General features: G+C 47.2%; 6 protein-coding genes across 9 annotated transcripts in view; 1 reads left to right on the forward strand and 5 right to left on the reverse strand.

Annotated features, from left to right (window-relative positions):
• The window catches only part of kcnk12l (potassium channel, subfamily K, member 12 like), an 8246-nt gene extending 7392 nt beyond the window's left edge, over positions 1-854 (reverse strand). Inside the window, exon 1 of the mRNA XM_062535895.1 lies at positions 307-854. Within this exon, the coding sequence (XP_062391879.1) occupies positions 307-326 (20 nt within the window). The 5' untranslated portion in view covers positions 327-854. The remainder of the gene's footprint in view (positions 1-306) is intronic.
• Positions 855-5936: 5082 nt separating this feature from the next.
• Positions 5937-16234, reverse strand: qpctlb (glutaminyl-peptide cyclotransferase-like b). Of its 2 annotated transcripts, none has more exons than XM_062535523.1 (8): positions 16169-16234; positions 15166-15388; positions 14727-14873; positions 14002-14295; positions 8395-8559; positions 7665-7764; positions 6646-6762; positions 5937-6148 (listed from the first exon to the last, which is right to left on the reverse strand). In XM_062535523.1, the coding sequence occupies exons 2-8, from the start codon at positions 15370-15372 to the stop codon at positions 6003-6005; spliced, it is 1176 nt and encodes a 391-aa protein (XP_062391507.1). In that variant the 5' UTR covers positions 15373-15388; positions 16169-16234; the 3' UTR covers positions 5937-6002. The 2 variants fall into 2 exon arrangements, with proteins under 2 accessions (XP_062391507.1, XP_062391506.1); XM_062535522.1 differs by lacking the exon at positions 16169-16234 and adding an exon at positions 15744-15879.
• Positions 16235-16455: 221 nt separating this feature from the next.
• Positions 16456-25843, forward strand: LOC134079439 (meiosis initiator protein-like). The gene is made up of 12 exons (XM_062535524.1): positions 16456-16498; positions 16828-16908; positions 17077-17179; positions 17309-17414; positions 17988-18113; positions 18496-18717; positions 19096-19174; positions 19408-19613; positions 22293-22375; positions 22619-22860; positions 23353-23442; positions 25622-25843. The coding sequence occupies exons 2-12, from the start codon at positions 16856-16858 to the stop codon at positions 25782-25784; spliced, it is 1473 nt and encodes a 490-aa protein (XP_062391508.1). The 5' UTR covers positions 16456-16498; positions 16828-16855; the 3' UTR covers positions 25785-25843.
• A 1373-nt stretch (positions 25844-27216) lies between these two features.
• LOC134079440 (signal-induced proliferation-associated 1-like protein 3) lies at positions 27217-30135 on the reverse strand. Its single transcript, XM_062535525.1, has 3 exons — positions 30019-30135; positions 28597-28675; positions 27217-27560 (listed from the first exon to the last, which is right to left on the reverse strand). Exons 1-3 carry the CDS (start codon positions 30096-30098, stop codon positions 27414-27416), a joined length of 306 nt encoding a protein of 101 aa, XP_062391509.1. The 5' UTR covers positions 30099-30135; the 3' UTR covers positions 27217-27413.
• Positions 30136-30267: 132 nt separating this feature from the next.
• Positions 30268-39273, reverse strand: LOC134079724 (proline-rich protein 36-like). Its single transcript, XM_062535801.1, has 9 exons — positions 39144-39273; positions 38091-38191; positions 37005-37108; positions 34933-35015; positions 33166-33578; positions 31706-32239; positions 31008-31167; positions 30724-30853; positions 30268-30365 (listed from the first exon to the last, which is right to left on the reverse strand). Exons 1-9 carry the CDS (start codon positions 39201-39203, stop codon positions 30268-30270), a joined length of 1683 nt encoding a protein of 560 aa, XP_062391785.1. The 5' UTR covers positions 39204-39273.
• Positions 39274-58710: 19437 nt separating this feature from the next.
• Positions 58711-60000, reverse strand: part of itpkca (inositol-trisphosphate 3-kinase Ca) — an 8041-nt gene continuing 6751 nt past the window's right edge. For all 3 annotated transcript variants that reach the window (XM_062535899.1, XM_062535898.1, XM_062535897.1), the window contains exons 6-7: positions 59348-59419; positions 58711-58944 (exon numbers count right to left, since the gene is read on the reverse strand). In XM_062535899.1, coding sequence (XP_062391883.1) covers positions 58732-58944; positions 59348-59419 — 285 coding nt within the window. In that variant the 3' untranslated portion in view covers positions 58711-58731. The remainder of the gene's footprint in view (positions 58945-59347; positions 59420-60000) is intronic.

Consider the following 60000-nt stretch of genomic DNA (forward strand, 5'->3'; position numbering starts at 1 on the left):
AGAGGAAGAGAGATCTCAGAGGAGGGAGCCAGAGTCCAGGGCCTTCAGTAAGGCGGGAGAGAGAGAGAGCGAGAGAGAGAGAGAGAGAGGAAGAGAGGGAGCAAGAGATCTCAGAGGAGGGAGCCAGAGTCCAGGGCCTGCACTCGAGCAGCGAACAGCAGCACCTGCTTCTCCACCTCAGCGTTCAGCTGCTGTTGGGATGCACTCGGATTCTTCTGGACGTAGCTGGCAATTTGCAGGATGCATTCTTGCTGTAAATGAAGAAGTAAAAGAGTTCAAACATGCTTCTCTGGACACACCGATGACCACGCAGTCTTGCAAGACATATGGAGTTATTTACAATCAGGAGTGGGAAGCACAGAGTGAGTCGTGATATGACAATATATGCTGCCCGTCATGCTGAAACTATTCTGATAAAACAATCCAACAAGACTTCATACATTACAAGACAATCGTCTATAATACATTACAATATCTGTGAACTGCAACTGAAAAAGAAAATACCCCTAATAAAGGATTTGAATCAATGTACAGTTGAAAGTGTATGAAGTCTCTGCTTGGCGCCTCTTTAACACTCGCACTGTCGCACACTCCTATTAAATGCCTGTTCCAATGGAATGTCTAATGCACCATCAAGAGCTCTCTAGATGGAGGGTAGAGTGATACTCTGGGAAATCTGAATGGTTCGATGAATAAACTGATTCCGACCACATGAGGTGCCTGTATGAGGCCGACTCACTGAATAGGAGTATTATGGATATTTCATATTTTTATCCCACCCCATTCATGGTTATGGCTATTTGACATCTAAGAAGACGAACCAAAATTGAAAAATTCATTTGTTACATATCCACTATATAACTAAATATTCAAAATGTCAACCAAACTGAAAACATTGTTCACCTTATAACCCTCTATTTTCCCCTGTCCCGTCAATCTGTTGAAGATCTCACGTCCTACTTGAAGCTGGGTGATGGCAGTCAGTATGTCTTTACCCTGGGTAGTATCAGACTTCAACCAGTTCAGCAATGCCAACTGTTCAAAGAAAAAGACAGTCACAACATATGATATTATCACGTATGGATCATATTATTGATCCATTATAATAATGGATGTTTTTGATCATACAATTTGCCTAGTTCTACTAGCCAGCGTTCATCCGCTAAATTGCGAAAAAGAAACGGTCAACTTTCCACCAAAATTGCTTTGCGCTAAAAGTGTAAATAATGTTGATGTTGTCTAGCAGATACAAGGTAATACAGCTCTTGCTTATAAGCCCAATAGGAATAATTTGACTAGTCATATCTTGATAATAACAAATCCTTCCATTAGCCTTCCTGGCTAAACAGTTACTCACTTGCTGAATTAGCTGGGCATTGGTCATCTCGCCCGCAGAATTTGTCGGAGCTGCCATAGTGTAATCTTTATGCACCAGCACTAAATATCCTGCTAACTGCGTCCTTCTAAGCGTTATTAAATCACAAATATACCAGCCTCGCCCACTGTCTTATCAGCTACCTAGCAAGACCCCACTCGGTTTATTTCCTGTTTGGATTCTTCTTCTTCTTCTTCTTCTTCCTCTTCACACTGACCTAGCGCCCCCTGCCGGCAGCACCGTATGCACCATGCTCGCTCAACTTATCTCCTGGAGCCATGTCAAATCTGAACACTGCGTAATTAAAAACAGGATGTACAATAGCTATATCTATACTTACCTGTACGTACATTATACTGTTTTGCATAATTAGTTTTGAGCCAAGTGGTGATCTTTTGATCATAAGACAAAACCATTTCTGATTGTTACAAAGTAGGCTACAATGTCAAGTGAGTAGGGTTTGTTTATTTCGTTTTAAAATACATTACACAATCAGTGATGGTGACCGTGTCCTTCACAACAGTGTTCATCCAAGTAATGAACCTTGTGCCGCCACAGGTTTTGATCCTTGAGCCATCTGCTCAAACAACTGGCTTCGGCAGTCCTGACATTCGACCTTACACAATAATGTCCAGAGGAAGATATCCTTGAGTCCTGGAAACTATAACATGAACTGAATGTTATTATCGATAATACATTACAAGATATGAGCACTTGGCATTTACTTGGTGTCAGCCGTCTCCTTTGCCCCCGGAGAAAGACCCCAGTTGTTTGGTGTTCACATCTTTGAGCTGTTCCAGTTGACGCTGTCCGCGCCGATACAAGTATTCTATGTGCATGACGTCTGTCTTCTTAATACGAGCATTTTCTCGGAATTCATCTCGAATCCGAGGGATGAATCCTGGTTTGTCCTTTCCAGCACGCATGAAGTCTCGATATAAGGCCAGAATTTGCTTCTGTAATTTGCTGTAGCGGACCATTGTGCATCACCAGTAAGGTCCGTGGACCGTAGCTCTGCTGTCAGTGTAGATATTTAGGTCCAATCAACAGAGGTAGATATTACTCCTGCAAAGAAGTACAGAGGCTTTCTGTGAACACTGACCCAAAGGTAAAAGGCAAAACATATGCAATCCAATGATTAGGACCGCGTCTAACAAAGGCGCCACTTGTCACATTCAGACTCACTGACAGAGCACTGGACAAAAACAACAATTTGTGCATATCTGAAAAGCTAAGACGTTACACTTTAGGGTGGTCTGACCATTATGTCACGTTAGTAACGTGTGTTGATAAACGCTCTAGCTTTGGCATTAGTTCCTCCCTGGCTATAACTGGCCAATTTAGCCTCAGATGGTGAACCTCGAGATTACTTAGTTTGTTATCGGACTTAGCAATCATAAATAACATTGCATCACCTGTTTAAAAACCGCACTGTCGCCATTCTGCTGCTGTTACTACTCATTTTGATTCCGATACCAACAGCTTACTTCTGTAGTTAGCTTCGTTCTGGCAGCATGACCTTATGATAATGTCCCTCACATCCACCCGTACACAGTCTTACATCACAGCACCAGGTGGGTCGAAATGAATGTACAAATCTACATCGCCCTCTAGTGCCGTGGATGTGTTTTAACCAGGGCTGTAGTCAAGTCTGGACTCGAGAAGTGTCCTTTATGGTCTTGGACTCGCTGGTCTTTGGACTTGAACTTCACTGGGTCTCGCCCAATATTTCAGTTGATCTTGACCGGGTCCTACATACCGGATGACCTAATAGGCCTAGTGTAAAGTACACAGTATTGCAAAAATGATAGCCTACACTACACATAGATAAGCAGGCGTGAAGAGAATCCCTTTGTTTTACTATTCCCTCAGTCTGGTTATAGTGTTTAGCTTTCGTCCAAAGCGACATACAAATAACAACAATACAATAGTTACAGTACAGTAAACAGTAAGTTAGTAATACTACATTATGGAGAATTACAATAATAAACAACAATGTCAATACGATCAATAGCTTAATGAAAATAACTACTATAATACACAAACCTTTTTGAAGTTGGTCTTGACTTTGGACACGGTCTCGACTAGTCCAGGTCTTGGACTCAACAAAGGTGGTCTTGACCATGGCTCTGGTCTTGACTACAGCTCTGGGTTCTAAGGCTCAACAAAGGTGGTCTTGACTACAGCTCTGGGTTCTAAGGCTCAACAAAGGTGGTCTTGACTACAGCTCTGGGTTCTAAAGCCCAACGCCCACCAGAAACGGCGTTCAGCGGTGTTCGGCGGTCTGGGCTTGCCGCGCAGGATTTTAGAATAGTTTTCTATCTCTGTGCGGCTGCTGCGCGGCAGACGTTTCCAGTGGGCGTTGCTCCATTGAAAACAATGGAATTCTACGTTTTTTCGTGGCGCGGTGCGCCGCGTACGCTTCTGGTGGGCGATGGCCTTAAGGCTTACACGGACGTTGAAATCCAGCTAGATATTAATATGAATCTCACGGATCACACCCTAGCACCCTGTGCAATAAGATGAACTGTAGGAAGGAACGTCCATCTTTACACACACACACACACACACACACACACACACAGAATGCATGGTCTTGGAAGAATAATTGTGAACCAATCCTCTTTTTTCCGTTTTATTGATAAAAGTGCTGTGATATTGCAATACACTGGTTAACCGTACCAGTGCAATCAGTGCAACTGCATCAACATGGCCACAGGTGACCAACAGACCCCTGAACCCCACAGGTCATCTTGGACACACACACACACACACACACACACACACACACACACACACACACACAGCAGGTCATCCTGATCACACACACATACACACACACACACACACACACACACACACACACACACACACACACACACACATCAGGTCATTCTGAACACACACACACACACACACACACACACACAGATCATCTCGACCCCACACCAACAGCAAGACCCCAGCAGACCACTACAGAGCACTGCTGCCACTACACATGCAGAGCTCTGACCAGACCACTACAGAGCACTGCTGCCACTACACATGCAGAGCTCTGACCAGACCACTACAGAGCACTGCTGCCACTACACATGCAGAGCTCTGACCAGACCACTAGAGGGCACTGCTGCCACTACACATGCAGAGCTCTGACCAGACAAGAGGTTGTTGCATACGGCCTAACTGCCCTGCTGGCCTACGCATGGCTGTATTTGTCCAATAGATATATTTCATATGTGTGTACTGTGCGTATATAGTAGGTTGGCACTATCCTGTTGATATTTGATGTTTGCAGTCCCTCCTGCGCTGTATCCAGAGGACTGAATGCTGCATGGTAGCTAAATTATTTACATTATTGCGTAACTATCTTATTGCACTTGAGCTCCTCCTCCTCCTCCATGGCCCCTCCCCCCCTGGAACTGACATGAGCATGCATCTCATCAGTGATTGGCTAGAACAGGTTATGTGTCATGGTCCAGACTGGACCAGGCTGTTGTTGTTGTTGTTTTTGTTGTTGTTGTTGGAGCCTGGGCGTTTTCACCGTGTGTTCAGGGCACAGCCAGCTAGCGCATGGCAAGAAGATGTTTGCTGTAGGTGGCAGAACGTGTTCTGAGCTCACAACCGCGTCCCATACATTAGCTTACAGCACCTTTAACTTATAGCGTACAGCACCTTTAACAGTGCTGGAGGCCTCTCTGCATTTCCTGTTTGCATTTCCTATCTGCATTTCCTGTTTGCATCATATTTGGCTTTTTATCTCACCATTGTGCACACTGGTAGGGTTGCGTAAACTGGCCACACAAACGATGCTGAACTGCAGTCCATGGCTTGGCACACACTATACTTTTGTCCATTGCTTCTCCAAAACAAGAAGGCGACACCCTGTCCAAACATACTTTAGTATACGCCATGAAGGCGACACCCTGTCCAATACTTTAGTATATTTAGTATACGCTATGAAGGCACATAACAAAGGTGGATAGAGGCTGTAATTAAATTATTGTCATACAATCAATGCATACTGCAGCATTGTGCCCTTGCAATGCAATATTACTTCATATCAGATCTGCTCCCCTTCCTCCTCTTCCTCCCTCTCTCCCCCTCCTCTTCATATCAGATCTGCTCCTCTTCCTCCTCTTCCTCCCTCTCTCCCCCTCCTCTTCATATCAGATCTGCTCCTCTTCCTCCTCTTCCTCCCTCTCTCTCCCTCCTCTTCATATCAGATCTGCTCCTCTTCCTCCTCTCCCTCCTCTTCCTATCAGATCTGCTCCTCTTCCTCCTCTTCCTCCCTCTCTCCCCCTCCTCTTCATATCAGATCTGCTCCTCTTCCTCCTCTTCCTCCCTCTCTCTCCCTCCTCTTCATATCAGATCTGCTCCTCTTCCTCCTCTTCCTATCAGATCTGCTCCTCTTCCTCCTCTTCATATCAGATCTGCTCCTCTTCCTCCCTCTCTCCCTCCTCTTCATATCAGATCTGCTCCTCTTCCTCCTCTTCCTCCTCTCCCTCCTCTTCCTATCAGATCTGCTCCTCTTCCTCCTCTTCATATCAGATCTGCTCCTCTTCCTCCCTCTCTCTCCCTCCTCTTCATCCCGACGGCGTAAAGTGCTGAGGCGGAGGCCACGGAGCGTCTAAAGGCCCAGATACTCGGACAGGAACACGGCCAGGACCTTGGTCAGATTCTCCACCGTCTGGACGTGGACGTTGCTGGCGGTGTCGTCGACGGTGTGCATGAACGGAGGGAAGGGCGTAGCGATCATGTGCAGCACGGGGACCCCTGTGGAGGGGGGGGGGGGGGGGGGTAGAGGGCACCACAAGGTCATTCACAACACAGTGTGGTGTAGTGGCGACATTACAAGACAATACTGGCCAGCTCCCAGCACATCCCTGCCTGCGCTCAACACAAAAGCAATGAGATAGCAGGTTCTGTGTAGTAAGAAAGCAATGAGATAGCAGGTTCTGTGCAGTAAGAAAGCAATGAGATAGCAGGTTCTGTGTAGGAAGAAAGCATTCTCATTTAGCCCACATTAGTGTTTAGGGTGTTTAGAGTGGCATTACAAATTGACCTCTTTTTTATATTTATTTGTATTTATAGCAGGAATTCATTATAATAATTTATTGTTATATTTTAATTTCATTATTTGTTATTCATAATGCTGTATGTTTCCATGAACCTCTGTAAAGCACTGATCCTGGTTCATGGGAGGGGGGATGCATGGTTGTGCGTCCAGCTAGTCTCATGCATGTTGTTATTGGGTGTGTGGAGCTGCTCACCTCTCTCCAGGAAAGGCACGTGGTCGTCCTCCACTGGACCCATGGGCACATCCTTGGTGAAGTAGCTCTGGGGGTTGGGGTGGGACGCCAGCAGGCCCAGAGTGTGCAGTCTCTTCTCTGAGTGCACAGGGAGTGGAGTACAAGTATGGAAGTATATGAGTATAAGTATTCTCTGAGTGCACAGGGAGTGGAGTACAATTATGGAAGGATATGAGTATAAGTAAAGGTATAACAGGGTTCCCACTCTAAGTCAGACTTAAAATTCCCTGACTTTCCTGACCATAAAACAGAATTTCCATGACCTCCTATGTAAAGAAATGCCCAATATTTTTGTATTTGAAATCCTCTTTGTCTTGAAACCGGCATTTCCCCGGCATTTTTGTCTGAAGTGACACCACCAGCCAAGAGTGTTGCTCATTTTTAGAGCGGGATATGTTTCGGGCAGAACAAAAACATTAAAGGTGCATCCACACATGAAACGAGAATACACAGCAGGTTTTGGCTATTACATAATTTACTGTTAATAAAATTCCCTGATATTCCCTGACTGGAAACGCCTATTCTGAAATTCCATGATATTCCAGGAATTCCCTGGTATAAGTATAGTGTAGATAGAGTGTGGAGGAAGGACAGGTTATAGGCAGCACAGGTTACAGGAAGCACAGGTTACAGGAAGGACAGGTTACAGGCAGCACAGGTTACAGGAAGCACAGGTTACATGAAGCACAGGTAACAGGCAGCACAGGTTACAGGAAGGACAGGTTACAGGAAGAACCGGTTACAGGCATGGTGAGTCAAAAGAGGTTCACTGGAGTGAAAAACTGGACTGGCTGGACACTGTGTTTCGTGCTTTCACTGAAGCTGAATCTTCGAGAGACGTACTGGCATTTTGGGCTTTTTTTCATCAGCTTAGTACTATTAAAGTTTTTTGTTTTTATCACATGAAGTTCCTGCAGTCCAATCAAATACGTTTTGGATAGCATCCCCTCCTGCCAGAGGGAGAAAGGGCAAATACTCACCTGCAGACATGAGGCGATCAAACCAGCGGCCCGTGTTGTCAAAGTGATTCACAAACATCGGAGCAGGAGCTCCAATGAGGTCCAACAACAACAGCAGGTCCTGAAACAGAGCACCCACATCACTATAGCAATCAACCAATCAGAACAGGGCAACCACATCACTATAGCAATCAACCAATCAGAACAGAGCACCCACATCAATATAGCAATCAACCAATCAGAACAGAGCACCCACATCACTAAAGCAATCAACCAATCAGAGCAGAGCATCCACATCACTATAGCAATCAACCAATCAGAGCAGAGCACCCACATCACTATAGCAATCAACCAATCAGAGCAGAGCACCCACATCACTATAGCAATCAACCAATCAGAACAGAGCACCCACATCACTATAGGATTCAACCAATATGGTGCACATCAGGATCTGAGGGCTTGTGTGCATGAAAACAACGGGTATATTTGTTGTTACCGCTTTCACACCTTTAACCACACTGGTAAAAAATAATCTTGCGTCAAAATAAGAAACAAAATGTACAGTAAGGTGCTGAAACTTGCACAGTACTGTACTGTATGCATATATGACAAATCAAAAATGATAAAGGAAAGTAAGGCCAGGTCATCTTATTTGCCCCTTATCCCTGTAACCTGCATTTATGTGTGTGTGTGTGTGTGTGTGTGTGTGTGTGTGTGTGTCTCATTTCTATATCATGACTGTGCATCTCACCACTGCGTCGATCAAAGTGGTTTCCGTGGCGCCGGGTGGGTGAGGTATCTGGGCCATCCTCTGAGCCAGGTGCCGCGAGCCGTAGAGAGAGTCGTTGGCCGTCCACTCCTCGATCGCCTCCTTCCCGTCGAAGAACACCAGCTGCAGGGTCACCTGAGAGATCCTCTTACACACAGGAACAGGAAGAGCATCATCATTCACTCTTACAGGAACAGGAAGAGCATCATCATTCACTCTTACAGGAACAGGAAGAGCATCATCATTCACTCTTATACAGAACAGGAAGAGCATCATCATTCACTCTTATACAGAACAGGAAGAGCATCATCATTCACTCTTACAGGAACAGGAAGAGCATCATCATTCACTCTTACAGGAACAGGAAGATCATCATCATTCACTCTTACAGGAACAGGAAGAGCATCATCATTCACTCTTACAGGAACAGGAAGAGCATCATCATTCACTCTTATACAGAACAGGAAGAGCATCATCATTCACTCTTACAGGAAGAGCATCATCATTCACTCTTACAGGAACAGGAAGAGCATCATCATTCACTCTTACAGGAACAGGAAGAGCATCATCATTCACTCTTACAGGAACAGGAAGATCATCATCATTCACTCTTACAGGAACAGGAAGAGTATCATCATTCACTCTTACAGGAACAGGAAGAGCATCATCATTCACTCTTACAGGAACAGGAAGAGCATCATCATTCACTCTTACAGGAACAGGAAGAGCATCATCATTCACTCTTATACAGAACAGGAAGAGCATCATCATTCACTCTGTCACACTGCACTGCACGTGACTCTGAGCATGTTGTGGTTGTGCTGAAAATTCAGATATTAATGCAAACTACCATGAATTACACCGCAAGATTATTCAACAACCTTGGAAACCCGATCAGTTAGGACAATAGCTGGATGCTTCTCCCTCAGGAGGGCTGTTAAGGGGCTGGTGGTGGACAGTTCTGTAACGCAATACATCCTGTTCCTGCGCCTGGAGATCCAATGCAGCCTCATGCTGTTTAGTTTGTCTGAGCTTATGAAAGTGCTTCACGTTGGCTAGCTGTGTTTTCTGAATGGCTCCACCAAAGACCATTGATTACTAACCCTCTCTGGCTACACTGCGGTTACAGAGAGCTCACCTTTTGCACACCCAAGCTATCGACCTCATCAATCCCCAATTCACTGAACCGGCCGGGCTCTTGCAGGTCTATAAATAGGCGCGTGATGAGGGGATACCAAGCTCCAAAAAAGCGCTTACAGAGGCCTGACTCGGAAACAGCCTGTGTCATCGACTCTCAATGTGACATGAAATATCCCTGTGGGCTCACTGGGCTGGGAACGCTGCTTCCATAACATATCCCTGTGGGCTCTCTGGCTAGGAACGCCGCTTCCATAACTTATCCCTGTGGGCTCTCTGGCTGGGAACGCCGCTTCCATAACATATCCCTGTGGGCTCTCTGGGCTGGGAACGCCGCTTCCATCGGTCTTCCTGTGGGAGCCACTCTGACTTACTAGCCTAATATAACAACTATATCTTGCTAGCCTAATATAGGTCATATCATTCACTAGCCTATGTATTTGACTCTTGACTGTCAATGTAGATGACTAACACCGTACTCTTTTGCCAAATCCCACTCCCTGCTGCTCTGCACCTATAGACCACCTCACGCTCTTACAAAATAGAAACATCCGCATTATTTCATATGTTCGAGTGCTGCCTTGTTCACATACTATTCATTTTCTCTTCGTATTACAGTAGCCATATCAGTAGAATAGGTCTCTTAGTATTACCCATATCAGTAGAATTGATCACCTCACCCTAGACCTTCAAGCTGACATAACTGAGAGAATAAATATTAACGCAGCAAGTTCTAATGTTGGCGTTATTCTGGCCATATGGCTCCCATAGGATGGCTTGAGTGGAGACAGTTGGTGCTGCGTGTCCCTGTTGCCATGGTGCTTAGTGTCCCTGTTGCCATGGTGCTGCGTGTCCCTGTTGCCATGGTGCTGCGTGTCCCTGTTGCCACCACATCAGTATGTAGGCCAGAGCAGATCAGCTGATGGGAGAGTTGTGCCCATATGTCCAGAGTCTCTCTGTGAGGAGGGAGCTGCTGTAGTGAGTGTGTGTGAGTGAGTGTGTGTGCGTGTGTGTGTGCGTGCGTGCGAGTGTGTGTGTGTGTGTTTGTGCGTGCGTGCGAGTGTGTGTGTGTGTGTGTGTGTGTGCGTGCGTGCGTGCGTGCGTGCGTGCGAGTGTGTGTGTGTGTGTGTCTAGAGGCCTGGACTCCCTGTTCCACCAAGGCAGCTCTGGTTCTGGCTCAGTCAGTGCCAAGTCTAGAACCGGTTCTTCTCTTAACAATGGGTTAATCAAGAGTTAATGTTGGCCAACATGCCAGTTTCTAGCGACTGCAATACACACACGCAGACCATAAGAATAAGGGCACGTCCAGATCTACTCCATAAATGACTATGGTGATCAGTTCCAGTTCAATTCTCTCAGTATATAGTGTGTGTGTGTGTGTGCGTGCGTGCGTGTGTGCGTGCGTGTGTGTGAGAGTACGGTGATAAGTTACAGTTAACCCTCTCAGCATATAGCTGTTAGTTTCTCCACCACGAGTTCTACTGTCTCCGTGTCTGTTGGTTGTTTAGAACACAAATGCCTCAAGCGTTACTCAGCTTGTCAAAAAGCCCTGACCAACTTAACAGTCCACATTCTTATTATTTGTAGGCTATAACACTGTGCAGGCTAACTTCACTTTATTTTTCGCACACATTATTATTCAATTTGCCAACCGTTCACTAGGAAACTAATGTTTAAAGGCATTGTTTAGGATTAAGTTAATGATGTTGAGATGCACCACACGTTCGGTATGCACTATGCAGTGGCTGCATGACGTGGCTCCTCTCTGGCTGTCAGTTCATGGAAAAACAAGCTGTTTCCTCGAAAGTGGGCATGTAGAACCAACACCGAACTGGCACAAGCACTGACCCCGGACCAGCACCAGAGCTGCGTTGGTGGGAAATGGGCATCTGGGAGGAGGCTGAGTGGGCTGGGGAAGACGGCAGCGGTGAAACTGTGCCAGTGTCTGTGCCCAGTGGGCACAGCAAACATGCTGCAGTGGGTGAGACTGCAGAGGCAGCACACTGCAGTGGTGTAACGGTGCCAGTGTCTGTGCCCAGCCGAGGGCAGAGCGAGGAGGTGAGGGGTGCCTGCCAAGGGGGCAGTGAAGGAGTGGCGCCGACGAGAGCTTTTTAATCAATCCCTCCCTCACCATTATTTATGCCAACGGACACAATCCCTCCCTCACCATTACTTATGCCAACGGACACAATCCCTCCCTCACCATTATTTATGCCAACGGACACAATCCCTCCCTCACCATTATTTATGCCAACGGACACAATCCCTCCCTCACCATTATTTATGCCAACGGACACGACGGGCACATCACAACAGCGGCTGCAGCTCTACAGGACCAGTAAGTCATGCCACCTGCTCCTCTGCCCAGCTGAAAGGGGCGCTATCAAATGGAACAGCATAAGTCATGCCACCTGCTCCTCTGCCCAGCTGAAAGGGGCGCTATCAAATGGAACAGCATAAGTCATGCCACCTGCTCCTCTGCCCAGCTGAAAGGGGCGCTATCAAATGGAACAGCTTAAGTCATGCCACCTGCTCCTCTGCCCAGCTGAAAGGGACGCTATCAAATGGAACAGCATAAGTCATGCCATCTGCTCCTCTGCCCAGCTGAAAGGGGCGCTATCAAATGGAACAGCATAAGTCATGCCACCTGCTCCTCTGCCCAGCTGAAAGGGGCGCTATCAAATGGAACAGCTTAAGTCATGCCACCTGCTCCTCTGCCCAGCTGAAAGGGACGCTATCAAATGGAACAGCATAAGTCATGCCACCTGCTCCTCTGCCCAGCTGAAAGGGGTCCTATGACAATGATACCACGATGGTCCAGAAGTCACATTCACTGTGAACAGCTGAACAGCTTCAGTTCTTTGCTATGCATTTGAGTTCATTTGTATGACGCTTGAGTGGTCTGCATACACAGACACAGACAAAAACACAATCCAAGCTCTAGCAATGGACGCCACCCTCAATTGCACCCTCTGACCCTCTCATCTGACATGTTCAATCTGCCCTCCAGCCCTCTCTCTCATCTGCCCTCCAGCCCTCTCTCTCATCTGCCCTCCAGCCCTCTCTCTCATCTGCCCTCCAGCCCTCTCTCTCATCTGACATGTTCAATCTGCCCTCCAGCCCTCTCTCTCATCTGACATGTTCAATCTGCCCTCCAGCCCTCTCTCACATCTGCCCTCCAGCCCTCTCTCTCATCTGACATGTTCAATCTGCCCTCCAGCCCTCTCTCTCATCTGACATGTTCAATCTGCCCTCCAGCCCTCTCATCTGACATGTTCAATCTGCCCTCCAGCCCTCTCTCACATCTGCCCTCCAGCCCTCTCTCTCATCTGACATGTTCAATCTGCCCTCCAGCCCTCTCTCTCATCTGACATGTTCAATCTGCCCTCCAGCCCTCTCATCTGACATGTTCAATCTGCCCTCCAGCCCTCTCTCTCATCTGACATGTTCAATCTGCCCTCCAGCCCTCTCATCTGACATGTTCAATCTGCCCTCCAGCCCTCTCATCTGACATGTTCAATCTGCCCTCCAGCCCTCTCTCTCATCTGACATGTTCAATCTGCCCTCCAGCCCTCTCTCTCATCTGACATGTTCAATCTGCCCTCCAGCCCTCTCATCTGACATGTTCAATCTGCCCTCCAGCCCTCTCTCTCACACATTTCATCTGACCCCTGAACCCTCTACCTGACAGGTTCCAGCCCCTACCTGCTGTTCCTACCTGCTGTTCCTGCCTGCTGTTTCAGCCCCTACCTGCTGTTCTTACCTGCTGTTCCTAGCTGCTGTTCCTAGCTGCTGTTCCTCTCTGCTGTTCCTACCTGCTGCTCCTAGCTGCTGTTCCTAGCTGCTGTTCCTACCTGCTGTTCCTAGCTGCTGTTCCTACCTGCTGTTCCTCTCTGCTGTTCTTAGCTGCTGTTCCAGCTCCTACCTGCTGTTCCTAACTGCTGTTCCAGCCCCTACCTGCTGTTCTTACCTGCTGTTTCAGCCTGCTGTTCTTACCTGCTGTTTCAGCCTGCTGTTCTTACCTGCTGTTTCAGCCTGCTGTTCTTACCTGCTGTTCCTAGCTGCTGTTCCTACCTGCTGTTTCAGCCCCTACCTGCTGTTCCTCTCTGCTGTTCCTACCTGCTGTTCCTGCCTGCTGTTCCTACCTGCTGTTCCTACCTGCTGTTTTAGCCCCTAGCTGCTGTTCCTACCTGCTGTTCTTCTTAGCTGCTGTTCCTACCTGCTGTTTCAGCCCCTACCTGCTGTTCCTAGCTGCTGTTCCTAGCTGCTGTTCCTACCTGCTGTTCCTAGCTGCTGTTCCTAGCTGCTGTTCCTACCTGCTGTTCCTACCTGCTGTTCCTAGCTGCTGTTTTAGCCCCTACCTGCTGTTCTTACCTGCTGTTCCTGCCTGCTGTTCCTCTCTGCTGTTCCTACCTGCTGTTCCTACCTGCTGTTCCTAGCTGCTGTTCCTACCTGCTGTTTCAGCACCTTGAGGTATTCATCCAGCGCCGTCACCAGCTCCAGGATCATGGCACAGGGCACGGCCGAGTCGCTGGCGCCCACGAACACCTTGACCGCCCCGCTGGGGGCGACGCGCAACGCCTTGGTGTCGTAGTGGCAGGCCAGCAGGAGGCGCCGAGGAGCCAGGGGGTCCAGCACCGCCAGGATGTTGGAGAAGTTGATGGGGCCGCGCGGCGTGGCGTGGTTGAACGAGTCAAACTCCACCGTCCAGCCAGCGGACAGTGTGTACAGTCGTGAGGAGATGTGCTGTGATTGGGCAAAAAGGAAATCATGGAATTGTGTCACAGCGTAGGAATGTGGGGACGCTGTGTCCACACACACAGCAGAGCAGTGCAATCAGCAACACATCCTATCTGCAGAGCTGCAATCAGCAACACATCCTATCTGCAATCAGCAACACATCCTATCTGCAGAACAGTGACATGCCAACACCACGCCACAAGGCACAAGCATGTACTTAATTAGCCCTTAAATAAAGAGTTGTATTTAGCATGCAGCACTGTGGTGACGACGTGTCCATATATTTCAACCAGTTTTTCTACAAAGACACCAGGGAGCGCCTGGAATAACTCCAGCAGATTTTCAAATCAGTGCTCGCTTGACCATATCTGCATACCATGCTAGCAGCTATCTAGCTCTTGAATGTCCAGTCTTATTCAGAGCGCGGAGAGGCTGACCTTACGCACAGCGCGGCTCCCCTTGCTGCCCGGCTGCCTCTCGATGAGGAGGGGCTTGAGGAACGCATGCCACAACCGGTGCCCGTCCACCTGCGCCACCAGCTGACGCACCAGGGCGACCGTGCGCTTCCGGGGTCTGTGGGAGAGCTGAGTGGGGAAAGAGAAAGCACGAGTTTATTCCTGTTCAACTCTGCTGTGTGTGTGTGTGTGTGTGTGTGTGTGTGTGTGTGTGTGTGTGTGTGTAAAGTGGTATATAAGCTAAATAAGTTGCTCATTGCTGTTTAAACGAAACAATTACCTATTAAATCATTGCATCATTAAATCATGTATCATTACATCATTATTAACATGCAATAGCCTACTAAAACGAATGATTATTTTTTAAAAGAGCCTGGTGACAATGCAGAAACTTCCGACAGCCTATTATAGTTTACCTTACCTTGTCCTTCGTCAGGTCAGGTATGTGAATGAGAACTTGGTCGCTGTCAGCGTCGTTGCTGGAGAGCGAGAAGCCGAGCGCCAGGGCTATGGCCAGCAGACCCCATAGGCAGAAGAACACGGCTCTCACACGATGGATCCGCGGCTGGTCGCAGCGACAGTTCGCCCTGCCGAGTCTGAGCGGCACAGCACGGCACCGCAGCCTCATCCCAGATCGAGGAACGCTGTATTACAACGATTAAATGCTTAGCGAACAAGACATGACGAATTATTATAAGCATACTTTCTGCGTAGCCCGTCACACGAACCGTGACACCTATTCAGTACAGCCTACGGAGCCCACGGCAGCCAGCATCCCTGCGACCGTATCTTCCCGGTACTTTTGACATTGTACGTCGTCAACACAAATTAATCATACAGAGCGTTAACGTTAAATTGTCACACATGTCTTCCCTTCCCGACGAAAAACTGACTGCGCAAAATCCGAGCAGTAACTTCACGCCATGGTTTTACAGATGAGAAAGCACAGCTTCCTGTCATTCACATTTCTTGTACAGTATAATCTGATGCATTTCCTACCTCGGAGTTGTCTATATTGGCGTTTTCGATATTCTGGAGAACATAGTCCTTTTTGTATTGATACTGTATTGCACTGCCATCCCGGACAAATGTTCCCAAAATCGGTGCGAGACTGAAGCAATTTTTGCAGCACTGTAGCTGGGGCTACTTGTCACTGACTGCGACGGACTAACGGACTAGGCTGGAGGTTACTGATGGGGTGTCCTATGGCTACTGCACAGCCGCCCCGTCTCCATCAGTTTCAAAAGTGAAGCATGTCATTAGCTCAATTCATTATTTTAATTTGAATGAGATTATAATTTACGTAGCTAAAATAAATGTGACTTTGTTGAACAATCACGACCGGCAGTATAACAAACCCAACATATTTCTAGAGATGGGGATAAAGTTACTTTATTAATTTGTTTCAAAGAGTATAGAATTACCTGTACTTCTCTTTGTTTATTATGCATTTAACGCAGAGGGATTTTATTTCAGTGTTCAAAAATCGATTCACCCGCTCAAAATAAGATTAAGAATTCTTTCCGCTAAGCAACCATACAGCAACGCCAGCAACCAATCAGCTTCTGGAACCTCTCCAGTGCCCACTCAGTTTGCGAGAAGAATTTCGAACGAGTGTAAATGTGTTATGATTGGTGCTGTCACTTTCCGAATTCTCAAGGCTCAACCAATGGGATGAATCGTGCCATCCTAAGCACAAAACTTCTTTCCAGGCAGATTTGAGCCACGACATTTATTTTATTTGCCAGCGACTGGTAAGGGAATAACATTTCCAACTGACAAAACACGTTGTTTGTTATTTTAAAACAATGTTTGATATTTTAAACAACCTGTGGGACCTAGCCTTTTTCTTAGAGGTCGATCTATATCATTTGTTAGCTAGCAGTCGCTAACGTTTTAAGTTAGCTGAAGTTAGTGATAGGATTAGCTGCTAGGTTAGCGCTTTCTAACTGTCATATTTGAACCTTAGTCCTTTTCACGTTAACAGAAAGTGTCACTGCTGAAGTGAAATTTTACTAAACCGAGGAAAGATTTAACACTTATTATTTGTGACATAATTTAACAGCATTTCGCTAACTTTCAGCTAGCTCTTGTGAAACCAGGATTTTTAAATGGCAAGGACTAATGCTGCCGGGCAAAGACCGAAAGTTCAAAGGAGAAGACAGTAAGTAAAGGCTTATATTTCAATCGATGCTGTGGCCTATTCATGTTTAAAATATACATAGCAAATACTGATGATGATGTATGCTTGTGCTTGTGTACCGCCACGTAAACAATGGACACAAGCTTCATGTATATGCTAGCAGCTAATATTACTCTGTGTAATTCTCAGTGTGGTGCAGCATGCTTGCGGCACAAATTGGAACAACAACCTAAGAGAAATCGCAAGCTTACTTCCCATTTCAGACACCATGCATGGAAGAGGACTCACGAAGGTAGAGTACTGTTGTGCTGTGATTACTCTCCCTCTCTCTAAACTCTGCCCGACCTTGAGCTGTGTCAAAGCTCACCGATTTAATCCATTTCAGTCATTTATTTCTGTATGATTGTGTATGTGTTCACAGAAAGAAACGCTGGTCCACATGCTGTGGTACTTTGAGTTCCTCCAGACACACATAGAGAATCTACAGGCCCGCCTGCCCCCTGGGTGTCTACCGGTTAATGAAACAGGTCAGTCACATGTTAGTAGTATCCTAAATGTGTTTTGTGTTTGTAGTATCCTAAATGTGTTATATTATGTGTTAGTATCCTAAATGTGTTTTGTGTTAGTAGTATCCTAAATGTGTGGTTGTGAGGCCAGTGCATGTGTGAAAGTGTAGAGGTGTAGTAGGCCTTGAGGTTTATAGGGGGATAAAAACAGTGATGTGTATTGTGGTAATTAAAACAGTGATGTGTATTGTGATGATTAAAACAGTGATATGTATTGTGACGATTAAAACAGTGATATGTATTGTGACGATTAAAACAGTGATATGTATTGTGATGATTAAAACAGTGATATGTATTGTGGTAATTAAAACAGTGATGTGTATTGTGATGATTAAAACAGTGATATGTATTGTGACGATTAAAACAGTGATATGTATTGTGACGATTAAAACAGTTATATGTATTGTGGTAATTAAGTGATGATTAAAACAGTGATATGTATTGTGATGATTAAAACAGTGATATGTATTGTGATTATTAAAACACCTGCTGTTCTCTCTACACCTCCTTGTGTTGTGATTGTTGGTTGTGTAGAATCTGAATCGGAGAGTGAAGACAGTATCGTGTCTGAGCCAGAGTCTCCGCCAGCTCCTCTTCAGGCTAAACGCAAGCGCCAGCGGCAGTGTGCTCGCTCAAAGAGGGGCTCTGGAATCCCCGCAGGTGAGAAACATGCACACAACCTCACCCTAACTTGGACACAACCTCACCCTAACTTGCACACAACCTCACCCTAACCTGCACACAACCTCACCCTAACCTGCACACAACCTCACCCTAACCCGCTCACACCCGAACCCTAACCTGCACACAACCTCACCCTGATCTTCATACGCGTAACACACAACATAGAGAGGTCAGGTGTAGGTTGTGATCAACACAGAGAGGTCAGGTGCAGGTGTGTTATCTTCATACGCGTAACACACAACATAGAGAGGTCAGGTGTAGGTTGTGATCAACACAGAGAGGTCAGGTGCAGGTGTGTGATCAACACAGAGAGGTCAGGTGCAGGTGCAGGTGTGTGATGCGGTCTCTAATCCCACAGGGTTGCTGGTCAGCGTAAAGAGCGAGCTGGACAGCAGTGAGGTGAAGGTGGAGTTCCTGGCGGAGGAGGAAGAGCAGCGCGCCCCCATTAGCGCCCCCATGTGGCAGGCTGGGCACAACTGGACTGAGCCCGTGTCAGACGACTCCGACTCCGTGTCCACGAGCTCGCCAGACTCCGTGTACAGCCTCAGTCTGCTGCAGACGGGGGCCCTTGTGAACGGCGGTAGGAGCGTCTTTTTTAAATAGTTATTTGTGTTAATATGTTAATGTGCCGTCTTTTTGAAATCGTTATTTACGCTAATACGTTCATGTGCCGTCTTTTTGAAATAGTTATATACGCTAATACGTTCATCTGCCGTCTTTTTGAAATCGTTATTTACGCTAATACGTTCATGTGCCGTCTTTTTGAAATAGTTATTTACGCTAATACGTTCATCTGCCGTCTTTTTGAAATCATTATTTACACTAATACGTTAATGTGCCGTCTTTTTTAAATTGTTATTTGCATGAATACATTAATTTGGTGTTTTTTAAATCGTCATTAGTGCATGGATGTGGTTTGGTCATGATTGAACGTCTTATTTTCCTTATCCATGTGAAGGGAACTGTTCTGCTTGTGATGGACGAACTAGCAGTGAAGATGGAAGTCCTGGCCAGCTTCAGTTCACTCCACCAGCAGGGTTAGTGAAACCCATCATATTTGAATAACCTGGGAAGCTATCAAGCTATCCTTTAGCAATCTAGCCAGCTTGTAGTCTGGTAGCTAGTTACCCTACTAGATTTGGACAAAAAGATACTCTTTAAAATGTAGCTATTGTATTCATTTGTAGCAGTTTTGAACTACAGTGAGGTTAAATGTACATTCATGAAGTCACTGACTGACTGTCTGTGTGTGTTTGTGTGTGCTGTGAAGGTCAGCGCTGATGTCCTTGAGAGAGCATCTGTGCGGCGTGCTGGAGCGCGGCGAGGAGAGCAGCGCAGGCTCCACCCCTCTGATGCCCAAGATGGCGCCGTTCGGGACGACGGGCCTGACGCTGAACCTCAGCCCCTCCCTGCTGACCTCCCCCACGCGCGGCGTCCACCACGACCTCCTGCCCCAGGGACACGAGCACCTGCAGAGTAAGACGCACGCTAGCGCACACAGCCGCACACTAGCGCACACAGCCGCACACTAGCGCACACAGCCGCACACTTACGCTAGCGCACACAGCCGCACACTTACGCTAGCGCACACAGCCGCACACTTACGCTAGCGCACACAGCCGCACACTTAGGCTGCACGCTAGCGCACACAGCCGCACACTTAGGCTGCACGCTAGCGCACACAGCCGCACACTTACGCTAGCGCACACAGCCGCACACTAGCGCACACAGCCGCACACTAGCGCACACAGCCGCACACTTACGCTAGCGCACACAGCCGCACACTTACGCTAGCGCACACAGCCGCACACTTACGCTAGCGCACACAGCCGCACACTTAGGCTGCACGCTAGCGCACACAGCCGCACACTTAGGCTGCACGCTAGCGCACACAGCCGCACACTTACGCTAGCGCACACAGCCGCACACTTAGGCTACACGCTAGCGCACACAGCCGCACACTTAGGCTGCACGCTAGCGCACACAGCCGCACACAGCCGCACACTTAGGCTGCACGCTAGCGCACACAGCCGCACACAGCCGCACACTTAGGCTGCACGCTAGCGCACACAGCCGCACACTTAGGCTGCACGCTAGCGCACACAGCCGCACACTTAGGCTGCACGCTAGCGCACACAGCCGCACACAGCCGCACACTTAGGCTGCACGCTAGCGCACACAGCCGCACACTTAGGCTGCACGCTAGCGCACACAGCCGCACACTTAGGCTGCGCTCAGACCTGCCGCAGGGACACGAGGACCTGCAGAGTAAGACGCACGCTAGCGCACACAGACCTGCAGAGTAAGACGCACGCTAGCGCACACAGACCTGCAGAGTAAGACGCACGCTAGCGCACACAGACGCACACTTAGGCTGCAGAGTAAGACGCACGCTAGCGCACACAGACCTGCAGAGTAAGACGCACGCTAGCGCACACAGACGCACACTTAGGCTGCAGAGTAAGACGCACGCTAGCGCACACAGCCGCACACTTAGGCTGCAGAGTAAGACGCACGCTAGCGCACACAGACCTGCAGAGTAAGACGCACGCTAGCGCACACAGACCTGCAGAGTAAGACGCACGCTAGCGCACACAGACGCACACTTAGGCTGCAGAGTAAGACGCACGCTAGCGCACACAGCCGCACACTTAGGCTGCAGAGTAAGACGCACGCTAGCGCACACAGACCTGCAGAGTAAGACGCACGCTAGCGCACACAGACCTGCAGAGTAAGACGCACGCTAGCGCACACAGACGCACACTTAGGCTGCAGAGTAAGACGCACGCTAGCGCACACAGCCGCACACTTAGGCTGCAGAGTAAGACGCACGCTAGCGCACACAGACCTGCAGAGTAAGACGCACGCTAGCGCACACAGACGCACACTTAGGCTGCAGAGTAAGACGCACGCTAGCGCACACAGCCGCACACTTAGGCTGCAGAGTAAGACGCACGCTAGCGCACACAGCCGCACACTTAGGCTGCGCTCAGACCTGGCGCACAGCCGCACATCCGGTTTTTAGGGCTGACTGTCCACACTGTTTTTAGCAAGTGTCCAAATTGGATATGGCTCTGTTCAGACTGGGCCACATTATTAACCGATCTGACAGGTTGCTGTAGCAACGGAAACAAAGGTTTCTGCCATCAGGAGGAAATACTCGCTAATTCGATGTGATTAAACATAGAGCCATATAACGAAGTGGTGAGCGTTCATTGAATGCATGCATGCGTGTGCGCGTTTGCTACTCGGTGGCAAGGGCCGTGTCAAACTGTTGGAAGGCTATTTCATTATTTAACAACATTTAATAGGTGCACGGTATAAGTGCCTGTGATATTGAATGTGTTGGTGGTGACGCTGCAGACAATCATTCAGCATAGTTTGCAGTAGTTGCCATGTGGGTTTGTTTACAGGGGAGTAAGCAAGATGCGGGAGGAGAGTAGCCTAAAGGCGGCTGCTGTGTAGCGGAAACTGGCACCGTTAGTATAGTAATCCACGGTAGTACCGTCGTGTAGAATTTCTAGTATAGTAGGAACCGTTAAGATTTGCCACCGCGGGTTACCGTGGGTACCGTGGGTATCGTGCAACTCTAGTTGGTGGTGACCCTGCAGACAGGACTTTGTGAATAGAGACACACAGCACTGCCTGCACTGCATTGTGGGATGGAAGGAAGTTTGATTAAAGAGACCCTATGCAACTTTTTCATAGTCATAAAATCGCTTAGAAATTGTTGTTTTGCTTGACTGACCAGTTTAATCGAAAACAGTAATATTTCCTCCCGCCCCCAGTGTCCCTATCCACTATTGCAACCTTGCAGTTTGTTCAGGAGACGATCGTTCCCTGTTTACATCTGGAAGGCTGAGACGCATAAAGAACAAGAAGAACCACGCTTGCAATTTATATATTTATATATAGCCTATATATGTATAAATATACACGCTAAAGCTGTCGGGGAAGCTCTGCAGAGAAATATGCAAGCATAAAACGAGCGAAAACGAAAAACGAAACCAAAACTTAAGATGAAATCGCCAATCCTGCATAGTTTCTCTTTAAACAGGTGGAAAAATAAATGAAAGTGCAGATAAGATTCAGCATGTAGACTTAACGTGAGACATCATTTTGCACAGAAGGTCATTTCATTTGTCTTGTTTCCAGCTTTGTTTGAGGACGTGTGGGTTAACTGTGAGGCCAACGGCTCCAAAATAGCGAGTGTCCAGTCCAGCCAATCGAATGACTCGGTGAGACCCTTTGACCCCTGCTTGCTGTGTGTTTTCATTATGTTAGCGTTACTGTGGAGATAGAGTTTATGCATGTAGCTTGAAATTCTAATGTGGATACTATTTTGGTTTTGGTACAATTACAAAACTGGTACAATTAGTGTCGGTTTTAAAAGTCCAAGACAAGTCCATATTCAGATCCATCAGTTTATTTTGACACTCGGTGGTGTCCAGTGTAGCGTGTTAACATTGTTGCTGTTGCAGGCCCCTGATTGGTCAGCTCAGGGCAGGAGGCGGGGCATGGGCGTGGCGCTGGCGTCCTGTCAGAGCGACGACGAGGAGGTGGGCCGTGATGACGTCACCTGGACGCCGCGGCTGATGAAGGCGCGCCATCGCAGGAAGCCCCGAGCCAAGGCTCCACCCAAAGCCAGCGCGCCCGACGCCAAGAAGAAGTGCGTCAACGGCTTCATCATGTTCTGCCGCATCAACAGGAAGCTCTACCTGCAGTGAGTGTCTTTAGCAGGAAGCTCTACCTGCAGTCAGTGTCTCTAACAGGAAGCTCTACCTGCAGTGAGTGTCTCTAACAGGAAGCTCTACCTGCAGTGAGTGTCTCTAACAGGAAGCTCTACCTGCGAGTGTCTTTGAGACGTGCTTTAGAGATTACCGAACTCTAACACGGATAGGGACGTGCTTTAGAGATTACCGAACTCTAACACGGATAGAGACGTGCTTTAGAGATTACCGAACTCTAACATGGTTAGAGACGTGCTTTAGAGATTACCGAACTCTAACACGGATAGGGACGTGCTTTAGAGATTACCGAACTCTAACACGGATAGAGACGTGCTTTAGAGATTACCGAACTCTAACATGGGGAATACAGCTCCATGAGCTGTAACATGGTGGGGATTTAGCAGACAAAAGAAGAAGGAGATGGTGGGGATGTAGTTGATGTTGTGCAGGTTTAACGGTGACGTCACCATGTGCTCTGTGTCCAGGTCGCGGCCGGGGACCCCCTCCACCGTGGTGACCAAAGCGCTGGCCAACATCTGGCACCACCTGCCCAAGCAGGAGCGCCGCATCTACTGGTCAGTAGCCGCCGAGCACGCACCACTACAACATGTAGCCACCGCACACCAGAGTGTTTTATTCCCACTACAACATGTAGCCACTGCACACCAGAGTGTTTTATTCCCACTACAGCATGTAGCATGTAGCCACCGCACACTAGTGTGTTTTATTCCCACTAGAGCATGTAGCATGTAGCCACTGCAGACCAGAGTGTTTTATTCCCACTACAGCATGTAGCATGTAGCCACCGCAGACCAGAGTGTTTTATTCCCACTACAGCATGTAGCATGTAGCCACCGCACACCAGAGTGTTTTATTCCCACTAGAGCATGTAGCATGTAGCCGCCGCACACCAGTGTGTTTTATTCCCACTAGAGCATGTAGCATGTAGCCGCCGCACACCAGTGTGTTTTATTCCCACTAGAGCATGTAGCATGTAGCCACCGCACACCAGTGTGTTTTATTCCCACTAGAGCATGTAGCATGTAGCCACCGCACACCAATGTGTTTTATTCCCACTACAGCATGTAGCATGTAGCATGTAGCCACCGCAGACCAGTGTGTTTTATTCCCACTAGAGCATGTAGCATGTAGCCACCGCATACCAGAGTGTTTTATTCCCACTAGAGCATGTAGCCGCCGCACACCAGTGTGTTTTATTCCCACTAGAGCATGTAGCATGTAGCCACCGCACACCAGAGTGTTTTATTCCCACTAGAGCATGTAGCATGTAGCATGTAGCCGCCGCACACCAGTGTGTTTTATTCCCACTAGAGCATGTAGCATGTAGCATGTAGCCGCCGCACACCAGTGTGTTTTATTCCCACTACAGCATGTAGCATGTAGCCACCGCACTCCAGTGTGTTTTATTCCCACTAGAGCATGTAGCATGTAGCCACCGCAGACCAGAGTGTTTTATTCCCACTAGAGCATGTAGCATGTAGCATGTAGCCACCGCACACCAATGTGTTTTATTCCCACTAGAGCATGTAGCATGTAGCATGTAGCATGTAGCATGTAGCCGCCGCACACCAGTGTGTTTTATTCCCACTACAGCATGTAGCATGTAGCCACCGCACACCAGTGTGTTTTATTCCCACTACAGCATGTAGCCACCGCACACCAATGTGTTTTATTCCCACTAGAGCATGTAGCATGTAGCATGTAGCATGTAGCCGCCGCACACCAGTGTGTTTTATTCCCACTACAGCATGTAGCATGTAGCATGTAGCCGCCGCACACCAGTGTGTTTTATTCCCACTAGAGCATGTAGCATGTAGCCACCGCACACCAGTGTGTTTTATTCCCACTACAGCATGTAGCATGTAGCCACCGCACACCAGTGTGTTTTATTCCCACTAGAGCATGTAGCATGTAGCCGCCGCACTCCAGTGTGTTTTATTCCCACTACAGCATGTAGCATGTAGCATGTAGCATGTAGCCGCCGCACACCAGTGTGTTTTATTCCCACTAGAGCATGTAGCATGTAGCCGCCGCACACCAGTGTGTTTTATTCCCACTACAGCATGTAGCATGTAGCATGTAGCCGCCGCACTCCAGTGTGTTTTATTCCTCAAGAGCATGTAGCATGTAGCCGCCGCACTCCAGTGTGTTTTATTCCTCAAGAGCATGTAGCATGTAGCCGCCGCACACCAGAGTGTTTTATTCCTCAAGAATGGCTTCCGCTAGCAAAATAAATAGTTCACCACACAGATAGAACTTGCCAGTTTCAGGTGTTTAATGGCAACGGCGGATTGATATGAAAGACTTGAAATAGAAGCACAAAACCCACTTTCCTTGACAGCGGTCTGTTGTGCTTAGCAACGGTCTGTTGTGCTTAGCAACGGTCTGTTATCGAAAAATATCAGACCTCTGAACGTTGGGAAGGCCCATTCATGTGAACGGAACTTTCTGCAGCATCTGAAGAGCCGTGTAATAAGTGTGAGTAACGTCCCTCATCTGAAGAGCCGTGTAATAAGTGTGAGTAACGTCCTTCATGTGACGCTGAAGCTGTGGTCAGTGTGAGTAACGTCCTTCATGTGGTCAGTGTGAGTAACGTCCCTCATGTGGTCAGTGTGAGTAACGTCCTTCATGTGAAGAAGCTGTGGTCAGTGTGAGTAACGTCCCTGATGTGGTCAGTGTGAGTAACGTCCCTCATGTGGTCAGTGTGAGTAAGGTTCTTGGTGTCGTCCACAGCCAGAAGGCGCGGCGCTACAGCTGCCAGGAGAACCGTAACGTGCGCGTGCAGCAGGAGGAGGAGGAGGAGGAGGAGGAGGGGGGCGAGGAGTGTGTGCCCAGTCCGCTGCACCTGCTGCTGGCCGACCGCCGCCTCTGTGCCGCCGCCCGAGGAGAGCCCTGACCACGCCCGCCCTCGCCATGACAACACACACACACACCCCTGACCACGCCCGCCCTCGCCATGACAACACACACACACCCCTGAACACGCCCGCCCTCGCCATGACAACACACACACCCACCCCTGAACACGCCCGCCCTCACCATGACAACACACACCCACCCCTGAACACGCCCGCCCTCGCCATGACAACACACACACACCCCTGAACACGCCCGCCCTCGCCATGACAACACACACTCACCCCTGAACACACCCGCCCTCGCCATGACCAACACACACACACCCCTGAACACGCCCGCCCTCGCCATGACCAACACACACACACCCCTGAACACGCCCGCCCTCGCCATGACCAACACACACACACCCTGCAACTATCCGGACGTGGCCAGCTAGAGTTTACAGCATTCTAGAACTCGCCGTCTCATTCTCACGTTATTTTAGCGCATTTTAGGGAATTCCTGTTGCCATGCTTTTAAATGAACAGCACAGAATTGGCTTACTGAATTACATGTATTCTCTTACGGATTTTAATTGGGTAAGGGCTGTTCCAACTAAATCTATTCACTCTTTTGTATGAACTGAATTGGGTTACAGGGTTTTTGCTTAAATTCATTCAAAACGTCATCATTAGTATGTTTTGAATAGATTATTTTCATTGGAAACAGGGCTGATATAACCTTATGCTGGCAAGGCCAAACTTCACCTTTTATATTGTTTTAATTGTATTTATTTTTTTAGTGTTTTATTAACATTATCCAAATGTTTGACGTTTGTAATAGTGGAAAACAAACATGTCATCGATGTTTATTTGTTAATGTTTGAGGTATTCTTTTAGGGGAAACCAGAAAGAAAGACTCTGAAAGGATCGAATATTTCCATGATGTGGCGTGATACATAGTTTGTATTTATTTATTACCTATTTATACATGTTTTCTACACTCATATTTAAAATTAAGGCAACGGTTCCTTCCTCACCCTGACCTTTTCTGTTTCATGTGTTAGTAGAAGTCAGTTGGAGTCGGGCTAGTGCATGTCCTTTATATTATATATACACAAGTCAATAGGAGTAGTGCTAGTGCATGTCCTTTAGCTTCACAAAGTAGACTTTTTACCGCTAAGACTTTTTTTCACTGTTATTTAGGTTATAATGGAAAACAATGGAGACTGTTGTATTTATAATTGGCTGTTTTATCATAAGATTATTTGTCTAAACATACTGTAGCTCAGACTACCCTACATTTATCTTCATGACTGTAGCAATAAAGCCTGTTTTGATATGTTGCTGTGTCCCTGTGTCCCTGTGGCTGGTGATATCTCAGGTTCCCTTTCATGACTGACCAAACAACAGACCTATTTGTCTGTAATAATACAGAAGTGAAGCGAACACACACACACACACACAGACACACACGCACACACACATACACACACACGTGCTTCCGATAGGTCCATCGTAATGTTCTGCTGTACTATCGTGCCTGCCTCTCTGACGGTCTGTTTTCATTGGACGTCCCCGGGCCTGCCTCTCTGAGGGCCTGTTCTCATTGGACGTCCCCGGGCCTGCCTCTCTGAGGGCCTGTTCTTATTGGACGTCCGCGGGCCTGCCTCTCTGAGGGCCTGTTCTCATTGGACGTCCCCGGGCGCGACGCTGAAGGTGCTCTTGAGCTTGTGCAGCTCCTCGTAGGCGAACAGCGACTCCTCCAGCAGGTGATGGTTGTTCTTACGCAGACACTCCACCTCCGCCAGCAGCAGCAGCTTATCCCTCCTCTCCTGACACACACACACACACACACGCACACACACACACACACAGGAGGATGTGAAATGAAACACATATAGAACTTGTGTGGAATGTGTGTGTGCAAGTTGTTCTCAGTATGCGTAAGTATGTGGCTGTTTTTCAAGACGTGTGAAAGTGTTCATACTTTATGTGCTGTTGTGTGTACAGTACGTCAGTATAGTGGTGTAATGTTGGTGTGTGTTACTGAGTATAGTGCTGTAATGTTAGTGTGTGTGTATGTGAGTAGTGCTGTAATGTTAGTGTGTGTACATGACGATAGTGGTGTAATGTTAGCGGAAGTGTGTGTGTACGTGAGTATAGTGCTGTAATGTTAGTGGAAGTGTGTGTGTACATGAGTATAGTGCTGTAATGTTAGTGGAAGTGTGTGTGTGTGTGTACGTGAGTATAGTGCTGTAATGTTAGTGGAAGTGTGTGTGTACATGACTAGTGCTGTAATGTTAGTGTGTGTGTGTACATGACTAGTGTAATGTTAGTGGAAGTGTGTGTGTGTGTGTGTGTGTACATGACTATAGTGGTGTAATGTTAGTGGAAGTGTGTGTGTGTGTGTGTACATGAGTATAGTGGTGTAATGTTATTGGAAGTGTGTGTGTGTGTGTGTGTGTACATGAGTGTAGTGGTGTGTGGTAATGTTAGTGGAAGTGTGTGTGTGTGTACATGACTTTAGTGGTGTAATGTTATTGGAAGTATGTGTGTGTACGTGAGTATAGTGGTGTGTGGTAATGTTAGTGGAAGTGTGTGTGTGTACATGACTATAGTGGTGTAATGTTAGTGGAAGTGTGTGTGTGTGTGTGAACGTGAGTATAGTGGTGTGTGGTAATGTTAGTGGAAGTGTGTGTGTGTGTACGTGAGTGTAGTGGTGTGTGGTAATGTTAGTGAAAGTGTGTGTGTGTGTGGTAATGTTAGTGGAAGTGTGTGTGTGTACAGTACGTGAGTATAGTGGTGTGTGGTAATGTTAGTGTGTGTGTGTGTGTGGTAATGTTAGTGTGTGTGTGAGCCCAACTGTACCTTGCTCAGGTCGCTCTTGAGCTCTCCGAGTATCGTCTCCAGATAGTGGAGTTGCCTGCTGACATCCCCCGAGTCATCGCTGACACCGCGTCACCATAGAGACACACATCAGAGCACTCATGAGCACACCCACTACACATGGGCACTGCCCTGATAATACCCACTACACATGGGCACTGCCCTGATAATGCCCACTACACATGGGCACTGCCCTGATAATGCCCACTACACATGGGCACTGCCCTGATAATACCCACTACACATGGGCACTGATAATGCCCACTACACATGGGCACTGCCCTGATAATACCCACTACACATGGGCACTGATAATGCCCACTACACATGGGCACTGCCCTTATAATGCCCACTACACATGGGCACTGATAATACCCACTACACATGGGCACTGCCCTGATAATACCCACTACACATGGGCACTGCCCTGATAATGCCCACTACACATGGGCACTGATAATGCCCACTACACATGGGCACTGCCCTGATAATACCCACTACACATGGGCACTGATAATGCCCACTACACAAGGGCACTGATAATGCCCACTACACATGGGCACTGCCCTGATAATACCCACTACACATGGGCACTGATAATGCCCACTACACATGGGCACTGATAATACCCACTACACATGGGCACTGCCCTGATAATGCCCACTACACATGGGCACTGCCCTGATAATGCCCACTACACATGGGCACTGATAATACCCACTACACATGGGCACTGCCCTGATAATACCCACTACACATGGGCACTGATAATACCCACTACACATGGGCACTGATAATACCCACTACACATGGGCACTGCCCTGATAATGCCCGCTACACATGGGCACTGATAATACCCACTACACATGGGCACTGCCCTGATAATACCCACTACACATGGGCACTGATAATGCCCACTACACATGGGCACTGCCCTGATAATACCCACTACACATGGGCACTGTCCGGATAATACCCACTACACATGGGCCCTGATAATGCCCACTACACATGGGCACTGATAATGCCCACTACACATGGGCACTGATAATACCCACTACACATGGGCACTGCCCTGATAATACCCACTACACATGGGCACTGATAATACCCACTACACATGGGCACTGCCCTGATAATGCCCACTACACAAAGGCACTGATAATACCCACTACACATGGGCACTGATAATACCCACTACACATGGGCACTGATAATACCCACTACACATGGGCACTGATAATACCCACTACACATGGGCACTGATAATGCCCACTACACATGGGCACTGCCCATACGACTTGATGATACCCATTTCACATAGACACTGTCCATACGACCTTGATAATTCAGATAAATTGTATAATATCTCTGTGAAGATGAATTGTGTAAAAGGTCCAATACCCCTGCTGCATGGTGGAGTCTTCAAGAGGCATGTCGAGGGGCCACAGGCTCACTGAATCGGCCTCCGGTACCGTCCCCATCTCTTGATACTCGCTCGTCGTACAAATTGAAGCCCTTTTATCCTTCACTGTGAAATGAAACAGAGAGCCAAGCTGTCACTACCGTACTTGTTTAAGAGGAACATGGCAGTCCTCAGAGACTCCATCAGCCGCCTCCTCCATCATCCTGGGCGAGGCCAGCGCTAGCGTATCAGGTGCGTTTACCTGAGGGGGGGAAGAGCCCGTGCTCCCCGAGGGGTCTCATGCTCCAGACAGCAGCTTCACTGAGCTCACACACCGACCCAAATCCTGTGGAGGACAAAAACACATCATCTGCTGCTGTCAGGAGAGGTGGACACGTTGATCAACAACACACTTTACAGGATGTGGGAATAACAATCAATATTACACTTTACAGGACGTAGGAATAACGATCAATATTACACTTTACAGGACGTAGGAATAACGATCAACATTACACTTTACAGGACGTAGGAATAACGATCAACATTACACTTTACAGGACGTAGGAATAACGATCAATATTACACTTTACAGGACGTAGGAATAACGATCAATATTACACTTTACAGGACGTAGGAATAACGATCAATATCACACTTTACAGGACGTAGGAATGACGTCCCATTGGTCCCATTGCTCCTACCGTTCCTGCTGATCCGTGGGGAGGCCCTGGTGTGTGTGTGTGCTGGGGAGTCCAGTGGCCGGCTCATAGCAGGACTGTGCGGCCCGTCTGCGGACTCCACAGGACACTGATATAGTGTTCCGTCTAGGTTCTGTAGAGAATACAACGTTCCGTCTGGGTTCTGTAGAGAAGACAACGTTCCGTCTGGGTTCTGTAGAGAATACAACGTTCCGTCTGGGTTCTGTAGAGAATACAACGTTCCGTTGAGAAGATATTTTCTGTAGAGAAGATATCTGATCACTTACTGTAACTTTACGGTGATCAACCGTATCACCCACAACTAGCAGCTTGCGGAGGTCCTCTTGGACGCGGGTTCTAGGGGCCAGTGGGGGCGACGGAACCGTCTTCAGCGTGGCACACAGCAGCGGCTCACCCAGCACGTTCTTGCTCTTCAGCTCCACCTGACTGCATGAGCAGATACACGCCCACAACTCAGGATTGACATCTCCTCATGATCGACATCTCCTCATGATCGACATCTCCTCATGATCTCCTTACACTTGCACACTTATAAGTATTACTGTTTAGTAAATGAACTCACGCTTGACATCTCCATACACTTGCACACTTAAAAGTATTACTGTTTAGTAAATGAACTCACGCTTGACATCTCCTTACACTTGCACACTTAAAAGTATTACTGTTTAGTAAATGAACTCACGCTTGACATCTCCTTACACTTGCACACTTAAAAGTATTACTGTTTAGTAAATGAACTCATGCAGTGAGGTCTCCTCTACATTGGAGCTTGAATGTTGTTATTATTATGTCGTTGATGTCTAAATGAATGAATGTTGTAGCTGAAACTTGCTCTCCTCAGGTGTTTTGGACTCTGTTCTAAAGGACGGTTCAAACGTACCTTGTTCTAAAGGACAGTTCAAACGTACCGTGTTCTAAAGGACAGCTCAAACGTACCTTGTTCTAAAGGACAGTGCAAACGTACCGTGTTCGTCCAGCTGAGTTCCCTGCGCTGTGTCCCTCCGTGGGCCTGGCTCTGTGTTCTGATTGGGCGAGCCCGTCCATAGCCACGCTGGATCTCAGGTGGCCGCTGGGCTTGACCGGCGCCGGCTGATGGACCGATCGGTGGGTGAGCTGTGGGCCAGAGGCGCTGTGGCGCGGCGGCCAGTGGTGCAGTGGGTGTCTGTTAGCGGGCGGCACGGCCATGTGCTGCTGGATGGGGCAGTTAGCGGGCGGCATGGCCATGTGCTGCTGGATGGGGCAGTTAGCGGGCGGCATGGCCATGTGCTGCTGGATGGGGCAGTTAGAGGGCGGCATGGCCATGTGCTGCTGGATGGGGCAGTTAGCGGGCGGCTGGATGGGGCAGTTAGCGGGCGGCATGGCCATGTGCTGCTGGATGGGGAGGAAGTGATGCTGACTCGGTGGGCTGGCGTCAGGAGAGGTGGGCGTTATGGTGGCCCTCATGGACGTGGGCTTCTCCACCACAGAGATGTGAAACCCTTGGGGGGAAATGCATAACCTGCTATCAAAGCAAAACAGAAAAGATTAGGACATTGAATTTAGTGGCTCATATAGGCTACGCTAGTTAGCCTACCTATCAGAAAGTTACCTATTTCCTCCTGTTTTTTATGATATGATTCTACATTTATTTGTAGAAGTTACAATTAAAGTTAAATGACAAGCAATCAGTGTTGGGAAGGTTACTTTAGAAATGTAATGTGTTACAGTTACAAGTTACTCTGTTTAAAATGTAATAGTAGTGTAACTATTTGAATTTCTTTTTCTGAGTAACGTAACTAATTACTTTTGATTACTTTGTGATTACTTTTCCGATTTTTGAATGATATTTAAAGTCCCCAAATCCATGCAAAGATTTCGACCTTGGTCTACAGGCTGCCGAGCAGTTCTGTACAAGCGCACAAGGCAGCAAGGGCATTCAATACATGAATTAGCATCACATTTTTTGTGAGGATAATATAATGATAATCATAACATGTTTACAGGCAGGCATGTAGGCCTACGCTGATGGCGCTGTAGACGTGATAGAGCCTATAAGAAGGTCCCATATCAAACTATGGCTGTGGAGGGAAACAGTTATTTTTACATACAATATTATTTGCAAAGTTTTGCTGACAATATTGAGATGTAATTCAAATTGTAATTTTGAAAAAATTCAAAAGTACCTGTAATTGAATTACATTTTTCTCTACAGTAACTGTAATATATTACTGTTACATTTATTTTGTAATTAAATTCCGTAACTTAATTACATGTAATGCATTACTCCCCAACACTGCAAGCAATGCATAGTACATTTATAACAATCTAAATACGATGAGAAATGACCCGACACTGACCATTTCCTGTCTGGGCTAGGGACGAGCGTTTTAACATCTCTTACCTGGGCTGTGGGAGGGGCTTAGCTGTGCTGTGGGAGGAGCTTACCTGGGCTTGGGGAGGAGTGTTTTGGAGCGCGGCGCTGGAAGGGAGTGGTAGTAGAACCCCTGGGCTGGGTCCAGGGGCGGGGCCTGAGGGCCGGGTGCGGCCCAGATGTGGCGCTGCTGGCTGGCCTGCGGCCCGGGTGCGGCCCACATGCGGCGCTGCTGGCGGGGGGATGCGTCCTGCCTCCTGAGGGCCCGCGGGGTCACTCTGGGGCTGAAGTACTCCGAGTCGGAGTCGGCCATTTCCTCCACGGAGGAGCGGCCCGCACGGCCGACAGGTGCGTCCATCTCCACGCTGAGGTAGCCCTCCGAGTCATGTGACCACTGCTCTCCACACCAGCCGCTCAGCGCCGGGCCTCTGGGGCGCCCCCTGGGGGTGCTGCTGGGGAACAGCTGCAGGACGCTTGGAGCTGCCGCCTGAGAGAGAGGGATGGACAAGCTGCTGGTCATCCACACGGTCATTCAGAGGAGTTACAGCAGACGCTACTACAGTGGCCTTCATACAGACGCTACTACAGTGGCCTTCATACAGTATTACAGTGGCCTTCATACAGTATTATTACAGTGGCCTTCATGCAGTATTATTACAGTGGCCTTCATACAGTATTATTACAGTGGCCTTCACGCAGTATTATTACAGTGGCCTTCATGCAGTATTATTACAGTGGCCTTCATACAGTATTATTACAGTGGCCTTCATACAGTATTATTACAGTGGCCTTCATACAGTATTATTACAGTGGCCTTCATACAGTATTATTACAGTGGCCTTCATACAGTATTATTACAGTGGCCTTCATACAGTATTATTACAGTGGCCTTCATACAGTATTATTACAGTGGCCTTCATACAGTATTATTACAGTGGCCTTCATACAGACGCTATTACAGTGGCCTTCATACAGTATTATTACAGTGGCCTTCATACAGTATTATTACAGTGGCCTTCATACAGTATTATTACGGTGGCCTTCATGCAGTATTATTACAGTGTCCTTCATACAGTATTATTACAGTGGCCTTCATGCAGTATTATTACAGTGGCCTTCATACAGTATTATTACAGTGTCCTTCATACAGTATTATTACAGTGGCCTTCATACAGACGCTATTACAGTGGCCTTCATACAGTATTATTACAGTGGCCTTCATGCAGTATTATTACAGTGGCCTTCATGCAGTATTATTACAGTGGCCTTCATACAGTATTATTACAGTGGCCTTCATACAGTATTATTACAGTGGCCTTCATACAGTATTATTACAGTGGCCTTCATACAGACGCTATTACAGTGGCCTTCATACAGTATTATTACAGTGGCCTTCATACAGTATTATTACAGTGGCCTTCATGCAGTATTATTACAGTGGCCTTCATACAGTATTATTACAGTGGCCTTCATACAGTATTATTACAGTGGCCTTCATGCAGTATTATTACAGTGGCCTTCATACAGTATTATTACAGTGGCCTTCATACAGACGCTATTACAGTGGCCTTCATACAGTATTATTACAGTGGCCTTCATACAGTATTATTACAGTGGCCTTCATACAGTATTATTACAGTGGCCTTCATACAGTATTATTACAGTGGCCTTCATGCAGACGCTATTACAGTGGCCTTCATACAGTATTATTACAGTGGCCTTCACTCAGTATTATTACAGTGGCCTTCATACAGTATTATTACAGTGGCCTTCATACAGTATTATTACAGTGGCCTTCACGCAGACGTGTATTATCAGATCAGAGAGAGCATCACACTCACCTTTGAGAGGACATTGTTGTTCTGATATTGATGGCTGTGTTGATTTGATCTCTGCACCCTTTGGAACACCTGGTGAGTAGTGCCTGTCCAGTGCACACAACACATACTGTATTTACAGTTCTCTCACACAACCTACACAACACATACTGTATTTACAGTTCTCTCACACAACCTACACAACACATACTGTATTTACAGTTCTCTCACACAACCTACACAACACATACTGTATTTACAGTTCTCTCACACAGCCTACACAACACATATATACTCTCACACAGCCTACACAACACATATATACTCTCACACAGCCTACACAACACATATATACTCTCACACAGCCTACACAACACATACAGTTCTCTCACACAACATGCACAACACATATATACAGTACTCTCACAGAACATGCACAACACATATATACAGTACTCTCACAGAACATACACAACACATATATACTCTCACTCAGCCTACACAATACATATGTACTCTCACACAACATACACAACACATATTCTCACTCAGCCTACACAACACATAATATACTCTCACACAGCCTACACAACACATATATACAGTACTCTCACACAACCTACACAACACATATATATATATACAGTACTCTCACACAGCCTACACAATACATATGTACTCTCACACAACCTACATAACACATACAGTTCTCTCACACAGCCTACACAACACATATATACAGTTCTCTCACACAGCCTACACAACACATATATACTCTCACACAGCCTACACAATAACACAATACATATGTACTCTTACACATGTACTACACAACACATATGAATATCATACATGTCCATTGCCGATATAATATCCATCATCATCATCATCATCATCCCCATCACAGCAGTAATGTCATGGGGCTCATTCGACTTGATGCAGTACCGAGCAGATCTTGCAGGAATGCAAATACCCAGCATGCATCATGTGCAGTCAGATCTACGCAGCACTGCATCTAACCGAACAAGCCCGTCATTAGTGCCACATTTGGCATCATCATCACATTCACTTTATTTGATCATGCTTAGAAGTTGCCTGTGTGTCTGTAAAGTGTGTTGTGTCTGTACTGTGTGCTTAGAAGTTGCCTGTGTGTCTGTAAAGTGTGTTGTGTCTGTACTGTGTGCTTAGAAGTTGCCTGTGTGTCTGTAAGGTGTGTTGTGTCTGTACTGTGCGCTTAGAAGTTGCCTGTGTGTCTGTAAGGTGTGTTGTGTCTGTACTGTGTGCTTAGAAGTTGCCTGTGTGTCTGTAAGGTGTGTTGTGTCTGTACTGTGTGCTTAGAAGTTGCCTGTGTGTCTGTAAGGTGTGTTGTGTCTGTACTGTGTGCTTAGAAGTTGCCTGTGTGTCTGTAAGGTGTGTTGTGTCTGTACTGTGTGCTTAGAAGTTGCCTGTGTGTCTGTAAGGTGTGTTGTGTCTGTACTGTGTGCTTAGAAGTTGCCTGTGTGTCTGTAAGGTGTGTTGTGTCTGTACTGTGTGCTTAGAAGTTGTCTGTGTGTCTGTAAGGTGTGTTGTGTCTGTACTGTGTGCTTAGAAGTTGTCTGTGTGTCTGTAAGGTGTGTTGTGTCTGTACTGTGTGCTTAGAAGTTGCCTGTGTGTCTGTAAGGTCGGTTGTGTCTGTACTGTGTGCTTAGAAGTTGCCTGTGTGTCTGTAAGGTGTGTTGTGTCTGTACTGTGTGCTTAGAAGTTGTCTGTGTGTCTGTAAGGTGTGTTGTGTCTGTATAGTGTGTTTAGAAGTTGCCTGTGTGTCTGTACCATGTTTTTCTGTCTGTACCGTGTGTTCTGTCTGTACTGCGTGTTCTGTCTGTACTGCGTGTTCTGTCTGTACTGCGTGTTCTGTCTGTACTGCGTGTTCTGTCTGTACCGTGTTCTGTCTGTACCGTGTGTTCTGTCTGTACTGCGTGTTCTGTCTGTACCGTGTGTTCTGTCTGTACTGCGTGTTCTGTCTGTACCGTGTGTTCTGTCTGTACCGTGTGTTCTGTCTGTACTGCGTGTTCTGTCTGTACTGCGTGTTCTGTCTGTACTGCGTGTTCTGTCTGTACCGTGTGCTGTGTCACCGTTCTGTCCTCTGTCTGTGATGGCTCCTCTGTTCCACTCCGCACTGTGATGACCCTCCTGTGCCACCGGGGGGCGTCGAAACCCATGACTGCTACAACATCACATTACATACATAACGTTACAGTAATATCATCATACAGCACGCCTTACGAAACACAATGGATATCAGCTACAGAATGTCTACTACTGAGGAGATGACGCGTGCTAATGTATATGAGTGTGGTGCACATGCATACAGTCCCGTTTCCTCAGAGGAGAAACATATATGAACAGCGCTATGTGTGCTGTGCACATACAATCCTTGAGTTGAAACATATATGAACAGCGCTATGTGTGGTGTGCACATACAATCCTTGAGTTGAAACATATGAACAGCGCTATGGTGGGCCAAACTACAAAGCAGTGGGTTGAGCAGTGTCCTGCTGCATATCTACCCCTCTATTCAGGGTCCTGGGTTGAGCAGTGTCCTGCTGCATATGTACCCCCATATCTACCCCTCTATTCAGGGTCCTGGGTTGAGCAGTGTCCTGCTGCATATGTACCCCCATATCTACCCCTCTATTCAGGGTCCTGGGTTGAGCAGTGTCCTGCTGCATATCTACCCCTCTATTCAGGGTCCTGGGTTGAGCAGTGTCCTGCTGCATATGTACCCCCGTATCTACCCCTCTATTCAGGGTCCTGGGTTGAGCAGTGTCCTGCTGCATATGTACCCCCATATCTACCTCTCTATTCAGGGTCCTGGGTTGAGCAGTGTCCTGCTGCATATCTACCCCTCTATTCAGGGTCCTGGGTTGAGCAGTGTCCTGCTGCATATGTACCCCCATATCTACCCCTCTATTCAGGGTCCTGGGTTGAGCAGTGTCCTGCTGCATATGTACCCCCATATCTACCCCTCTATTCAGGGTCCTGGGTTGAGCTGTGTCCTGCTGCATATGTACCCCCATATCTACCTCTCTATTCAGGGTCCTGGGTTGAGCAGTGTCCTGCTGCATATCTACCCCTCTATTCAGGGTCCTGGGTTGAGCAGTGTCCTGCTGCATATGTACCCCCATATCTACCCCGGGCCTCACCGCTGGTTGAAGAACTGGTACTCTGTGTAGAGGAGAGGAAGAGGAGGCCTCTCGGGGGCGGTGTCTGGCAGGGGTGGGCTATCACGCCCTCTACAGGGAGCCTGTGGGGCAGACAACTCATTTGACCTCCCATTCATATCATTTCACCCCATCCCCCCATCCTCTCATCCCCCCATCCTCTCATCCTCTCATCCCCCCATCCTCTCATCCTCTCATCCCCCCATCCTCTCATCCTCCCATCCTCTCATCCCCTCATCCTCTCATCCCCCATCCTCTCATCCTCTCATCCCCCATCCTCTCATCCCCCCATCCCCCCATCCTCTCATCCCCCCATCCTCTCATCCTCCCATCCTCTCATCCCCTCATCCTCTCATCCCCCATCCTCTCATCCCCCCATCCTCTCATCCCCCATCCTCTCATCCCCCCATCCTCTCATCCTCTCATCACCTAATCAGCAGGTGCAGCTATTGTGATCCCACTCATGTCCACCCCACATGTCCACCCCATCCTCGTAGCCTAACCATTAGGTACAGTTATTCTGATTGGATCAGTATCATGTTTCTTGGTAATTTCTTGTGTACTATCTGAGACAAGGAGTGTCTGAAAGTTAGCGTGTTATCTTGTGTAAATGTCTATATTACGTCAGCCAGACTGACTCTGAAAGTTAGCGTGTTATCTTGTGTAAATGTCTATATTACGTCAGCCAGACTGACTGATGGCACTACGTGCTCCAAGCCAAGAGAAGTGAGCTGGAGACCTCCCCAAACAGAGCGCTAGATTGTCTAGCCATCCTCTGGAGATGTCCACATGAATACTGGGTTTGTCTGGCTGAGCGGTGTTGTGTTGTGTTTGGCCTCCACTATACTAGCATTGTGCTGCAGGGTCAGAGAAATCCTCCGTAAACATCCAGAATTTAGAGTCATAATCCCTCCATTTTAAACAGGCCTGAGTCGGTCATAACCCATAACTAGCTAGTTATTGTTATTATTATTATTATTATTATTGATATTTGAATAACAATGATGAATACTGAGAGAAGATATTCAGACCTACCGTTAAACATGAATTGTATAAGCCTGTCAGGGCGTCTGTCCAAGTCTCCATTCTCCTCATTACGGATAAAGCAAGAGGTCTATATTGGAGTCAAGCAATAGGCCTATATTATATTGGAGTCAGAATCTGGTCAAATTCATGTAGCGGCTCTGGTGGAATTCCACAGCTGTTTATCACCTCGCAGTGAGCTACAGCAGGGCAACACTCTCTGTCTCCACCCTACTCTTCACTCCATCTCTTCTCCTCCCTCCCTCCCTCCCTCTTTCTCTCCATCTCTTTTTCACACAAACATCTCTCTATCTCTTTCCCTCCCTCCCTCTCTCTCCATCTCTGTATACAGTGCCTATAGAAAGTCATCATACCCTTTTGAAATAGTTACTTTTTTTGTCTTACAGCCTGAAATCAAAACCCATTTTTAAAAAAATCTTTTCCAGTTTTATTAACAAATTTAGCTGTACAACATCAAAATAATGAAAAAAAAGTCAACAGTTCTGAAAATTAATAAAAAATTAAAAACTAGAATAACAGGGTTGGAAAAGTCATCATACCCCTGACTTAATACTTTGTAAAGCTTCCTTTTGCTTTCATTACAGCCATCAATCTGTTTGGATATGTCTCTATTATAGCTTTGCACACCTAGATAGGGGAATATTTGCCCAATTTTCCGTACAGAAATGTTAAAATTTAGTCAAATTCTGTAGGGAATGGCGATGGACTGCTCTCTTCAAGTCAATCCACATATTTTCTATAGTATTTAAGTCAGGGCTCTGACTTTGCCACTCAAGGATATTCACCATCCTATCCTTAAGCCACTGCTTTGTTCTTTTGGCAGTATGTTTAGGATTATTGTCGTGTTGGAAGGCGAATGACCTCCCCATCCTCAGCTGTCTAGGAGAGGGACGCAGGTTTTCCTTAAGAATGTGGGTGTACTTGGCAGCATCCATTTTCCCTTCTATCCTGACCAATTGCCCAGTTCCCGCTGAAAAGAAACATCCCCACAACATAATGTTACCCCTACCATGCTTCACACTAGGTATGGTGTGTTTTGGGTGGTGTACTGTGTTGGTTTTCGCCAAACATTGCGCTTGGAGTTCAGTGCAAAAACACATCTGGAATATTCTGCTACCATGTGGAAAAAGCTTATATGGTCAGATGAGACTAAGATCGAACTTTTTGGAGACTAAGATTGAAGTTTTTGGACTGAGCTCCAGGCGCTAACCAAACACTGTATACACACCCAAACACACCCAAAACACACCATACCTACTTTGAAGCATGGTGGGGGCAACATTATGTTTTGGGGATGTTTCTCTTCAGCGGGGACTGGGCAATTGGTCAGGATAGAAGGGAAAATGGATGCTGCCAAGTACACCAAAATTCTTGAGGAAAACCTGCGTCCCTCTCCTAAACAGCTGAGGATGGGGAGGTCATTCGCCTTCCAACACGACAAAAATCCTAAACATATTGCCAAAAGAACAAAGCAGTGGCTTAAGGATAGGATGGTGAATATCCTTGAGTGGCAAAGTCAGAGCCCTGACTTAAATCCTATAGAAAATATGTGGATTGACTTGAAGAGAGCAGTCCATCGCCATTCCCTACAGAATTTGACTACATTTTAACATTTCTGCACGGAAAATTGGGCAAATATTCCCCTATCTAGGTGTGCAAAGCTATAATAGAGACATATCCAAACAGATTGATGGCTGTAATGAAAGCAAAAGGAAGCTTTACAAAGTATTAAGTCAGGGGTATGATGACTTTTCCAACCCTGTTATTCTAGTTTTTAATTTTTTATTAATTTTCAGAACTGTTGACTTTTTTTTCATTATTTTGATGTTGTACAGCTACATTTGTAAATCAAACTGGAAAAGATTTTTTTTTAAATGGGTTTTGATTTCAGGCTGTAAGACAAAAAAAGTAACTATTTCAAAAGGGTATGATAACTTTCTATAGGCACTGTATCTCCCTTTCTCTCCCTCCCTCTCTCCATCTCTTTCTCACAAACAGCTTTCTATATCTCCCTCTCCCTCCCTCTCTTTGTCACTCTCATTTTAGACCCTCAGTGCTGGAGAGATTTATGTAAGCAGTTGTTCATTTTGGCTGACACCATTGGGAATTTCACACAGTATTTGACAGTAGGCCTATGTTAACAGATAGCCTTCTGAATATAAAAAAAAGTAGGCAACATCCAGTGACAGCTGTGTCTTTATGAGAGTGAACTGTTGACAGCATGATTTAAATTATTTAATTTGATTAACACCAAAACAATCTTTGACATCCTTTGTAGGCTACTAGTGAAACCAAGGCGTAGATGGCCACAGAAGGATCTTTCCCTCCCGCTTCTCGTTGCTTTAAGTGTAGCCTACAGCCTACTCCATAAACACATTCACTCTGGCACTTCTGTCAGTCAGTTCAACAAAGAGCATGATAGATTTTGAGACGCCAGACAGCTGCCTATGACGGTAGCCCGTAGGCTAGGCCTATACATGCGTGTCCCTCTCTCTCTCTCCACTTCCTCCCTCCCGTGTGTCTATCGCGCATAATCTATTGATTTATAAATGCAGACCGACACAGATTACAATGTATCGATCTCTCGTTCGAAAGCGTCAATGGACAATGATTCCATATTAGATCTATGTTATGACGTGTACATCCTGGAACATCCTCAGTTTTAGCGAGCTATCAAACTCCTTTGTCTTCCCTTGAATAAGTAGGCTACTACAACCAACTTTGTAAAAATGTGAAAAACGCCTCGGGCTACTGTGAGAACAAAAATGTCTTTCAGTGTGCGGCTAATACCGAAATGGAGACAGTTAGCGTCACGACTGGCAAAAACAATACAGGTAGGATATGATTAATGACAACGTTTTGTTTGCCCACTCGAGGTCGCTGCCACGCTCACTGTAGGCCTACTAAATACCTTTTCGTGTTCGTCTCTTTTGGAAAGACGTCCTCAGTGCTGTCAGTGTCAACCAATCTCTGGGGTCAATTCGGTTGGAACCATTCTTCATTTTTAGCAGCGTTGTAGGCTATGTGTGCATAAACGAAGATGAACTTACTCAATGTGTTGTTGTAATATTCAAAAAACAGGAAAAGGAGCAACAGGACCATGGCAACCAGGGTGATAGAGAGAGCACCGTATACCTGGATGTCCACCCAAGCGTGCAGTTCCACTGCCCCTGTGCCCCCAGCGACCACCTGCAGTGCATCACGGCCTACACTGGGCACAGCGGCAATGTGGTGCTGGGGTTCCAGTGGGGACAGACTGTGTTCAAACATCAGGTGAGAGATCGTCTATTAGATTAGATATGACATGTTGTTCCTCAGACTAAAGCTTGGCTAAAACTAGCATGGCAAATGCCTCATATTTCTCTCTCTTATGTGTCTGTAACACCATTTCCTCAGATCCACATGTGGCTGGATAGTAGGGGGGATTATCAACAAAAAAGGGCCTAATCGTTACGCGTCGGATAGAAGCACCAAAATTGCTACAGACACTCTTTATGATGTATCTCATCATATCAGAGGGGGTGCCCGAAATTTCTGGTTCATTAAGGTCATTTTTTAAGGGAAAATCCAAGATGGCTACCAGAAACGGCCTTATAATAAAACATTGCATAGTTTGGGCATCTTGATTTATTCTGCTACTTTATCATTTCACATTTAATATAGAGATGGTTAACAAATAATATATGCAAGATAACCCATGTAAACAATCTTACATGTCTATTATACAACTTTAAAGTGGAAAAAACAGGCTTAAAACGGTCAGAATGGCATGACTCCCCCAGTGAATCCTCACCTGAGTAGTTAATTATTCATTTATGCATAACATTAATATTCTTAACTTTTGGAAGAATCACTTAATCATTTTCGAAAGACAGCTTATTGTTTAATTGTCCACATGAGCAGAGATCTAGCCCTAAATAGAGAGCCGAAGTCACGCCCTTCTACTTCCGGTCTATGGGACCTATTTCACGATTTTTAATGCACGGGAGTCAATGGAGAGATAACAATTATTTTTTGGTCCCGTTCGAGTTGGACCGTGCATTTCACATATGATGTGTGGGAATTTAAAAGATAATTTTTCACATTAATAAAGTTCTGTTTTTCATTAGACTTTAAAAGTTATGTAAGTTTTGTGCGAATCCGTTCAGTGGACTACATCTCTCGTCTCAAACAATGCACGTCACCAACTAGCAAACGAGAGGCTGGCTAGTTAGCTAGCTATTATGCTAGTTAACGGTTACATCTTGCTGCCAGCTAAGTCACTTAACAGTAGTGTTTGTACAGTCTATGAATGAAATACAACTTATCTGATGTGTTTAATCCTCTGACTCATGATATTTTCATCGGCAAGGGGGAAGCTCAAATAAGACCTGTTGCTGGCGCCCGTGGCTGTGAATTGGTCTAACGTCACTGACGCGACTCATGTGTTTGTAGTCGTTGGAAACATGATCTTTCACAATGTTGTAATTCACTAGTTACGACATACTTTTCAAATGTCTTTACATGAAAAATTGTCATTAAAATTGACAAACATCATATGGGTAATTCAAGGCACAAGACAATCGGGACCAGAAAATAATTTATATTTCTCCATTGACTGCCATTAAAAAAAAATCCAAAGATAGGTCCCATGGAGGCAAACGGAAGGGGCGGGACTTCGGCTCTCTATAGGAACACAACTCCTGTTATGCTAGCGTTAGCATTAGCCAATGTAGACCCACCAGCTGGGTTGAGTTAAAGCTGGGCAAACAAAGGTATTCCTAGGCTAATTGTGTCCCTGTGATCACTTGGGGTCTTTTTTTGCGTATTTGTGCCCATTGGATCTTCCTGGGGGGTATTGTCGTATTCTTTCGGGCATAATGTTATAGGAACTATGAAATTTAGATTTGTACTACAGTAATGGTAGCCAGCTAGTACTAAGGTGTGTAAAATGTACATTGAGTAAGGCTGTGTCTTATTACACTTACTTCCGTCAGTACATTGCTAATGTGCACTGACCACTCACTGCCGTAGTGCTCACTTTTGATGGTCAGTACTGTCCAAAAAGGGGCCTTCCCCAAACTTCCCACAAAGGTGGGAGCATGAAACATTCTAAAATCTCTTGGTTAAATGCTGAAGCATTCAAAGTTCCTTTCACTGGAACTAAGGGACCAAGCCCTGTGCACCAGTGCACAAAGCAAGGTCCATAAAGGCATTGATGACAGAGATTGGTGTGGATGAACTTGACTGGCCTGCACAGGGTCCTGACCTCAACCCAATAGAACACCATTGGGATGAAGTAGATGGACTGAGAGGCAGTCTACTCATCCAACATCAGTGTGTGACCTCACAAATGTGCTTCTGAAAGAATGGTAAAAAAATCCCATAAACACACTGTGGAAAGTCTTCCCTGAAGCTGTTATAGCTGCAAAGGGTGGACCGACATCATATTAAACCCTATGGATTAAGAATGGGTTGTGACTGAAATTCATATGTGAGTCAAGGCAGGTGACGAAATACTTTTGGCAATTAGTGTACAGTACTTAGGTTGCTTTTGGTATAGGGCAAAACTTTCAGGAAATACACATCAATAGTGTTTTCAAAACCTTGAGGAAAAGAGCAAGTTCGGCTCTCCCAGGTTTTCTCTCTTTTTTTCAACCTTTAGGGCAAAAAGTCAGGATGGGCTGCATGGAAATAATTTCCAGAAGTAACAGGTGCCTTCACTGCTATGACATTATATCTTTTTCAATTACTTAGCCAGGAAACAAACATATTTGCATTGCTGGAGAGGTACACTTGTGTTCTTTACGATAAGACAACCAATCTTGAAAAATTCAATGATCTCAGGAAGGATTTGTTTTCTCAAAAATGTCTCTCAATAGAAAATACCCCTACCACACAGGCTGCACTGATCCAGCATTCAAATAGTGCAGTGTACCAAGCTAGCATTTGGTCCAAAGGTCTGCAAGCTATCCAGTCAGTGCTTTCTCCTGAAAAATATGGATGGACTAAATTAGATGATTCTTGGACACCTTTATGGACACTTTTACCAGAGGCAGCGAAAGTATGTAGAGAATTTCTTAATGTGACAGCAAAGCTGAGCCTCTCTGCCGAGTGCCGATGCCAGGATGCTGGGTTGCCTTGCACAGCATTATGCCAATGTGCTGGAGCATGTGAATAGATGAGAATATGCAGTATGTAGGCTATGACTAATGTACTACTGTAATCTAGTGTGGTGTCATACTATGTCTTACAAAGTTAAAGGGGACATGTGTGCATAATTTTATGATTTTATGAGATCTGCCTGAGGTGCTTCTCTGTGTTTACAGTATCCTTGAGATAGTTTCTTTTCTTTTAAGACAGTTCTTCTTACCCTAGATAACCCTAGATATTTGGGGCATTCCTTCTAGGATGTCTTAGGATCACCCAAGGAACATACCCAATTTCAAGCTTTTTAGAGGTTGTTTAGATGGTCTTTGAATTAGCTGCCAATTATGTGGCGGGCACGACCTTAGCGCAACCTTTTTCAATTTCTTTAAAAACTCGGTAACACTTTATAATAAGGGTACATGAATTCTCATGAACTAATGCATGAATTAATGCATGAATTATATAATATATCATGAATCATTATGACTTAACATGAATTCACTGATTGTCATTAATGAATTAATACATATATAACTCATCATCTTAAGCATTAAGTACGGTTGGCACATCATCATGAATCATGATTAATTAAGCATGATCATGATGACTTTTTGTCAGACAAAATTTTGGACATCACCGTCATGGAGAAAAAAGAAAAGTAATTACACATGAATTCATGTTAACTAAATGTCATGAATTATCATGAGTTAATTCATGAACTCATGCATTAATTATACATGAAAATCTCATTAATAAATATGAATTAATAGTATGTCATTAATGACATCAGGTATGGACAACAAATTCATCTTGAGCATTAGGTACAGTGGGTAAATCATTATGAATAATGATCAATTACTCATGATCATGGTGATTTCTAGGTTTTTGAAATGTGCTCCAAGGGGTAAGTAAACTATACATTAACTCATCATGAACTAATTAAGACCATTTTCAGAGAATATCGAAGAATCCACTTCTTTCGTCAGTGATAAAGAAGGGTCCATTTACCACTTTAGGTGAGGGGCCACAAACATGATGAACTCATGAGTAATTCATCATTAATTAATGTAAATTGACCATTTTTGCATGACTTCAAACTTAATGCATTTGAAGCACCACCTGTTCATCACTTTATCTGAGGGGCCACAGACATGATTAACTAATGAAAAGATAATGCTTAGCTAATGAGGACATGCCTATATTTGAACGATGTGGATTCTTCGATATTCTCTGAAAATGGTCTTAATTAGTTCATGATGAGTTAATGTATAGTTTACTTACCCCTTGGAGCACATTTCAAAAACCTAGAAATCACCATGATCATGTGTAATTGATCATTATTCATAATGATTTACCCACTTTAATGCTCAAGATGAATTTGTTTCATGATATATTAATGGATTAACTAATGTGTAATTCATGCATTAGTTCATGAGAATTCATGTACCCTTATTATAAAGTGTTACCAAAAACTCACTACCTGTTAAGGGATAGATTTGGGCACACCTTCTAGGATGTCTTAGGGCTAATTCGTCTTTTTATCTATCCTTCCTTCCTTCCTCGGTTCTCCGGCTTGTTCTCACTGATCTATAAAGAACACTAGATAGACTATCCCATTGTTGCTGCCCCATCATTCTTTATCTAGGAAGGAAGGAAGGGAGGATATAAAAGATGAATGAGAAGAGCCTTTAGGATCACCCAAGGAACACCAAATTTCAAGTTTTATTAGACGTTATTTAAGTGGCATTTGAAATAGCTGACAATTTTGTGGTGAGCAGCACTGCCTTTTTCAATTTCTTTAAAAACTCACTTCCTGTTAGAGACATATTGGACACTCCTTCTAGGATGTCTTAGGATCACCCAATGAACATATACCAACTTTCAGGCTTTTTAGGGGTTGTTTAGATGGTCTTTGAACTAGCTGCCAATTTTGTGGCGGGCAGTACAGCCTTTTCCAATAGTTTTTGAATCAGCTATCGATTGTATTGGCGGCCATTTTGAATTTCTTCAAAATCTCACTTCCTGTTTGAGATATTTTTGGGCACCCCTTCTGGGATGTCTTAGGATCACCCAAGGAACATGTATACCAAATTTCAAGCATTTTAGAGGTTGTTTAGGCAGTCTTTGAAGGAGCTGCCAATTTTGTGGCAGGAAGCGCAGTATTTTTTTGTTTTTTTCAAAAACCTCACTTCCTGTTTGAGAATTTTGGTGTAATCTTCCAGGATGGCTTAGGATCACCCAATGAACATATACACCAAATTTCAAGCTTTTATGAGGTTGTATAGGTAGTTTTTGAATCAGCTATCAATTGTATTGGCGGCCATATTGAATTTCTCCAAAATCTCACTTCCTGTTTGAGATATTTTTGGGCACCCCTTCTGGGATGTGTTAGGATCACCCAAGGAACATGTATACCAAATTTCAAGCATTTTAGAGGTTGTTTAGGCAGTTTTTGAAGGAGCTGCCAATTTTGTGGCAGGAAGCGCAGTATTTTTTAGTTTTTTTCAAAAACCTCACTTAATGTTTGAGAATTTTGGTGTAATCTTTCTGGATGACTTAGGATCACCCAATGAACATATACACCAAATTTCAAGCTTTTAGGAGGTTGTATAGGTAGTTTTTGAATCAGCTATCAATTGTATTGGCGGCCATTTTGAATTTCTCCAAAATCTCACTTCCTGTTTGAGATATTTTTGGGCACCCCTTCTAGGATGTCTTAGGATCACCCAAGGAACATATCTACCAAATTTCATGCTTCTATCCGCCGCGTAACGATTTTTCACATAATCTCCCCTACTAGGAGGACTCATACTCCTCTCTCTTCCTCAGATCCACATGTGGCTGGAGGACTCATATTCCTCTCTCTTCCTCAGATCCACATGTGGCTGGAGGACTCATATTCCTCTCTCTTCCTCAGATCCACATGTGGCTGGAGGACTCATATTCCTCTCTCTTCCTCAGATCCACATGTGGCTGGAGGACGGGCAGGGCAGCCTGCGGCTCCACTCCAGCACGCCGGTGAGCGGGCGCTACCGGGTGGAGCGCATGCTGTTCGTGCCCCGGCAGCACATGCTGCTGGCCTACTGCAGCGACGTGAGCCTGCGCGTGCTGACGGACAACACGCAGGAGATGGTGGTGCTGTACCGCGCGGCCTGCCCCGCCGCCGTGCTCAGCCTGCACTACTGCCCCGAGACCAACGAGCTGCTGAGCGGCAGCATGGGGCTCATCGCCTTCTGGGGCTTCTGGACGTCGGCGCAGGCTCCGCTGAGCCTGCTGCGCATCCTGGACTGGACGAGGTGCTCCCTCCGGCGGGACACGGTGGTCTCGGCCTTCGTGTCCCAGCGGCAGACCGGCTCCATCTACGCGCTGTGCGACCGCAGCGTGAAGAACTTTGAGAACACGGGCGCGAAGGAGCTCTTTGAGTTCCGCGGCCGGAGCCTCGCCACGCTGCGCTGCGTGGTCCCGGAGTGGCGGCAGCGCTACATCTACACCGGAGACGCCGGCGGCCACGTGCAGGTGTGGAGCTGCGACCTGCGGCGCCTGTTCCTGCAGTTCCGCGCCCACGCCACCGCCGTCACCTCCGTGGTGCTGCTCGCCGAGTCCGGCAGCATCCTCACGGCGTCCACGGGGTGCTGGGTCAAGCAGTGGACGCGCAGCGGCGAGCTGCTGCTGAAGCTGCACGTCAGCATGCCGGGGGGCGTGCGGAGCATGTGGGCGCTCAGCAGCAACACCGTCATGTGCCAGTCGGCCGCCGTCTTGGACGTGTGGCGCCTCAACTCCGTCTACCGGTCGTTCAACGACACGGCCTGCGCGGTGCGGCTGCTCCGCCGGGTGGACTGTTGCCGTGGCAAAGGGCGCGTTCTGGCCGTGACGCTGGACGGCATCGTCCGGTTCCTGTCGCCGGTGACGGGCGAGCTGCTGCTCCTCTCGTGGCCCTTCCTGCACATCGACAAGGCGCTGGGCGTGGCGTGCGACCCCAGCCAGGAGGAGCTGTACCTGTGCGACGGCAGCGTGGAGGTGCTCGTGCTCGACACCACCCTCAGCCCGTGTCCCGTGAAGCACGTCGTCAACGCGGCGAAGGACGGCAACGACGGCGTGCTGTGTCTGGAGACCGTCGTGGTCTGGAGCGCGGGGGCCGGGGGCGGGGACGAGCGTCCACTCCACCTGGTGTTCAGTGGACATCGCAACGGGAAGCTGCAGCTGCTCGCACCGCTCCGCGTGTCCTGCCAGCCCCAGAAGGCGCACAACGGAGCCATCGGCCAGATGAGTAGCCTCTCTGGAGAAAGGCCCTCCGTCTGCTGCTACGGTGCCGACGGCCTGTTCACCGTCTGGTCTGTCAGATTGGAGCGGTGCGAGGTGGTTCTGACCTTAGAGGGTCAGATCAGTTGTGACTTCGCCCCCGTCCACCACACGCTGATGGACGGCTTAGTGTGTGCCGTGTCACCACAGCAGCACTTGACCTTTTATTCTGTTGCCGGGGACAGAGTCGCGGAGAGCGAGAGGAAGAGGTCGGAGAGGATATCGTGCCTGGACTACTGCCCTCTGCTGGCCATCCTGGCCCTGACGGGGGACAGCGGGAGGGTTGAGATCTGGAGCCGTGGGGGGGACCTGGTGGCGGAGATCCAGCTGGGGGTGCCTGTGACTCAGCTGTGCTTCGGGAACGCTCGCGGGGACCTCCTCGCCGCCTTTGCAGACAGCATCAGCATCATCCCAGCCACACATGTTCTGCCTGCAAGCTATCTGAGGACGGTGTTGGGTCAGGCTCCTGTGGATGACGTCGTTGAGCTGCCCATTCCTTTCCTCCCACAATCACCCTCGCATTATGACATTGGCAAAGTGCCAAAGGTTTATCTGAAGCATCTCAAACGGACCAAGGAGAACGTCATGATGGAACCAACCCCTGATCAGACCACCGCCGAGGGCCTATTGGAGGACATTCCTCCCGAGGAACAGGAAGAACAAATCAGCAAGTCCATCATAAAGCCCTACTCCCCTGCAGCATGGAGGCCACCAGGTGAGAACCCAAGCAAAACAGAACCCCGGTTCTAATGTGTTCTCTCTGTTCTAACATGTCCTCTCGGTTCTAATGTGTCCTCTCTGTTCTAACATGTCCTCTCGGTTCTAATGTGTCCTCTCTGTTCTAACATGTCCTCTCGGTTCTAATGTGTCCTCTCTGTTCTAACATCTCCTCTCTGTTCTAACATGTCCTCTCGGTTCTAATGTGTCGTCTCTGTTCTAACGTGTCCTCTCTGTTCTAACGTCCTCTCTGTTCTAACGTGTCGTCTCTGTTCTAACATCTCCTCTCTGTTCTAACGTGTCCTCTCTGTTCTAACATCCTCTCTGTTCTAACGTCCTCTCGGTTCTAATGTGTCCTCTCTGTTCTAACATCTCCTCTCTGTTCTAACATGTCCTCTCGGTTCTAATGTGTCCTCTCTGTTCTAACGTCCTCTCTGTTCTAACGTGTCGTCTCTGTTCTAACGTGTCGTCTCTTTTCTAACGTGTCGTCTCTGTTCTAACGTGTCCTCTCTGTTCTAACGTGTCCTCTCTGTTCTAACGTGTCCTCTCTGTTCTAACGTCCTCTCTGTTCTAACGTCCTCTCGGTTCTAATGTGTCCTCTCTGTTCTAACATCTCCTCTCTGTTCTAACATGTCCTCTCGGTTCTAATGTGTCCTCTCTGTTCTAACATGTCTTCTCTGTTCTAACGTGTCCTCTCTGTTCTAACGTCCTCTCTGTTCTAACGTCCTCTCTGTTCTAACGTGTCCTCTCTGTTCTAACGTGTCGTCTCTTTTCTAACGTGTCGTCTCTGTTCTAACGTGTCCTCTCTGTTCTAACGTGTCGTCTCTGTTCTAACGTGTCCTCTCTGTTCTAACATCTCCTCTCTGTTCTAATGTGTCCTCTCTGTTCTAACATGTCCTCTCGGTTCTAATGTGTCCTCTCTGTTCTAACATGTCCTCTCGGTTCTAATGTGTCCTCTCTGTTCTAACATGTCCTCTCGGTTCTAATGTGTCCTCTCTGTTCTAACATCTCCTCTCTGTTCTAACATGTCCTCTCGGTTCTAATGTGTCGTCTCTGTTCTAACGTGTCCTCTCTGTTCTAACATCTCCTCTCTGTTCTAATGTGTCCTCTCTGTTCTAACATGTCCTCTCGGTTCTAATGTGTCCTCTCTGTTCTAACGTGTCGTCTCTGTTCTAACGTGTCCTCTCTGTTCTAACATGTCCTCTCTGTTCTAACGTCCTCTCTGTTCTAACGTGTCGTCTCTGTTCTAACGTGTCCTCTCTGTTCTAACGTGTCCTCTCTGTTCTAACGTGTCCTCTCTGTTCTAATGTCCTCTCTGTTCTAACGTGTCCTCTCTGTTCTAACGTCCTCTCTGTTCTAACGTCCTCTCTGTTCTAACGTGTCCTCTCTGTTCTAACGTGTCCTCTCTGTTCTAACGTGTCCTCTCTGTTCTAATGTGTCCTCTCTGTTCTAACGTGTCCTCTCTGTTCTAACGTGTCCTCTCTGTTCTAACGTCCTCTCTGTTCTAACGTGTCCTCTCTGTTGTAACATGTCCTCTCTGTTCTAATGTGTCGTCTCTGTTCTAACGTGTCCTCTCTGTTCTAACGTGTCCTCTCTGTTCTAACGTGTCCTCTCTGTTCTAACGTGTCCTCTCTGTTCTAATGTGTCCTCTCTGTTCTAACGTGTCCTCGCCATCTCCAGCCTGTTCTTTGTGTAGCGCTGTGTATGTGAAATTCAAATAATCTGCGAATTACAGAATTATGATGCCAAAATACCTGGTTCTTAACGGCCTTGTGAATGTGCAGTGTCCAGGACAGCTGAGAACACGCAGCCAACATTCCCAGAGGTGGAGCCTGACGAGACATTAGATGTTCCCAGTGAGGCACTCATCCAGAGGAAGCGATCTGAGGAGGACTTTCTGTCCCTCTTCAGGCACATCGCCCCAGATGGGTACATTCCCAACTCAGTGGTCCGAGCCGTCCATGCAGAGGATGATGAAGAGGAGGAAGTGGAGGAGGAAGAGTATGTTGAGAGCATCCTACCCACAGGGCTCCTTAGAGACTTTGAGGAAAAAGAGGATGCCTCTGTACACACACAAGCCATCCAGGATATTTTAACACGTGCAAAGGTGAAAAGAATGGTTGATGCGGTGCAGATGGCAGTTAAACATGAGCCCGTTGGCCACGAGAAGCAGGCGTCGGAGGAAGAGATTCAAGAGCCAGAGGGGTCGGAGGAAGATATTGTGCGTCACATGAGGGAGAGACTCAATTCACTGCTGGGACGTTTAAACGCAACATGCCCGTTTTCTTACGGGGAATACTGCAGCGAGCTGATGGATCTCCTCAGGAAGCAGCCGATGGACCAGAGCCTGCTGGAGCAGGTGAAGGAGCAGCTCTTGGGTCACTTGCAGGACGCGTCCCTGGCGTGGCGCCAGCAGGCGGGCCTTAGGACCCTGCAGCTGATGGAGCTGCTGCACAGCGGCGACCTCACGCTCATCGGCACCTTCCTGGCAAGCCCCGACCCAGAGCTACGCAGCTTAGTCCGCAACATTCTGAAGAGTGTGTTCCACATTTCTGAGAAGCAGGCACTAAAGAACGAACTGCAGAACAAAATAAGGTGTGTAATAGGCCCGTAGCGTTGTGTCTGATCTACGATGAATATGGTCATTATTTCTTTAAAGATCCATCACAACTCACAACTCACAACACAACCTTCTGCCAAAATCAAGAACTGCACCTTTAAAGGGGAACCATGCAGGTTGTTTTTAGCTTAATTGACCTTAACTGAACAGGTTCGGACTCATTGGAATGGTTATATGTCTTTTTTCGGGTTGAATGGTGGCCGTTTCGCTCCCACCCAGCGTCTGTGAGTGGAAAAACCACTCTAGCCTGCCGCTCCTGCTCGTGGAATAGTAGACTGACCAATTGAGGAGTGTTGTGAAATATACACACTAAGGCGGGGATCACACTAGCCAGCGGCAAGCGGCAGCGGCAAGCGTAACGCAACACTCAGACCATAATAATAATCCAAAACATTCTATCTCCTTCCTAAATTCAATCTTTGTTGCTACGTTCTTAGACGAATCTGATTGGTCAAAATACCGAAACATTCTAAAACTGATTGTGATGAACCGAGCGTTGCACTTCAAAGTTGAACCAAGTTCAAATCCCAGTTTGCTCAACGCTAGCGTTACGCCAGCGGTGTCACCAGTCCGCTGCCGAACCATAGAGAACAATAGGAAACCTGCCGCTTGCCGCTGGCTAGTGTGATCCCCGCCTAAAGCTGCAGGGGGACCTCTGCAGAGAAACCTGCAAGCGTAAAACGTGAAAACCGCAAAGAAATTGGAAAACCTGCATAGTTTCTCTTTAACAAATGAATTAGTACACAACTCCTAATTTAACCACTGCACCTTTAAAAAAAGAATCAGTGTGCAACTTCTCATTTAACCACTGCACCTTTAACAAAAGAATCAGTGTGCAACTCCTCATTTAACCACTGCACCTTTAACAAATGAATCAATGTGCAACTCCTCATTTAACCACTGCACCTTTAACAAATGAATCAGTGTGCAACTCCTCATTTAACCACTGCACCTTTAACAAATGAATCAGTGTGCAATTCCTCATTTAAGCGCGACTACATTGGAGCCCTTTCTTGATAAACTCTCTGACGACCTGGCGCTGAAGGAGAACGTTGATCATGTTCAACCTTCAAGCAAAACTACTCAGCAGCAAATAAAGGTCAAAGGTCAGTTCTAATACATAGCACAGTGTGTTTGCCCTTTAAAGTGTCCACTGCATAGCACAGTGTGTTTGCTCTTTAAAGTGTCCACTTTTTAAAGATGAGATGAACGATGAATATGCAGAAGATTCTGGCAGTGGCACAGCTGTCCATTAATATGGTTAACTAAGGTAATCCTCAATGTAATTGTTTATAATAGTGTTGTTCATTTAACGTTATTTTTCTTAGACCTGAAGGGGAGCAAAACCCGTCGTTCCTCCTCAGTTAAGCCTGAAAACCTCCAACGTGATGTTAAGCAGATGTCCTTGGACTCCAATGGTACGCTTTTTAATGTATGTTATATTTTCTTTGTATTTTCTTTTTCATGCTGAATTTTACTTGAATAAATATGCTTATTGTTTTTCTCTAGACTCACGAAAGGTCCGCCGGTTCTCCAAAGTGACCCATGGAACCACTAAAGTCTCTACTACTAAAGAACAGGAGAACATCCGTGAGAATAAAGCGAAGCTGACTGAAACACAGACGGACATGTTTGAGAGCACCAGGACGGCGCTCCGTCTCACGCCTGAGGCTGCGTGCAAGAGAGAGCGTGCCGTCCAGCCTCCGTCTAAAAAGGATCGTCTCCAGGACACGGAGCGGTCGCCCCCGGCACCGAAAGACCCCTTACTGTACGCCTTCAGGAAGTCTCGCAAGTACGACTCAGCTACACATCCTTCTGGCAACAAGTACGACTCAGCTACACATCCTTCTGGCAACAAGTACGACTCAGCTGCACATCCTTCTGGCAGCAAGTACGAGTCCCAGCTCGTGCCCAGTGACTCTGGCCTGGGCTCCTCTATGAGCCAGGACGTGTCCTCGGAAATGGTGTCCTTTGGAAGCGGAAGCGGCGGCTCCCTGTCGATCACCAAAACGTCCGACCAGCACATCTCCAAACCCCAGCCAGTCAGCAAGCCCGAGCAGCTCATCTCCATACCCCAGGAATTCATCTCTCTGCCAATCAGCAAGCCCAAGAAGCTCATCTCCATACCCCAGCCAATCAGCAAGCTCGACAAGCTGACCTCTAAACCCCAGCCAATCAGCAAGCCTCACAAGCGCATCTCTAAACTCCGGGACTTCATTTCCCAGCAACCTAAGCATGTTTTCCAGTACTTTCACTACACCTCCCAGGACTCTGAGCACATCTCACAACATCCTCAATACATCTCTCAGCAACATGACTACATTTCCCAGCATCCTCACTACGTCTCTCAGCATCATGACTACATTTCCCAACATCCTCATGTCTCTCAGCATCATGACTACATTTCCCAGCATCCTCACTACGTCTCTCAGCATCATGACTACATTTCCCAACATCCTCACGTCTCTCAGCACCATGACTACATTTCCCACCATCCTCACGTCTCTCAGCATCATGACTACATTTCCCAGCATCCTCACGTCTCTCAGCATCATGACTACATTTCCCAACATCCTCACTACATCTCTGAGCATCATGACTACGTTTCCCAGCATTCTAATTACATCTCTGAGCATCATGACTACATTTCCCAGCATCCTCAGCGCATGCTCAAGCAACCCGGTCATATCTCGCATCACGCTGCCCTGGTGGTCGAGGAGCCCTATGGGCGCGGTGCGGAGTCGTGTGGGCGCGGTGCGGAGTCGTGTGGGCGCGGTGCGGAGTCGTGTGGGCGCGGTGCGGAGTCGTGTGGGCGCGGTGCGGTCCTCGAGGAAGGAGCCCCCCACTGGAGGGAGAGCCTGCACCAGCTCATCTCGCTCCACGGCTTCCGGTCCCAGAAGGCGGCCCGGGCGGCGGCCTCGCTGTGCGCTCAGCCTCTGGCGCTGCGGGCCCGTGACGTGGGCCGGACTCGGACGCTGCCACGCCTCCTCCCCAGGCTCCTCCCCCGGCCGCCATGCCAGGGGGCACTGGGCGAGAGGGTGGCACAGAGCACGGAGATCAGGCACGCCAGCGAGGGCGCCATGACAACCAGGTTTCAACACAAACTCCCTCTGCCGTGGCGCCTGGGCCACTTCCCCCTCGACCCCCGCGGGCAGCTGCGCTACGGCCGGCTCCAGATGGACTGGGTCAGAACCGACGATGAGCCGCTGGGCCAGAAGGGCCGGATCACCCTGCCCAGAATCAACGCCAAAGGCTCCCATGTTCAGGCTTAGAAAAGGAAAACAAGATTTCAAATGTTTTGTATTTTGTTCAGTAGTTTTTTGAATATTCAGCTTCATTCTTCATAATGCTTCAGTTGACAAAAGGAAGGAAACTTCTTCATGCAAATAGAGCGGCTGAATGGAAGTTCTTAATCTTAATCAGTCAGCGTTCACGTCCCCTATGACAGCAGTGGGGTGTCCTACGGAGCGCCATTAGTGGGGTGTCCTACGGAGCGCCGTTAGTGGGGTGTCCTACGGAGCGCCGTTAGTGGGGTGTCCTACGGAGCGCCGTTAGTGGGGCAGTGGGGTGTCCTACGGAGCGCCGTTAGTGGGGCAGTGGGGTGTCCTACGGAGCGCCGTTAGTGGGGTAGTGGGGAGTCCTACGGAGCGCCGTTAGTGGGGTGTCCTACGGAGCGCCGTTAGTGGGGTGTCCTACGGAGCGCCGTTAGTGGGGCAGTGGGGTGTCCTACGGAGCGCCGTTAGTGGGGCAGTGGGGTGTCCTACGGAGCGCCGTTAGTGGGGTAGTGGGGTGTCCTATGGAGCGCCGTTAGTGGGGTGTCCTACGGAGCGCCGTTAGTGGGGTAGTGGGGTGTCCTACGGAGCGCCGTTAGTGGGGTGTCCTACGGAGCGCCGTTAGTGGGGTAGTGGGGTGTCCTACGGAGCGCCGTTAGTGGGGTGTCCTACGGAGCACCGTTAGTGGGATAGTGGGGTGTCCTACGGAGCGCCGTTAGTGGGGTGTCCTACGGAGCGCCGTTAGTGGGATAGTGGGGTGTCCTACGGAGCGCCGTTAGTGGGGTGTCCTACGGAGCGCCGTTAGTGGGGTGTCCTACGGAGCACCGTTAGTGGGGTAGTGGGGTGTCCTACGGAGCGCCGTTAGTGGGGCAGTGGGGTGTCCTACGGAGCGCCGTTAGTGGAGTGTCCTACGGAGCGCCGGTAGTGGGGTGTCCTACGGAGCGCCGGTAGTGGGGCAGTGGGGTGTGTGGGGCTCAAAGCCAGGGTACGCAGTCATACGAAAGGGACTCTGTTTTAGCATCTATCACCATGGTGTCTTATGCTGTCAATCAAACCTGGTCGGGAGCAGGTTATGTGCTAAGTTATAGCTCAAATTGTGTAATACTACCGCCTTACCGATCAGTAATCTTGAAAAATGAAGATATCTCATGTGTAAGATTCTGTCATATATCTTACAGGTGGAGCTCCACTTCTCCAAACATTTTGGATCTCGCAGGTGCTTTTAACAGTGTTGTGGATGCAAATATGCCACTACTATGGGCGTGCACACCATACAATATCTGATGACCACCAATTTATTTGATGGTATAGGCTAGACACTAAAAATTACCACCCTAGATTATGCTATCTCTTATAATTGCGGAAGTAATCGTATTTTTAATATAGGCGGTCTTGTGGGTCTCCATTTTTTATGATTGGCCAACATCATCCCAACACCGAAAACGTGCACATATCTGAGCTGAAAGTCTAGTTTTACAAATATATCCCATAATTGCTATCGTAGTATCACTTAGTACATCGAGTTAAGGCTTTGTGTAGTCCCGATATGTCTAACTTGCTTGTAGAACACCCCATAGACAAGAGCCTAATCCAGTGAGACCCAAAACATAAACAGACACAAACAAAGCTTAGTGGATATTTATTGAGTTGATACAGTAGTGAACACCACTTCAAATCCACTGTGTGAAACTCTTTTGTGCTTTTGATCTGGTCACAGCATCTCTGAGATGTTCACCAAAGGGCCAGGTGGAAAAGCTCAAGCGAAGACTACCAACCGCAGTATTTAAAAAAGACAAATAAAGCCCAACTGTCCAGCTAACAGGGACACAGCATCACTTCAGAATGGGAAAACCAATCAAGCTGGAATGTTGACAGGCAAATTCACTCTACCTACTCAAGAGAACATAGAACACTAGGATAATGTAGAAGTACTGTGTATACAAAGGCATGATATTTGTGCATTATCAATTTGCATAAATGGTCACAGTTTTTGGTTGCATGTCAAGAAATTCGTCACAAAAAGAAAAAAAAAATATATATGCTTATCGTACAGCCCTTTTCTTTTTCAAATTCATTATTTGCATATCAACAGTACAAATTCAGAGATAAAATGGGAGTCAGCTGGACTAAGATAGTGACCCACTAAAAGTAGTCTAGACTTTGCTTTTGCATTCACTGCACACAAATCATACAAATGCAATTGGGCGGCCCACTTTGTCTCAATGCAACATGAGTATCTCAAAACACAACACTCATTTGGAGCAACAACCAAGAGGGAGAAGACACAGGCCACACCCACGTTATGAACTGCACCATATTTAACAGTCCGTCTTATAAAAAAGGCTTCATGGTCCCAAACATCTTCTACACAGAGGCCCCCCCATCCTGGGCCCTGCTCACTCTGTGAGGGCCCCCCCCCATCCTGGGCCCTGCTCACTCTGTGAGGCCCCCCCCCCCCCCCCCCCCCATCCTGGGCCCTGCTCACTCTGTGAGGCCCCCCCCCCCATCCTGGGCCCTGAGGCCCCCCCATCCTGGGCCCTGCTCACTCTGTGAGGGCCGGCAGCATGCTGGTCAGCATGGTGATGAAGTTGTCCAGGCCCCAGAGGTAGCCGTCCTCGCGGTTGCCCTCCCGCCACGGCGTGCGGTGGTCCAGCGTGAGGGGCGGAGCTACGGGCCGCGTCTTGCCGAAGTCGATCATCCACACGCCGGCCCGACCCGTGCGGTCGTGTATGAACAGCAGGGAGCTGCCCACCACCTAGGGACAAACAAACAAACAAACAAACAAACAAACAAATGCATAAAACAAACAAACACAAAAACAAATGCATAAAACAAACAAACACAAACAAGGAACACATGAAACAAACGCCAACAAACAAATGAAGACAAACAAATGCATGAAAAACACATATAAACACAAACGCATGAAACAAATACAAGCAAACAAACACATGAAACAAGGACACACAATACATGCATGAAACAAACACACACAAATAAATGCATGAAACAAACAAACGCATAAAAAAAAAAAAAAAAAAAAATAACCGCATGAAAAAAACAAACAAAAATAAGCGCATGAAAAAAACAAACAAACAAATGAACGCATGAAATATAGACGCACAGACTTGGAAAACACACTCCAATCAGAGCCTCACCTCGTGTGATCGGAAGAAGTCCGAGTTTTCAAGCACCTGCCGCAACTCTTCCAGTCGCTTCAGGTAACTCCTCTGCAGAGAGGGAGAGAGAGAGAGAGAGAGATGGACTGTTAGGATTCTTTTGCTGGAGCCTCCGTCTGGGTAAAACTGGGGAGATCTAACCATCCAGTCTGACCACAGACCCAATGCAACAGCTAGGCAAGCAGCACACACACTTACTGTGGTGATCTATGATCAAGCAGCACACACACTTACTGTGCTGATGTCATGATCAAGCAGCACACACTCTTACTGTGCTGATCTATGATCAAGCAGCACACACACTTACTGTGCTGATGTCATGATCAAGCAGCACACACACTTACTGTGGTGATCTATGATCAAGCAGCACACACACTTACTGTGCTGATCTATGATCAAGCAGCACACACACTTACTGTGCTGATCTATGATCAAGCAGCACACACACTTACTGTGCTGATGTCAGTCACACACTCTTACTGTGCTGATGTCATGATCAAGCAGCACACACACTTACTGTGCTGATGTCAGTCACACACTCTTACTGTGCTGATGTCATGATCAAGCAGCACCCCTTCATCCCCCTCCTCCTCCTCCTCCTCCCCCCCCCCTCCTCCCCCCCCCCCCCTCCT

This window comes from Sardina pilchardus, chromosome 5 (assembly GCF_963854185.1).
Source record: "Sardina pilchardus chromosome 5, fSarPil1.1, whole genome shotgun sequence".
In the NCBI taxonomy this organism is placed as follows: Eukaryota; Metazoa; Chordata; class Actinopteri; order Clupeiformes; family Clupeidae; genus Sardina; species Sardina pilchardus.

Excerpts from the sequence above, each read along its gene's own strand:
- qpctlb (XM_062535523.1), bottom strand. The coding sequence starts at position 15,372 with ATGAGGCTGCGGTGCCGTGCTGTGCCGCTCAGACTCGGCAGGGCGAAC. Across the intron at positions 8,560-14,001 it reads TCAAGGTGCTGAAACAGCAG|AGGATCTCTCAGGTGACCCT; the intron begins GTAGGAACAGCA and ends CCTGTGTGTAAG. Across the intron at positions 7,765-8,394 it reads CCACTTTGATCGACGCAGTG|GACCTGCTGTTGTTGTTGGA; the intron begins GTGAGATGCACA and ends GCTCTGTTTCAG.
- LOC134079439 (XM_062535524.1), top strand. The coding sequence starts at position 16,856 with ATGGCAAGGACTAATGCTGCCGGGCAAAGACCGAAAGTTCAAAGGAGA. Across the intron at positions 18,718-19,095 it reads GGGGGCCCTTGTGAACGGCG|GGAACTGTTCTGCTTGTGAT; the intron begins GTAGGAGCGTCT and ends ATCCATGTGAAG. Across the intron at positions 23,443-25,621 it reads CAGGAGCGCCGCATCTACTG|CCAGAAGGCGCGGCGCTACA; the intron begins GTCAGTAGCCGC and ends TGTCGTCCACAG.
- LOC134079440 (XM_062535525.1), bottom strand. The coding sequence starts at position 30,098 with ATGGGGACGGTACCGGAGGCCGATTCAGTGAGCCTGTGGCCCCTCGAC. Across the intron at positions 28,676-30,018 it reads GACTCCACCATGCAGCAGGG|CGATGACTCGGGGGATGTCA; the intron begins GTATTGGACCTT and ends ACGCGGTGTCAG. Across the intron at positions 27,561-28,596 it reads TCAAGAGCGACCTGAGCAAG|GAGAGGAGGGATAAGCTGCT; the intron begins GTACAGTTGGGC and ends TGTGTGTGTCAG.
- LOC134079724 (XM_062535801.1), bottom strand. The coding sequence starts at position 39,203 with ATGAGGAGAATGGAGACTTGGACAGACGCCCTGACAGGCTTATACAAT. Across the intron at positions 35,016-37,004 it reads GAACGGTGACACAGCACACG|GCACTACTCACCAGGTGTTC; the intron begins GTACAGACAGAA and ends TGCACTGGACAG. Across the intron at positions 33,579-34,932 it reads ACAACAATGTCCTCTCAAAG|GCGGCAGCTCCAAGCGTCCT; the intron begins GTGAGTGTGATG and ends CCTCTCTCTCAG.